Genomic DNA, 63,753 nt, shown 5'->3' on the forward strand with positions numbered 1-63,753 from the left:
CCCCTATAACCAGCCTGTTTGTCCTCTCTGTCCCTGTATACCAGCCTGTTTGTCCTCTCTGTCCCCGTATAACCAGCCTGTTTGTCCTCTCTGTCCCAGTATAACCAGTCTGTCTGTCCTCTCGTCCCACTATAACCAGCCTGTCTGTCCTCTCTGTCCCAGTATCTCCAGCCTGTCTGTCCTCTCTGTCCCACTATAACCACCTGTTTGTCCTCTCTGTCCCCGTATAAACCAGCTGTTTGTCCTCTCTGTCCCAGTATAACCAGTCTGTCTGTCCTCTCTGTCCCAGTATAACCAGTCTGTCTGTCCTGTCTGTCCCAGTATAGCTGTGAACGACTTGTTTCACCTGTGGCTGTTGTCATGTTCCAGTGTAGCGCCGCCCCAGTGACAGTTGTATGACTGCAGAGGTGAATCACACATACATTTATTCATGTTAGGTGACCGTGGACAGGTGACCCGTGGACAGGTGACCCGTGGACAGGTGACCGCCGCAGGAACACACGAGTCCGACACAACGCAGGCAGACTCTAAACAACCAATCACAGAGCTTCCTCCCGACCCTGGCGAGGCCAGGTACTGCAGCGGTAGTCTGGGAAGTCTGACTGGGTCAGAACAAAAACCAGTATCCTGAGAGAACTGATCAAACATCAGAACAGTCAGAAAAGTTCCTGTTTTCACTCCCGCTGGTGCCGTCCAGACGCTTTTACTTCAGTTTTACTCGTTTGTTTGAATGAAAGCAAAATAAATGAATTCTGGCGTGGAAGTCCTGCTGCTCTACAACTTTCCTGTCAGGCGATTGGTTCTGGAAGCTCCTGTACACATCGAGGTAGAACGTGTGGTTTCAGATCAGATGGACGGTCCATCAGGTTTGCTTTTAGGGTCTGAACACCTCGGGTCAAAGGTCAGAGTGCCATCAATTGTCTTAGGCCAAACAACAGTTTTTACAGCGTAAACAGGAAGTCATTTTTCAGGAAGTGTAAACAACTTTTACTAGAAGCTCACAAACACAACACACCTGAGCACATCACAGAACAACAGCAAGAGTAGAAAGAATAAAAAGATATCTGTTCTGGTCCAATCTCAAAGCTCCTGACGGGAGCTCCTGATCTTCACTCAGCTCCTGGCGGAGTTTCCTCAGAAAAATCCTCTTTTCGTGCTCAGTTCCTTCAAAAAATGATTAGTAAAATACAATCAGTTTGCTCCTTCCTGAAGGTCGCAGGAAGAACTCCAGCTGCTGTCCAAGAATCGAGAGAGGAAGTGTTTGTTCTGGATCAGAACTTCCGGAGACCGCGTGAGCATGCTCGTTATGCTAACTCGGCTAACACCAACGCAAACATCTGCCAATGCGAACAAGGCAGAACTGGAGTCATTGTGCGAATCCACTGTTTGGAGTAGCTTTCCCCAGTTCTCTTGTGGTTCTGATCCAGGACAAACTGGTTCTCCAGGATGAAAACACCACACAGACCGCTATGAATGTTAGCAGCTAACCAGTTAGATCTGCTACCACAGATACTTCGGTGAGACTTCTTCCCGATAAATGATGGGGAAGCCAATGAAGACGACGAAGGCTGAAGCGACAGTCTGGATGTTGGCGGTTGAGGAGCAACGACTCACTGGCCGTGGGCGGTCTTACTGCCGCCCTCCGACCCCGGGACCAGACCGTTGCTGAGGCCATCTGGACTTGGAGGCCTGGCCAACAGGGACATGGTCTCAATCTTGGAGGAAGGGTCTACAACAGAGAAGCTCTTCTCTGGCAGATGAGTCTGGGTCTGCGTGGTTTTTGGAACGATGGAGGCATGCGGGAGGCCCTCAGCACGCAGGGGGGGCCTGGTGGGGCCGGGACCAGCAGCCGGGACTTTAGAACTCGTTGGTTTGGGGCCCTGTGGCGGTGAGGAGTCGGCGGGCGACTGGTCCTTGGAATTTGATCCATCCTTTTGATGCACCTGCTCATCTTCAGGTGTGGTCTCCTTCGCTGAGGGGGCGGAGCCTACGGGCTCAGGTGTGGGGTCTTGCTGAATGCTGCTCTGCCTGGAATTCCCAGATCCCGGAATCTCACAACTGTCGGTACGACGCTTCGAGCCCTCGTGCATACGGCTGGTGGCCACGACGGCCTTCATGGCGGCCTGTTGACACAGACAGACCACACGGAGACGGTGAGTGACCCAGTCGGGGGAGGCGCCGACCACCTGACTCTCAGGTGGTTGTTTGATTCCTACCACGGGCGGAGGCAGTTTTTCCTGCCGCGCTCTACAAGTACATTTGAACTCAATTGGAAATTGGGGCCAATTAGTGGTTCAGAATCCGACAGTTGGATCCTGTTCCTCGGGCCTGAACCAGAACCGGACCTAGCCGCGAGTCTCACCTTGAGCTTGCGGCGAGCGTTGAACTCCTGAAGTTTTCTCTGGGCGGTGTCCATGTGGGAGAAGCGAGCCGCCTTCCCCAGGACCCAGGGATGATCCAGGGCCTCCCGGACATTGAGACGCTGACGGGGGTCCAGGACGATCAGCTTACTGACCTGACGGGACAGGACAAATCCATCCCAGTCACAAAGGTCCAGGAAAACTCGAGTCCGTCAAAAGTCCTCAGACTCACCAGGTCCTTGGCATTGAGAGACACCTCGTCCCACCACGGAGACACAAACTCGTAGTCGCAGTTGAGGATGCGGCTGTACATGTACTGGTCCCCCCTCGGGTCGAAGAACGGTTCAAAGCCACAGAGCCTAGAGAGAGACCAAGGCCTCAGACACCAGTGCCACCAGTGCCACCAGTGTCACCAGTGCCACCAGTGCCACCAGTGCCACCAGTGTCACCAGTGTCACCAGTGCCACCAGTGCCACCAGTGCCACCAGTGTCACCAGTGCCACCAGTGTCACCAGTGTCACCAGTGCCACCAGTGCCACCAGTGCCACCAGTTCAGAGGTATTCACGAGGAGCCGCCATCCGACCGTCTGGCTACGCATCGTTTTAGAATCTGACCCACTCAAAGAAACAAGGGCGACAAAAAATCCGCCATAAAGAGGGAAAAACGTTTTAAGATTTAGGGTCTTCCTTCTGGATGTGAACATGTATGAAGTACCGAGGACGTTGCCATGCCAACGCCACCTACCAACGGGCCGACGGGATGGTGGCCCCTCATGAGTGTTTATGAAATATACCAAAACGCGCAGTCCCAGAGGGAAACAGCGCCCCCTGCTGCTGCATTAGTTCCTGTGCTGGGGTCAATTATCTGGATCAATTCTATTTAATATTCTAAGAAAATAAATAAATAAGATGATTAATCAACGTCATCATCAAAATATTTTAACTCAGTTTACTGCAGTGTGTGTGTGTGTGTGTGTGTGTGTGTGTGTTAATGCACTCACAGGATGTAGAGGATGACGCCCACTGACCACATGTCCACTTCAGGGCCGTATGCGTTACCACGCAGGATCTCTGGGGCTACAGCACAGGAGCTGGTGTTAGCATGTGTTAGCATGTGTTAGCCTACAGACTGACTACTGCTGCTGCTACTAGCAGCGTGTTAGCACATGTTAGCCTCCAGACTGACTACTGCTGCTGCTACTAGCAGCGTGTTAGCACGTGTTAGCCTCCAGACTGACTACTGCTCTGGGAAACACCGGGTGCTTGTATTTTGTCGCGTCTCTGCGTTACCCATGGTGCCCTGTGCTGCTGGTGTTCCCAGAGTTATCTCTCTTTCTTTCTGCTGCACGAATGGGTGGAATCAGAATAAAAAAGTGTTTTTTCCTAAGAGACGGCAGACGGGCGCACATTCACCCGAGGGTCTGTCGCCCAGATTCAAAGGAATATCGACTACCGCGTTGAGACAGCTTGTCTGCTGTGGACAGACGAGAGGAGCTGCTTCTACCTGCAGGTCCACCTGCGACCAGCTGGTGGAGTCAGAGGGTCTGTAGTTCCAGCATCATGTGACTAACAACGCCACAGGAAGCTGTCATTGGTTTGGTTGATCAAGATGATGAGGAAAGATGGACAGACAAACAGACGGACGGACATTCAGACAGACAGACGGACAGACAGACAGACAGACAGACAGACAGGAGCTCACCGCAGTAGCCAGGTGTCCCACACACCGTCTTCATGGTCACCTGGTCATCGATGATCTTGGACAGGCCAAAGTCGGCTGTTCACAGAAAAAGATCCTCTTAATCTTTGTCGTTTTAGTTCATTTCTATCTTTATTTATCGTTTATTATTCCAACCCTGACCTAGAACCTCCAACACCTGTGATCAAATGTTCTCCCAACAGTTTAATCAATGTCTTGGTGCCGTTTTACCGATTTTTAGCGGAGCGTCCAGAGACAGGTCGGCGTACAGCAGGTTCTCCGGCTTCAGGTCCCGGTGGACGACCCCATTCTCATGGAGATACTGAAACAGGAACATCTACCATCAGAAGAACCCTGACACACACACACACACACACACACACACACACACACACACACACACACAGAGGCGTATGTGTGGCAGATGTAGGTCAGATGTGTGTGTTAATCTCTGGGTTTAATCTGCTCAGCAGCAGGATGGAAGCTGTTTTTACACGAGAGCTTTGCTGTTGCTGCGCCCTGTCACACGTTCTGTTCTCCCCGGCGTGGGCGGGAGAACGTGTCTCTGTTCTCCAGGACGAAGCCTGGCGTGATCCTGGTTGGTGCTCCTCCTCCACGTGGCTTCAGGAGCAGCTTCACACTCAGGAACCAGAGAAGGACGAGCAAAAAGAGCTAAATGCGGGCGGTTTAAAGGAAGCTAACTGTTAGCATAGCCCCACGACACTGCTGCTGCTGGTTCTCTACAGGTGGAGATCAGCTCTTTTGATCTGGCTTTGCTCCTGTTTTAGAGGAACATGAACCAGCCACAACCAGAAGATCAGAGGAGGAGATCTGAGGAGGACGGAGGGGAACCAAAGGAAGCTGATTACCGCCACGGCCTCCAGGATCTGTTTGATGACATGAGCGGCGTCTCTCTCGCTGTAGTAGCCTCGTTCTACGATCCTGGAAACAAAGAGGAGAGATGAACATGGGTTCCTGGTCCCAGCTGGTTGGTTCTGATCCAGAACGTTCCTGGACCAACGCACCTGTCGAACAGCTCTCCGCCTGTGACCAGCTCCAGCACCAGAGCGATGTCGGTGTCCGTCTCGAAGATCTCCTTCAGCTGAATCTGTGGAGCACCGGGAGGCCGATGTCACCCTGACACACACCCTGACACACCCTAACACACACCTGACACACACCCTGACACACACCCTAACACACCCTAACACACACACCTGACACACACCCTGACACACACCCTGACACACACCCTGACACACACCCTAACACACACCCTGACACACACCCTAACACACACACTAACACACACCCTAACGCACCCTGACACACACCCTAACACACACACTAACACACACCCTAACGCACCCTGACACACACCCTGACACACACACTAACACACACCCTAACGCACCCTGACACACACCCTGACACACACCCTAACACACACCCTGACACACACCCTAACACACACCCTGACACACACCCTAACACACACACTAACACACACCCTAACGCACCCTGACACACACCCTGACACACACCCTAACACACACCCTGACACACACCCTAACACACACCCTGACACACACCCTAACACACACACTAACACACACCCTAACGCACCCTGACACACACCCTGACACACACCCTAACGCACCCTGGCACACACCCTAACACACACACCTGACACACACCCTGACACACACCCTAACACACACACCTGACACACACCCTGACACACACCCTGACACACACCCTGACACACACCGTGACACACACCCTGGCACACACCCTGACACACCCTGACACACACCCTGACACACACCCTGGCACACACCCTGACACACACCTTAACACACACCCTGACACACACCCTAACACACACACCCTAACACACACCCTAACGCACCGTGACACACACCCTGACACACACTCGTGCCTCGTTGGGAGACAACATACTCACAATGTTGGGATGGGAGAGACGCAGCAGGACGCCGATTTCTGTACGAACGATTTTTCTGTCGATCTGGGAAAAAAAACCCAAAAGAGTGACAGGAGGTTTGTGTTGAAATGTTTCCATGGTAACAGTAAACAGATCCAATGTAACAGGAAGTGACAACACGAAGGTATGAGGAGAGGAAATGATGCAACTTCCTCCGTCACGCACCGTTTTCTTCAGCACTTTCAGAGCGAAAGCTTTCTGCGTCTCTTTCTCCTCACAACGATACACCACAGACGTCGCTCCTCTGGAAGGAAACACAACATCAACACACACACACACACACAAGCTACAGCTGTCAGGAAACACACCCGCCCACAACGACCCCTGAGAGCGCCATGGAAACAGAGCCGACACCTGTCAACAACAGCAACATTCACAGTTACGCATGCTTTCATTTTACACAAGTCTGTGTGTGTGTGTGTGTGTGTGTGTGTGTGTGTGTGTGTGTGTGTACAGTACAGGGATTAGTTATCTGTTGTAACAGATGGTCTCACACACACACTCAGAAAATCCAGAAAGGTCTCCGTGGTAACGGGACACCTGCTCTCTCGGCTCATTTCAGCGTTGCCGCGGTGATGCGAGCGTTTGATTTACGCCGCATCAGGTGACGCGTCAGGAGGAGTTCTGATCACAGCCGATCACCATTATTGATTATGAGTGAAAACGGACACGGTGCTGCAGCCTGTTGAGGGCTGATGATTGGAACAGGGGGGAGGAGGCCACCCAGGAGAAGCTCATCCATACAGGTGACCTCTGTGGGCGGGGCCTCAACCTTGACACACCCAGTCAACAACAGAAGAGACGCCATCTTTGATTTAGTCCGTAGAAAGAACCAGAACCAGAACCAAAGGCCTCACTTCTGACAGCTGCCACAGTTTCCAACATCAGCGCCTCATCACTCCAGATGTGTTGCGTTGGAACGGTGCAGAACCGGTCAGAACAGAACCGGAGCGGACCCTGGACGGCCCTCGTTAGGCACCCTTACAGTATCACGTCTATTATTAGCGTAGCCATTAGCCTCTGCTGGACAAACTCCATCAGATGTTTGTGGAGCTCCGAGGATGAACAGTCACAGCTGGAGGTAACCCACCATCTCACTGGCCCAACCAGCAAGACGTGGAGCATCCAGCCAACACGCCACCAACACGCCACCAGCACGCCACCAACACGCCACCAACACACCACCAACATGCCATCAATACGCCATCAACATGCCATCAACACGCCGCCAACACGCCATCAACATGCCACCAAGACGCCATCAACATGCCACCAACACGCCATCAACACGCCACCAACACACCATCAACACGCCACCAACATGCCATCAACACACCACCAACACACCATCAACACGCCACCAACACGCCATCAATACGCCACCAACATGCCATCAACACACCACCAACACACCACCAACACACCATCAACACGCCACCAACATGCCATCAACACACCACCAACACACCATCAACACGCCACCAACACGCCATCAATACGCCACCAACATGCCATCAACACACCACCAACACACCATCAACACGCCACCAACATGCCATCAACACACCACCAACACACCATCAACACGCCACCAACACGCCATCAATACGCCACCAACATGCCATCAACACACCACCAACACACCACCAACACACCATCAACACGCCACCAACATGCCATCAACACACCACCAACACACCATCAACACGCCACCAACACGCCATCAACAAGCCACCAACATGCCATCAACACGCCATCAACATGCCACCAACACGCCATCAACATGCCACCATCTGCTGCTTGTGAGGGAGTGTTTTCAAAATGTCTGCATACTTCCCACAAAGCATAAACCAGGATATTTAGAGTGTGTGTGTGTGTGTGTGTGTGTGTGTGTGTGATTAAAGGCCTCCTGCTCACCAACAACCCTGCCTAACTTGCCTTCACCAGGAGAGGGCGCTGTAACTGGAGCTGCTGTCAGGAACCCATTTCTGAAACAATTGACTGAAGTGGTTGATCCATCCATCATCCCTTCATCCATCGATCTATCATCCATCTCTCATCTATCCCTCCCTCCATCATCCATCTATCATCCAACCATCCATCCATCCATCATCCATCAATCAATTATCCATCCATCCATCCATCCATCATCCATCCATCTCTCTGTCAATCTTCCCTTGGGGGAGGAGTCGAGTGCTGCTCTTCTTCGTTGGTTCCTGGTCCCAGCACCAGTTTGTCCCTGGTCTAAGCAGCATTGAGCTACATGAATCAGAGCAGCTGTTTCTGCTGCCCCCTGCTGTCAGGTATTGTCTCCCCGTGACAGAAGAGCAGACAGCGCCCCCACAGTACGGAGGGTGAAGTGTTCGTATGAGATTCAGAGAGCAGGACAGAAGTTCTGTCTGTCCGGAGTTTAAGGGCGTGTCAGACGTATAAAAACGACAAAATAAATAATGGATAAATAACAGAAAGTTGGAAAATGTTCTGAAAATGAAATAAAATGTGAATCTCATTTTAATAAATGATGTCCTCACAACCAAGAACCTAAAAATAAAGTGCTTTTAAAAAACAAAATTAACCGAGCTAAAATCAGGTCCCAGAACTTTTGCTGATTCTGGTCCTGAAGCTGTGGTCCACTTCACAACACAGAACACCTACATGACAGGTGCGGCCCAGTTCAGGAGGTACAAACCTGCCCAGCTCGGAGCTCAGGGTGTAGAACTCTTCCACTGTCCCGTCCCGCCTCGACCCATCCACCCAGAACTCCGCCGGCTCCGAACTGGGGCGGGACGTAGGCATGATGGCAGAGAATTTCCTTAAACCAGGCCCCGGATCGGGTGCAAGAACACTCGGAGACTGGTGGCGACCGGGTCAGATGTGACCCGATCAGAACCAGGAACAGTGCGATCCAGATCACGTCTCAGATTTTAATTTCACTCGGAAAAAGACAGATTAGAGAAGCAGATGAGGGATGAATCATGATCCTGACGGGTTTTAATCCGATGAATCCGCCTGATCCACAAACCCTCTATCAGGACCGAGGACCAGAACCACAGATCATCTGATCACTCCGCGGAATAAACACGGCCCAGATGAAGATGTGTCACTTCCATCGGGCCTCAGTCCAGCATCCCCATCCCGGGTTTTATCCGCGTTATTACCGGGAGAAATGGTACCCGCCCGCCGCGAGCCGCAGAGTTCCGGTCCGGAGAACCGCGACAACCACACCTGCCTGCGGGGCCCGGCTGTCTCGGTGCTGGATGTCTGGTTCTGGGTAGGGATGCTACAGATGCCTGCTGGATCTGCAGAGTTAAAGCGGTTGCTGTAATATTGGAGCCCCGCCCATAGCTGCATACCGACCAATCACAGCTCTGCACGCGATCTGTCGGCTTTCCCATTGGACAGACTGCCTGTCAGTCAGAATCTCTACTCGATAACCTAAATACACAACCGCATATCAGCGCGACATCTGGACCGGATTCAAACCTTTAACCTAGAGTCCAGGCTCTGGACGATGCCTGGGCCTGTGTCACGTGACCGCTTTAGTTCAGTATTTCCTTCTGTTGGGACAACGTGGTTGTCTCAGTTTATTAAAGCTGCTAAAGTGCAGCAGCTAACTTCTCCATCAATAACACGCACGTGATTTTCTCCTCTATCTCTCCTTCTTCAGCCACCGCGCCATCAGCAGGAGGCCCCGGGCCAGGAGGTCCCGGGCCAGGAGACCCCCGGGCCAGGAGGCCCCGGGCCAGGAGCCCCCCAGGCCAGGAGCCCCCCGCGCCAGGAGCCCCCCAGGCCAGGAGCCCCCCGCGCCAGGAGCCCCCCAGGCCAGGAGCCCCCCGGGCCAGGAGACCCCCGGCCAGGAGCCCCCCGGGCCAGGAGCCCCCCGCGCCTGCTCAAGGGTTTTCCCTCTTTAAGGCAGTTTTTCCTGCCACCACTGTTTAGCAGGGGGGTCCTGATTCTGGGAGCCAACCTGGACTGTGACACCTGTAAGCGCCTCCTGCTGGACTAACCTGTTATGTTATAAACAGGTTTATATATATGTATATATATATATGTATATATTATAGATAAATAGATAAGAACTTTTACTCTTCACCACAATAAGGAATCACCACTTTAGTTGGACACAATAAAAGACTTTTTAGCTGCACTACGTAAGAAATCTGAAAAAAAAAATTATTTCCTGATCTTGTGCTCGCTCTTAGACCACGTGACAGCTGCGGAGGCTCCTGTGATCTTTGGGGAGGTGTGGCCTCCTCTGATTGGTCACGTCGATTACGTCATAGGTGACGCAGCGTCCATGTTTGACTTTATCAACATTTCTTTTGGCTCGGTTCAGTTTTCAGGGAACTGATGTCCGCGGCCGTTGGTATGAGTTCATTGCGGGTGTGGGTTCTGGTTCTGGTCCGGTTCTGTTGCTTCTTCGTACACGCGGAAGTCAGCACATCAGCCACCAGCAGAAACGGAACCACCGCATACAGCAGCACCGCGGCAAATGGCACAGAGGCCGGACCCAAGAAGTCTGGTCCCGGAGGCCTGAACGTGGACAGCTCCATGATCCAGCGGGCCCTGTACGTCCTCATCGGCATCACCATGACCGGAGTTCTGTACTTCCTCATCCGAGCTGTGCGGTGAGTTTATGCGCCATTTCTGCCAAAGATTCTGAGGTACGACGGACCCGAACCAAAGAAAGAACCGGAACAACGCGGATCGTTGTCGTTAAAACTCGAATGGGCTGATTAGTTGACGGAGTTTGGTTCCCCGTCAGTCACCGTGGGGTCCAGCAGGGGGCGCTTCTGGCGCTGATGTTCACAACGAACCGAAAGTGGCCTGCGTCACGTGATCAAACGCGTTTACTCAGGGGTCACGTGGCCAAGGTACCAGAATTCATGTTTAAGGTACCTGTACTGTGGGGGGGCAGCAGTGTTGCATGTGCCTTGGTCCAGAGCCCAGCTCACGCCACTGGTTCTGGTTCTTTGCAGGCTAAAGAGGCCGGCCCCCCGGAGGAAGTACGGGCTGCTGTCTAACTACGACGACTCGGTGGAGATGGTGGAGGGCGAGAGCGAGGAGGACGACACGCTGTACGAAGCTCGCAGCCTCCGCAGGTCAGAGGTCACACTTCCTGTTAGTCCTGCTGTGCTTTAACAGGTCCGATGTAGTCGGACCCGCTGGGCTGTTCTGGACATGTGCTGTGGTCTTCATGGTGGATGGGGGACAGAGAGCGACGGTCCAATCTCACCTTTGACTGCTGACTTTTCCGACCTTTGACCCTGTCCAGCTGATTGATATTCAATATTCTCTCTTTAGATGATGACCTCAGCGGACGCTGCTGATAAGGGTGATGGATCGCACACAGACGGGACTGATCAGGGTTATGGATCGCTGGTGCTGTTGGACAATGGATGGTCCAGTTGATATTGAAGCTCAGCAGGAAGTGCTGGAGGAACTGTGGGCGTGGCCTCTGACCGGAGCCCCGCCCCCAACCAAACTTTTAGAAACATTTCTTTGTGCATCTTTTCTAAAACTTTGAGTCTGGTGACACAGGTTGTCTGTATTATTTTTATTTGTATTTTTTTCCCCACTTTCTGCGACTTTTCTGAAGGTTTCAGTTTGGAACGTTTGAAGACGAATAAACTTTATAATATATTTATGATAAAGGCTTCTCTGCCGAGGTGTTTTGTGGCGTGCTGGCCAGTAGGTGTCACTGTTGCCTCCCTTTACACCACCTGATTAATCGAACGGTTTTGGTGATCAATCAATCGCAATGTCATCGATAATCCACACGGGGACGCGCCAGTTGTGCGCGAAAGATGAAAAACATTCAAATGAGAAATGATGTAAATAAACAAGGTCTGCTGTGCTGCCAGAAGCCTGTTAAAAAGTCAAGAGTCACTATAAACCACGTGATTTCTGCTCGCAACACTGGATCCAACCTAAAGCTCCCATAGAAGTCTAAGAATAATTTTATTATAAATTGCTAAATAAGGTTTTCTGACGTCCATCAAGGTCAGGTAGGTTCCTGTCAAGACAGACAGACGACGTTATTAATCCCAGAGGGAGATACAATAAATAAATCAAGTTGAATCTGTCAGGATCACACACATAAAAGGCTAATAAGGTCAGGGGGCGTGGTTAATAGCTGCGCCCAGACAATGATGGGTGGGCGTCACCCTGATGATTGATAAACATTCCCACCAATCAGGTGGCCCCAAGAGAGCCCACAAGTGGTCCCAGAGGAGAGGAGGGCGTGGTTCAATTATCGCGAGCTCTCCGTGTGTGAGCGCGTGTGTGTGAGATCCATCCTCACCCTCAGTTCCCACCTGTGTCTCAGCTGCTTTATCTGATCTCATCAGCTTTAAATTACATTTATTCCTCATGAACAAATGTTATTGCAGCTAAGGTTGCTGCACTTGAGTGTTCTGAAGGGTTAAATCTGAACCAGAACCATCTGATGGCACCAACAGGTGTGTGTGTGCGTGTGTGTGTGTGTGTGTGTGTGTGTGTGTGTGTGTGTGTGAGAGAGAGAGAGAGAGAGAGAGAGAGAGAGAGAGAGAGAGAGAGAGAGAGGAGAGAGAGAGAGAGAGAGAGAGAGAGACCTCCCCTCTCTGGAGAAGGTTTGTTCATGAGTTCATCACTGGACAAACTGCTGAATCTCCATGAAGAACCGCGGATGATGTCGCCCATCGGCCGACCCGATGTCATGGCAACAGGGAGCAGCGTTGGGCAGTTGATGACCGACCAGCATCTTCATGGTGGAAGGTTAAACTGTCGCTGGTGCCAGAACACGGCGCCCAGCTTCCATTCAGATCTGTGATGTCAGTCAATAGTTCTGATGCTCACTCACACACACTCTCTCACACACACACACACACACACACACACACACACACCCTCTCTGGACCCCCTCTGTCACTACTGGAATCATCTCATTGATTATTATCAGGATTTTCCCAGGAAGAGGCCACGCCCCCTGTGACCTCATTAACCTCCTGTAATGTGTTATAAGGGCGAAACTCCACCTAATTTAGGACGAACAGGATCCATGAAAAATCTGGTTCTGCTCTGTTTTGTGTCTCATCCTGACTGGTTCTAATCTGGTTTGGGTCTGGTCCTGGTTTTGGTTCTGATCTGACTCACCTGCCAACACAGATGCAGTTGTGATACGAGGGGGAGGAGCCAGACGTGCAGATCAATACATGATGGGAGGGTGGCTAAAGGAGACTTTAGTTTATTTACACGAGTTTATTTACATTTGTTTCAAACAAACACACCAGATGTTTGTGATGATGATGAAATATCCAAATACAACAACCATGTGACAGAACACGCTCCATCAATGTTACACATGTGAATATCACATGAGCGGCTCCTGAGGCTGCCTGCTGGTCCACGATGGTTCCAGCAGGTCCAGCCAGGCCAGGTCCTGGAGCAGAGACCCCCCCTCCTGCTCCTCCGGGGCTCCATCCGAGTCTGCGTCTCCACAACTGTCCCAGCTGGAGCTCAGAGCGCCGCCGTCCTGCGGGGGACCCGTCCCGGGGTTCTGGTCCGTCACCAGCCGGTCCAGGAAGCCGATGTAGTTCAGCGCACGCCGCAGGATCTCGTTCTTGCTGAGTTTGACGTCGGGGGGGTGAGTGGGGATGAGGCGCCGCAGCTCAGCGAAGGCGCCGTTGACGTTCTGCTGCCGCCAACGTTCCCGACTGTTGCTGGAGCACCGCTGGAGGACCCGGGCCCGGCAGGAACCTGAGCGCCACACAGACAGGAAGTTACACCACCCGCTACTGGTGCCGTGCTGCCAGTCCCAGAACTTTGATCATAAACAAGTGACGATTGCAGGAACTTCTTGTGAAAGAGTGGAATATTAAAAAGGTGATCAACTTTTCTGAAAGTCCAAAACCCTGATAAACATCTGAACGAGCAGAACTTTTTAAAGAGAATTTCAGTCTTCTTACCGACTCTTTCCTCCATTTCATGCTGACTCGTTCTGGACTTCATCATCAACCGGATCAGAACCGATTCGACCCGTGAAAGCGGTGCTGCTCCTGGTGGATCCCACCTGATCTGACGCGTCCTCTCTTTCCTCGTGCAGTGACGTTCCGAACGGCTTCAGACCTGACCAGCACCTCGCTGCCTCCCTTTATACCCCCGCCTCGAGGCCCCATAGGCGTCGTTACCATGGAGATCCCTTCAACCACGCCAGGCCATAAACACGCGGTTCCCAGGAAGTAACCCCCGGGGGACCTGCAGCCCCGCCCCCGCCCACAGGAGTCGTGCCTTCCGGCCTCTCGCTCGTCACGACCTGCAGCTCCAGACAACCAGTCCGGAACACAGACTGGACCTAATGCACACCTGTCTGCACCTGAGACGCGTTCACGCGCTCTGCGTGCCTCTGCCCCAATGTACTGTTCTAAGAATTTGACATGACGATGGATCAATCAGCTTTTATTAGTTTGAAAAAATACAATTCCTATTCCAAAAGAATCCAATTATCCGGTGTGACGTCGCCCCCTGCTGGCGACCAGAAGCTCTGCACGTAAAACGCACCACGAAAACTTCATTTTATTTTGTATGAAGAAGACAAATGAATCTGTAAAAATCTGTAAAGAATTATAAAAAAAGATCATAGGTGTTTTCTGAACTTATTAGGTCAATAAAATCACCATCTTCCTGAGGCATGAGGGCAACAGAACAGTCTGAAATCTTGGATCGATAATAGTTAAACAGATTTTTACTGGTGACTTGATCAAACAGACTCATAAACATCCCTCCTTCCCTGTCATTATGGTCTGTTTGTGCAGACAAAAGGAGGACTGAGCTCATCAGGAAACCAGATCAATGAATTCCTCAACATGAATCTCACCAATGGAACTAAAGATCAGCGTCTGGAACCAACTGGACATATGGAGCAAAATGAGGGAAAAATGCTGGACTGTAATTTGTTCAACATTATTCTTGGCAGTAAAAGCATTTTCAAAGGTCTTAATCTGGATTTTCAGAGTTTCAGAGGTGTTTTAGAGCATCACCCTGCTCATCTAGTCACATTTTAAATGATTTGTAACATTTATAAAAAACAAAGAGGTGACACAAATGCAATAAAAGGAAAGCTTTCACTCCGAAGGAGCACCGAGTTCCTGACAGTGTCTCTGTGTGTCCACCCAGGACCCGATGACAGACCTGGGAGTTCCTGCAGCAGACGTGCAGGTGTCTGTGGCTCACAAACGTGTCTGTGGCTCCCAAACGTGTCTGTGGCTCCCAAACCTACTCGCTCTAATGGGGGTTTGGCCGGGGTGACAGGGGCCGGCCGCCACCTCCAGGTCAACGTTTGTGGGAGGACGTCGAGCTGCTGCTCAAACGAGATGATCAGAAGGATATATCAGTTGTTCATCCAAACCCTGCAGTTGGAGTTAAGCCCCTCCCACCAGCAGACTAATGTTCCTCTGATTGGCTGAGAGCTCAGGCGCTGGATGGCAGAGGAGGAGCCACAGGCGCCATCAGGAGGCCAGAAAGATGAGCGCCGTGGCGATGAGCAGCGAGAGGCGGGGCAGAGCGGGGCCGCCGCTGCCGGAGGTGTCGTCAGTCAGGAACGGCTCCGGCGACTCGTACAGCGAATCGTCTGAGGGGGAAACGTACGGAAACGTAAACGTGACGGCGCGACCGTGGCAACCGCGCTGGTCATGTGACCACGCGGCAGCAGCAGGTTCAGAGGAAACAGACACTCACTGGTCGGTCGCACGTAGATTTTGAGTCGCAGACACGGTTTTCCCGCCAAGTTTGGATGAGGAGACGCTGTGGGGGGAAGGCAGAGGCGTTGTCATGGTAACGGCGTGACGGACATCAATAACGGATCGGCAAGTACTCACAGATGTAGTAATACTCGTGTCCGGGCCGGAACTCGAAGCCCAGACTGAACGGCGTGAACAGCTGGAACTTCTCTGAGAACCGGAGCGGCCCGCCGGCGCTCTGGGGCCGGTTACACTCCCACCGCTTGAAGCCCCGCCTCCTGTGATCGCAGGTGGTGTAGCCATCGTAGTTCACCATGTACAACACGTAGTGCTCCATGACAACAGCAGGCTCCGCCCCCTCATAGTGTGGACAGTAGATGTCCAGGTAGTCGTTGATGGAAACCTCCACAGTGTAATCGCCACGGAAAAACCTGAGGACAGGACATGATGTCACTTCCTGAAACTGCTGCGTGAGCGTCCCGCCTCAGCTCCGGCGCCTCAGCTGCTGACCATCGACGCGCTGATGATGCAACTGTCACCTGGCTGAGCCACAGGTGAGGTGATGAACTCGCAGTGGGAGGGACGACATCGATCCGCCATCAGTGGCGGATCATTGGTGCTGATGTGAGACCAGAGAAGCAGCACAAGCCCTCTTACTCCTGTTGGCATGGCAACAGGGATGGGACAATCACAGCAGCAGTCAAGTGAAGGGGAAGGGGGTCATGTGGTCAGCGGCAGGGGGCGGGGCCAGGGAACATGTTTATGTCTTATCCCATGTGTCCCACACACACACACACACACACACACACACACACACGGGAAAGGGGTGATAACCTTCACTGTCCTCACATGTCAGTCACTCTGTCCGTGTGTGTGCGCGCGTGTGTGTGTGTGCGTGTGTGTGTGTGTGTGACATCTCTTCTTTTGTGAACACGATAAAAATGAAGACCATGAAGATGACGAAGATGATTTTCTTCATCTTAAAGTCCGACCTGCAGCTCTGATGACGCTCACGCCGTCGACCAGCCTTCCCAGCCGAGGCCGCCGGCTGTCAATCACCAGAAAAGGTCTTGGCCCCGCCCCCTGTGGCAGCTGCCGTGATCTCGTCTTTGTGTTGAAGGTTCGAGGCTCCACATTTCCATAATCCGTCTTCAGACAGACGCTGTTCAAGCTCCACATAATCCCATTAACCCTGCAGCTGCTGCCAGGACAACGGCGCCGCCATCAGCAGGAGCTCAGGTGGAGAAGAACGGCCAAGAAAAGACACAATTGGGGGTTCTGAGAGGAGGAGGAGGGGGAGGAGGGGGAGGAGGGGGAGGAGGAGGAGGGAGAGGAGGAGGAGGAGGAGGGGGCGAGGGGGAGGAGGAGGGGGAGGAGGAGGAGGGGGAGGAGGAGGGGAGGGGGAGGAGGAGGAGGGGGGGAGGAGGAGGAGGAGGGAGAGGAGGAGGGGGGGGAGGAGGAGGAGGAGGGAGAGGAGGAGGAGGAGGGTGCTTTGCATCCACCTCCTCCTCCCACAGATGATGAAGAAAGCCAGGATGGTGACAAAAGTAGGTCAGAATAAAATCCTGTTCCAGCAGCTTCTGACCATCAGAATCCTGCAGAACTTCTCATCTGGACCTGGGAAGTGTGTGAGTGTGTGTGAGTGTGTGTGAGTGTGAGTGAGGTGTGTGAGTGTGAGTGAGTGTGTGTGAGCGTGTGGTGAGTGTGTGTGAGTGAGTGTGAGTGAGTGGTGTGAGTGTGAGTGGTGTGTGTGTGTGGTGTGTGTGTGTGGTGTGTGTGTGGTGAGTGAGTGAGTGCGTGAGTGTGTGAGTGTGTGTGTGAGTGAGTGTGTGAGTGTGTGTGTGTGTGTGTGAGTGGTGTGAGTGTGAGTGAGTGAGTGTGTGGTGAGTGTGTGTGTGAGTGTGTGTGTGAGTGTGTGGTGTGTGTGAGTGTGTGTGTGTGTGAGTGTGTGTGAGTGTGAGTGAGTGAGTGTGTGTGTGTGTGAGTGTGAGTGAGTGAGTGAGTGTGGTGTGTGAGTGAGTGAGTGGTGTGTGTGTGTGAGTGTGAGTGAGTGGTGTGTGTGTGTGTGCGTGAGTGTGTGAGTGTGAGTGAGTGTGTGAGTGAGTGTGTGTGTGTGAGTGAGTGTGTGTGAGTGTGTGTCCTGCCACTGGGTTCACATCTAACTCCTTGAGACATTATTGATCTTCATTGTTTGTTGTTTGTTGTTTGTCAGCTCAGATGAAGATGAAGACGAGGACGAGACCTTCGTCCTCCAATGACGTGAATGTTAAAATAAACCCAAAGGTAGCAGCTGATTGGTCGACCCTCAATGATTCATGACTTATCTCCGGGCAGGAAGTCCAGATCATTCATAATAAATAGGAAGTGCTCCGTATACGTGCACACGTGCACGTGTGTGGATCTTTAAGGCCCGAAACAAATGAAATAAAGGAGCTCAGACGTGCAAAATAAGCAAACATTTGTGGTTTGACCCCACTGACAGTGAACGCATCACAGACAGGAAGTAGATTCTAGTGCCGAAGCCTGATCAGCATCCTGTTGCCAGGCAACAGAGGAGGAAGTCACAGCAAAGGAGGAGGTGAGTTCAGTAAAGGTGGGGCACCAACACCCTGAGGTGGGCGACTCCTGACAGGTCAAAGGTCACGTCTCTTCCTGAACCAACGCTCTGTGTGTGTGTGTGTGTGTGTGCGCTGACACACACCTTAAAAGACCAACGGACCAGCAGCAGGACACGGGTCAGATGTTAAAACACGACCTTCAGCTCAGCACCGACGACAGCAGCTGCATGCACACGCACACACACACACACACACACACACACACACACACACTGCCAAAAGGACGGCGTGTGTTAAAAGGACGGTGTGTGTTGGAATGTGGGTCACACATTAAAATTCATGTGTGCAGCAGAGAACACGGAGCAGAACCAGCAGAACGTGAAGGTAAAAATAACCGTCGGTGTTCCAACAGACGTTCTCCCCGGTGACGTGGCGTCGCCATGACGTCAGCTGACAAGAACAAGGGTTCAGAACCACATCAGTCCAAAGACCACAGGTCATGTGACCAAGGCAACAACTGTTTCATGGTGACATACGAGCTCAGACTGTCCAGTACATCTCCGCAGCCTGTGTGTGTGTGTGTGTGTGTGTGAGCGTGTGTGTGTGTGTGTGCGTGTGTGTGTGTGTGAGCGTGTGTGTGTGTGAGCGTGTGTGGTGAGCGTGTGTGTGTGTGTGAGCCTGCACCAGGAGCTGCTGGTCCACTGGTGTCTCCGCCCTGTGGACCTCCATCACTGGACAGGACAGAACCTGCCTGCAGCTGTGTCCCCGGGGAGAGTCCTCTCCCCCTGGACTGTGTCCCCGGGGAGAGTCCTCTCCCCCTGGACTGTGTCCCCGGGGAGAGTCCACTCCCCCTGGACTGTGTCCCCGGGGAGAGTCCACTCCCCCTGGACTGTGTCCCCGGGGAGAGTCCACTCCCCCTGGACTGTGTCCCCGGGGAGAGTCCACTCCCCCTGGACTGTGTCCACTGTCCCTCCGTCCTCCAGCAGGCGCCACAGAGCCTCACAGACAGAACCAGCTTCCTCGCTGCTGAGCAGGAACTGGACCCAAACCGGGACAGCGATGGTGGTGAAGTGTCTCTGCGGTCGCCACTTTCACTGGGTAATGTTGTGTGTTCCTGCAGGGGTGTAAATGTGTGTTTTTTGTATATTGTGTATATATTGAGTACTGTCTTTGTCCGTTTCTATAGGTTATTATTGTTATTATTGTATCGTTGCTGCCAGTCAAGGGTCTGGTTCTGGTTCTGGTTCTGGGCTGGGTCAGGGGTCGGGGTCAGGATATGCCAACGAAAGTCCTCACAAAGGTAGAAGGACTCCACACACAACCTTCCCAACATGTGGATCATTAAAAGCAGATGTTTGTGACCCGGCCGCAGCAGCCGGAGCCAGACAATAATTCCTGATGCTTTTCTCATTAAAAACAAACAAACAGACTCGTTTGCTGATGAGCTGAAGCTTCAGAAAGCTGCATCAGCAGCAAACGTAAAGGACTTTTGCTCATTTCACAGGGTAATTCTACTGAAGGCGATTATTGGAGGATTATTGATCCATCACTGGCCCAAACGTCCAGTTCTGCTGGGTTCTGATCAACAGCAGCGCTTTTATTGTGAAGGAGGCGTCTGAAGACAATAAAGCTGATGTTTAAAGTGAAAACGTTCCATCATTTATCACAATCTCATCGTCTAATGTAGCAGCAGCTCAGGAGGACCAATACAGTAATATATACATATACATTATATATATATAGATATATAGATATAGGAGTACTAATATTAATACTAGAGGTTTGAAACAGGTTTACACACACACACACACACACACACACACACACACACACACAAGAGTTTGCTTCACAAAAGGAAGACACAGAAGAGTGGACAAGAGTGACAGCAGAGGTCAGAGGTCAGATCAGCGTGATTGATCACTTGAATCAAGTCCTCAATTCAATATTTAAGACCTGAGTCAGATGATCTTTTTGAAGCTTTTTGTATTATTTTCACTGTTTCTTCACCAAAGTTTCCTTCCCAAACTCGTGAAGGGCTTTGAATCAAAGTTTGACTTGGTTCCAAAGCGCCGGGTTCGGTTCGGTTCGGTTCGGTTCTCACCTGGGGTTCGAGCTGTTCCAGTGGACCGCGTGTCGGTCGGAACCGAAGCGCTCGTCGGCGGCTGCGGAGCAGAGCGGGAGCAGGAGGCCGAGCAGCAGCAGCGGCGGGGGCCGCCCGCGGGGCTCCATGTGAGCTGGACCCAGAACCGGAGCCGAACGTGTCCCTGCAGTGTTCACCATGCGGTCACGGTCGAAGTCCGATCCATATCCAATATTAACATCGATATCCGCTTGGTTCTGCGACAGGAACTCTGCTCAGCATGACTGGACCGAACCCGTCTCCGGGGCTACAACCTGCCCCCAAGTTTTATGCAGGAATAAGAGCAGAACCGATTCTTCCATGCCTGAACTCTGAGTCCTGGACCGGAGTCCGGACCGTTCTCAGGACGCCAGAAGCTTCCAGCGGCTCCGAAACTTCAACCCCCTCCGACAGCGTCCTCAAAGTTTCTGGGTCCCGCTCGGACTGCTGAGCAAACAGAACCCGACGGAACCGACTCGGACAGCAGAGAAGAAGGAAAACGCGGGTCCGAAGAGCGGACCGGGTCAGCCGTTGTTCTCGGTCACCGGCTCCGTCCCGAAGGCTGGCGGTGTGACCCGGGGGCGGAGCTTCGAGCCCCGCATGGTCGCGGTTCAGTCTGACGTCACAGAGTCACCAATGTGAGAACTTTGGCACAAATGTGAGTTTAATCTGCGAAAACGGCGTCGGTGTTCACACGAATTTACACAATAATGAGTTCACTTCAAAGAAACGGCGCAGCGTCGTGGCCCCGCCCCCTTTGCGGGCCAGCGGGTTCACCTCCTCCGTGGCCCCGCCCACTCTAGCATCTTCCACCAATCAGCTGCAACGTCAGCGCCACGAGCTCCACGTCCATTATTTCAGATTGATCATTGGGAATATCGATGATAATGTTCCTCTACAGGACCACGTGGATCCACCCTGGTGATCTCAGAACCGGCTGCTGGACCAGCTCAGGTCCACACAGAACCTCAGGAGAACTTCTGACGTGGTCGGACTGGATTTGGTACCGGGCCGTTTTTAACCGCTCCTGAGGCACATTTAAATGCTGCTTTTAAAGGATGTGGAAATAGAGACTATATGATATATGAATATGTGTGTATGCGCGCGCGCGCACGTGCCTGGAGGCGTGTGTTTTGAAAGATGATGCTGACCTTCTGTTCACACTTTGGGTCTGACGGCCGTGAGAGATCAGCCTGGCATGTCTGGGCTTCTCCCACAATGCTTCTTTGTTCAGTGGTGTCACCACGGGCAGCGTGCGTGCGTGTGCGCGCGCGCGTCCGCTAGCGTGTTAAAGCTGGAGATGTCATACCGCGACGTTCCGAGCTCCTGCTGCACCATCACCTCCGGTTCTCAGCGCGGACTGGGTTTGATGGTGTAATACCACCCCCGCCCTGCAGGCGTCACTGTCCTTCAGCCGACCGCCGAGTCAGAGCAGCTGTTGTTCCCCATGATCTCCACCAGAGGGCAGAGCAGCTGTTGTTCCCCATGATCTCCACCAGAGGGCAGAGCAGCTGTTGTTCCCCATGATCTCCACCAGAGGGCAGAGCAGCTGTTGTTCCCCATGCTCTCCACCAGAGGGCAGAGCAGCTGTTGTTCCCCGTGATCTCCACCAGAGGACAGAGTAGCTGTTGTTCCCCATGATCTCCACCAGAGGGCAGAGCAGCTGTTGTTCTTCATGATCTCCACCAGAGGGCAGAGCAGCTGTTGTTCCCCATGATCTCCACCAGAGGGCAGAGCAGCTGTTGTTCCCCATGCTCTCCACCAGAGGGCAGCCGAACAAACGCTCCAAGGTCCCCGGGAACCTTCTGCAAACAGTTCCTTCAAAGGAATATTCCTGTTTTGGTCCAGTTCGTCCTGCACACGTTGATCTGCTAATTAAACTCTGCTGTTACAATTAAAACAGACTAAAATACAGAAGCTGTTTGTCTCTATTAAAAAAAAATACAACTGATATCATTTTTTACATCAATTTCAGCGTGAAGTTACTGTCGTGGGTGTTGCACCACCGTTCGTGAACCGAGGAAACGACCTGAAAACTTTGTCTTCTCTTGTTGAGACGGCGTCAAACATGTTTTTTTCTAGAGGCAGCTGAGGATTCTGGGTATTTGTAAAGCTGATGACTAAATGAGCCGTGACGCTCAGAGAGCTCAGATCTGCTGGGGGCCATTCCCTGTGTGTGTCGGGGGAACCTGTTCTTCACAGCTGTCAGAAGGTTCACACGTACAGAGGTAAAACAAACACTTGCTGGATAAAAACCTATTTTAATCTGATTGTAACATGTTTTTAAGGCTTGCAACCAAAATACAGTTAATCAGATTATAAACCAAAAGGCACTTCACACATGACACATGTACAAAAACACTTATGTACACCTTAACGCCCCGTAAAACCTCACTCATCTCATAAGATGCACTGGAGTAGTTTGGGAACAATTCCATTCCCTTTGAGCAGGAGTGTTTTCATTGGTCCACCGCTTTGATTCCTCTTCAACATCAGCGCCCCCTGGCGGCGGAAACACCACCAAACAGCTTTTAGATCTTGAAACTCTCCTCAAGATTGTTTGACCTGCTTAAGTTTGATCAAAATGAGTTTGCAGGGTTGTTTGAGTTCCAAATGAAGTCACGCTTTTGTTGCTGTGGTAGCGCGAGATGCCAGAATCTACAAATCTGATTGTAAGTGCGTGCTGGACGACCTCTGTACAGCCACAAGACATCTCGAGCTGGTACTTGACGTCTGCTCTGGGGTGGAGCCCAGAAGGTTCAGGCGAACGTGTCAGAGACTGGAATGTTGCTTTAAAACACTCAGACTGAAGCTGAAGTTTCACTGCAGGACAGGTGTTAACAGGCGAGACTGCAGTCACACAGGTGGAGAGCTGAAGTTCAGGGTGTCCACAGGACCCTAGAGAAGCCCCCCATCCGTCGCTTCAGCCCATAAAACCCTGAGGCAGGCACAGTTCCTCACATCCAAAAGGCTTTTTGGTTTCAGCTGTAGTGGACCATAAACTCATAAATAAAAACAATTAAAAACAAACACATTCAGGTGATTGAAACCCACCACATCAGAGCTCAGGAATGATTGAAATATTGCTACAATATGTGATTGGAAGAAAAGCTGATTGCATATGCAGAATAAAGGATCCACCAGTTCCCAGGAGTCACACGGGCTCCTCCAAGAGGAACCAGAAGAGTGAAAACCGGATTTCAGTAAAACGTCACAACTTCACACTGAATTCAGAAGGACAAATTACATTTGATAGATTCAGGATTAAAGTTTAAAAAAAAAAGAAAAAAAGGCAACACAAAAACCCAAATGAATGAAGGAATTTTCAAGTCCAAATTCTGGACATCATCTCAGAATTGTGAGATGAAAGTCGGAGCTGTGTCTGGAATTACCTGAACTAATCCCCCTCAAAGATGAGATGAGAGCAGCTGAGGAGGCCGCTGGGACGCGCTGGAATGACTGGAGTCGAGCAGAACCATCCAGGACCTGGACGGGACCTCAGATGGAGGACTTGGAGAAGGACACCCGGAGGTGATGGTTCTCTCCCAGATCGTGATTGTGGAACTCGATGAGAGCCTCGATGGCCTCCTCCACCGAGCCCATCTGGATCAGAGCCATCTTGTGGTCCTTCCTGGGGGAGAGAGCAGGAAGTGGCAGGACTGAAGGAGCTCAGACAACAACAGAAGGTTCCTGCTTCCATCCCGGTGTCACTGTCAGAAGACCAACACCACTCACTGGAAGAACTTGAAGGCCTTGACTTCAGCTCCTGAGCTGGAGAACAACATCTTCAGGTCGTCCTCCACCACACAGGGACTACAGACAGACACGGGTCACAGCATTAGCATTAGCACAACATTAGCTGCTGCCAAAGAACCAACAAATATCCATTTTGTCTAATTAAGCCGACGCACAGGAAGATGCTAACGAGCATCCGTGGCGTCGGAATTAAACATTTTGCTGTCTGGAACACCTCAGATGATGAAGCCATAATGGATCAGGACGACAGACAGGCTAGCGCAGGTGCTAATATCACCTGTCAGGGAATCGCCGACAGACTGAAGCGACCCCAGATGTGCTGCAGCAGCGCCACAGCTGCTCCACAGACTTACGGGATGTTGGAGAGGTGCAAGGTGGCCGAGGGGGGGAAGATGTTGGCGTAGTTTTTGGAGCCGGGCTTCTTGAAGCGGTGCAGGGGGGAGTTGCTGAAGTCCTTGGTCAGTCCCTGGTCCTCGTGGCCTTCACGGGGAAGCTGGACACTCATGTGCTTGGACACGGTGATGCGTACGGCCCTGCCGTAAAGCTTCTGGCCGTTCAGGTGGCTCATGGCTGCGGAGACGTGGAAGCATGAAGCGTTTCTCCCACGAGTTCCTTCAGATGTGGACGTTAACCTGCCGTTACCTAGCTGAGCCTGCGTGCTGTCAGACATCTGGACCAGAGCCGTCTCCTTCTTGTTGAACAGAATCTTCACTCTCATCACGTCGCCGTAAACACCTTCTCACACACACACACGAGCTCACATCAGGTTAAGCTGCTCGATCCTTCTCCAGAAAGCAGAGGAGAGGGAGCAGTAACCCCAAAACCCAGGTAACTACGCTATCAAAGCAAAGGTGTGAAGACAGGCCATCAGAACCCAACCAAGCAACACACCCGGACATGCTCAAGGAAAGGCAGCGAGGAGATGAAGGAGAAAGGCTGGGGAACATCGACCCGGCAGCTCTGCACCAACCCAAAAACCCGGCGTGCACGTCACACAATGACTGGAGTCACGAGACAACAGACGCAGCTTGAACAAGGAGGGGAAGTGTGTTCGATCACCACAGCGAGAGCAAGAAAGAGGCTTGATGGAGCAGCTTCTACAGCACAGACACATTCTTTATGCTTTCACTGGCACGAGGCCGCAGATCTCGTCAGCTCACATCAACACACGAAGCAGGAGAACTTTAGTCCTCATCAGCGACACATCAGGAGAAGTTCAATCATCATCATTTCAAATAAAGTGACAACATACCGAAGAGAATAAAGAGGCAGTGGGGCGTGACTCTCTTTAAAGACAGTAGAGAAGGCAGCGAGGGACAGGACAGGTAAAGGTGGGAGGGCAGAGGTGGAGCGTCCAAGCCGTTTCCATGGCAACAAATTATAACGAGAAAAAAGACACACAAGGGATCAACGAAGAGGTTATCGAGGATTTTCATAACTTTATACAGGGTGTGTGTGTGTGTTTAAAATCATCTGATTTCACAGATTTAAAGAGCCAAAGTGACATAAATGTAACTTCACGTGCACGGAGGAATGTGCTGGTGATGATGCGTGCGACACGGGGGGACGGTAACAAGGGGCGCACACACCTCGGGGTGGAGGTTGCTGACGAGCAGCACGCAGACGCCAGCGGGCAGCGAAGGGAATCCCATCCTGGCCGCCCCGGCGAGGGAGAGCGAGGTCAGGGCTCCAGGCAGGGCGGGGACCGTCACACCTGCCGGGGGGAGGAACACTGAGAGAGGTGGGAGGAGTCAACGAGCTGACACCTGGAAGACAGCAAGCCCACCCACCCCCTCGCATCTGCCGAGGGGCTGCCGCTTTACCGCCCCAGCAAAGACCTCACAGTGGGCGCCATGGCGACGCCAACCGGGCGCAACATGGACACAAGATGGTGATGAGAGTGAAGATGAGGATTTTGTGTGATAAATAATCAACCGTCCTCCATCAGACAGGAACCGCTTTATCTCAAATTAGCAGATTTTTCTCATCACTTCAAATGTGAAACATGTTTGAAGCAGATTTTTGAAAAGCAGGTCTGTCGTTAAGGATTGAAGGTTTTTAGCTGACTTTGCAGGGCGACGCCTCCAGCGTCAGACGTGAGGAGGTCATAGTGCTGTGATGCTCACCTGCAGGCTGGATGGTGTAAGACGGTGAGAACGTCTGAGCAGCTCCAGCATAGGGAGCTGCTGAGATGATTCCTGGAGCTGCTCACAACACGACACAAACGTTAGCATCTGTCAAACATCTCTACACGTGAGGAGGAGACGAGTGAGAGAGCTCACCAAAGGCTGCAGCCATGCTCGGGTGCTCCAGGGTCGGCTGGCCATCCCCAGGGGGGAGGTCAGGTCTGGTGAAGTCACGGCTCTTCTCATTGTTGTACTTGACGTTGAGGCTGGTGAGTTTGGAGAAGCTAATCCTCAGGGTGCAGCAGGCGTTGTAGATGTTCTGGCCATCCAGGGACTGGAACACACATTCAAAGCATCTGTGCTGCGGCTGCACACGTGACGACGCGTCTGTCCTGCAGCAGCCTGATGCTCACCAGTTTAGCAGCCTGGGCACAAACGGCATCTGGGTACTGGAGCAGAGCCTGGAACTGGCTGTTCTTGGTGAACACGATGATCCGCAGCACAGTGCCAAACTTTGAGAAGATCTGCACAGCAGAGAACATCATTACAGCTGCGTCGGTGCTGTCGCACATGCGACGCCACGGTGGTCACTCACCTGGCAGAGAGCGTCTAGTGAGACGGGGTAGAGCAGGTTCTCCACCACCACCCTCAGCACCGAGCTTGAGGCCACCGCACAAGGGGCCATGTGAGAGGCACCGAAGGCCCGGAGAGCTGCCTGGGCCCTCTGAGAGCAGAAGCACGGCGTCAGTGACCAACCCTGAAATACGCCGGAGCGCTTTGATTCTGTCTCTGCTCCGAAACGACGTGGGGGGGCGACACGTCTCCGTTCAAATCAAGGTGTGTTTGAACACCAGCCGACGCTCCAAAACATCCCAAAAACACACACAACTTCTATTTTTCCCATATGGCAGAGCACAGAGCAGCGCCTGCAGGACAGGAAGTGGGGTGCAAAGAGAGAACCAAACGTCCCGTAAACCTCAGCTGCCCGTCAGGGGCTGCGCTGTGCTCCAGACGCCTCCAGTGCACTTCCAGAGTGCGTGCGGAGGAACATGTGTCAGGAGCCACAGGCACGCCGTACCTCCTGGTTGGGCGAGTTGTCGGTCTTGAGCTCCTTGTGGTTGGAGAACTGAACGTAGACGGGCTGGTGTCTGATGACGGGCATCACCGTGGAATAATAGCCCACCATGTTGCAGGCGGCGTCCTCGCAGTTCATCTCCAAGAAGGCCTGGACACACGGACCAGGAGAGGTCAGCAAACGCCACGCAGCCACGCACGCTTTAGCAACAGTGCAGCACCTGGTTTTTGGTTTTCAGCATCAGCAGGTTGGACACATTTCCAAAAGGCAGGCCGAGGCTGATCACCTCCGTCTCCGTGATGTCGTCGGGAAGTTTGCGTATGTGGACAACTTTGGACGGCGAGTCGCCTTTGAACTTCTTACTGTCGCTGCCATTGGCTGCAGGAAGAGGAGCAGAAGTTTAGAGGAGCCCAGCAGCTGGCAGAGATGATTGCTCAGCATCTTCCGTCACAGCCCCAGAATGTGTGTGGACTGAGCGGTGTGGCTACACATGCACATGTCCTGTGGACGGTAGGACAGGAGCTCTGCCATCCCAGCGGGCAGCAGAACACCCCCGCCTGCACTAACGACCTGACAAGTGCAGCTACTCGAGAGGAATGATCTGGGCACCTACACTGTTTGGAACTCAGTTCCTGGGTCTGGATTTGGCTCTCTGGGTCCAAGTAAAACTGTAAAAAATGCAAACAGATTTTATTCTGACCTGTGTTGCTCATGATATACAAGCCGTTGGAGATGTTGGAGACAAGCTCTTCAGATCCTCTCTGAAACACACACAACTCCGAATCAACGTTTCTCTGATGGTCACGTGCTGGTGGTGGTCACGCCACCAGATCATCTTCATTCAGTTGGACTGTTGAAAATGGGCGACTGCCAACATTAGGAACCAAACGTCTGGAATTCAGACCGTGGCTGTTAGTGTGGGAGCTTCTGGAGACTTCGATCCCCTGACAGAGGCGCTCAAGTTCAGCAGTGTCATAACAGTGATGCTGAATTATGGATGTCTGAAGATGAGATGATGGCAGGAAACAGAGTCTAGATGTTGCTATGGTAATAAAACAGGATGGCCGCCTGAGTGCAGCAGCGTCAGCAGCTGTCGAACAGCAGCTCCACCTCCGTCTCAGCTTTCTGCTTCATTATTCATGGGAGAGCCGGAGGGCTCGGGTTCCATCAGAACTTCTTAACTAAACTCAGACCAAACATGTTCAGACGTTCGTGTCACCTGAGGAGATTCATTAATCCTGAGGCTCAAAGTTCTGATCATAACACGTAAGCTCACGTTCCACATTTCTACCCAACAGAATTTGGTAAAAATAATCAATAGTATCAACAACACAAACTCATTTTCCACTAAATGTCAGGTGTCCACAGGTACTGGGTGCAGCTACCTACCTTAGTACCAACTGTAAAATCTTGGTGGACGCTGCTGTAAAGAGAAGATAAAAGCAATCAAATCAAAACCAGACAAGCAGAAGGGTTCAAGAGAGATGTTTCCTGAGGAGAACCGTGGTTCCCGGCTCCTAAAGAGATACCGGAGAAAGCTGTCACACCTCGGCTCTCTAAAAACAGAGTTGATTTGGGCTTTTGAGCCATCAGAAACACTAAAGAAGGAAACACAAAACACCCTCAGTTGAACTTTCGAATTGTTAAATCTGTTGTGATCATTTCCTGATAATTGGCTCAGGACTTTCCCTTTACCTCTTTATTAGTTTTCTACTACATTTCTTCTCTGAATTAAACAGCTGTAAGTTGCTGTGAACCAGTGCCGTAAAACAGCCCTTCAGAATTTACAAGAGAACAGTTTTATTTGAGACCAAACTTAAGATCTTTGAACAGAGGGAGAGAGATGGGGCGCCGGGGCTGAAACTTCGGTGTCCCGGAGGGGAAGCGCTCAGGGGGCGTGGGGGCGCCGCGAAACTGGGCTAAACTTGGGCGTGATGCGTTGTCATCTTAAAAGATTCGTTTAAACAGACTGTGTTGGGAACTGTTATCACAAAAAGACATGTGTTGTCTAAAGGAGGTCTTTGCTAAGTATCATTTTGTTTTTTAAAGCCTCGATCACAAGGAATGACTAACAGGTAGCTAGGCTAGTTTAGCTTCCTGAAACTACACAAACACAACTTTTCCATGACCCAAATAAGAAATTTACCACCGGCGCTATAAGCAAAATTAAAACACAATGTTGGAAATCGCTACCTTTATATAGTCGTGTGTAAATGAAACAGTCACTGGTATTAATTAGTGTGCACAACAGTATAAATAACTCACCCGTCCATCGCACAAGACAAAACTGGAACTACAGAGCAACAGGTTAGCCCGCAGCTAGCAAGACAGCTACAAACTAACAAAATGGCGTCGGTTGCAGGCGCGCCCTGATTGGCCAGTTGACCCAAGTAGCGTTGCGCTGACTGGCCGCTAGCCACACATGTACGCATGTTATTATGATCCCAAACTTGTGTTTAACAGCGACAACTTTGACTTAAAGATTTAGTTAATTCATGTCCTATCACTTTCTAATAAATGATCCGTCCCCATGCTGCGTTTGAAGAGAACCCCTGTGTTCCGAGATCCAGTGACCCTCATATTAATATTTAATCCTATTTCTCTCGCTCACTCTTTGTCAAGTTTATTGCGTAATCACTGTTCGCCTTTCATTTACATTTCTTAGCATCATAATCGACAAATGCTTTAATCGGGTTCGTTTCTGCTCTTTAACTTTTAAAGAGTGAATGACGTGTCTGGATTGTTGAGGCAACCAAACGCTGCCACGCCCCTTCTGACCTGCGGGGGCGCTACCGAGCGTTAATGCGCCGTTTACGGCGCCCAGCACTAAAAGGACGCGAACAAGAGAAGTCCCGCGCTATTGGCGAGTCTCCGTGGCGCAGTTTTCTATTGGCTGGCGCGCTCGCCCCGCCATTGGAAACAAGAAACAGCGCCATTATTCAGCCTCGGTTGTTTTCTTACTGCTTCTAAACGAAGCATATAGAGAGATACGGAGACCATCAATCTTACAATATCTGTGTTTTACTAGCCCGCGTATCGCCTGTGGGACTGGGATAAACTAAAGAAGCCAACAAGGTGCGAACAACAAGCTAACGTTGGCAGATGTTAGCCGATCGGACCGTATCGGTGTTCAGATGCCGCACACCGCTCAGCTCTGCCGGCCACACAAGACATGAGCTGCGCGGTAAACCTGCTGGCGCTTCCCACCGCAGTGTTTGATCGTGTTTTCACCGAGGAGAACATAAGAGGACGGAGGTGAGTTCCAGGCTCTGATCTCAGCGACTTAGCGTTGATGTGGGATGAGACCTTTGAGTCTTGATGTAATCGTACTCTATCGTTTATACACTGATCTGGGATTTTTACGACTATTTTTTTGGTCTTAAATCTACCTCTATGCACAAATTGTGTTGCATTCGGACTCAAATAAACCTTCGTCCCGCTGATCAAACGTAAGGTTGTTCTTTTTGGTAGATTAAACTGTCATCCATTACCTGTTCTTTGAGGAGCGACATGAACCCTTTCACCTCGCTGAGCTTCCCCAGATCCAGAGCAGCCCTTTGGGATGGCAGCCCAGTCGGAGAGAAGCTCTTCCTCCAGCTCCTGTCCAACAGGTGAAGACTGTTCAGTGGGAGATTTTGGGTTCACACTAATAAGACCCAAAACCTGCGATCTGGAAAAAATGCCTAACATGAACACAAAGTGGCGAGACTTGCCATCCTGTGGCTGGAACACTTATAACAAGACTAAGCTGTGGCTGTTGTTTACTGGCCGTTTCCTGTAGGAATCTTCGACTTGTGCTGTTGGAGAAGGCTTTACGTCTGGCTCAGCGGCACGTCCGTCAGTCCGACAAGCCCTCGGTCCAATGCTTCTTCCTTGGCTCGGTGTTGGTGGACTCAGGTGAGGGTTGTCCTCGCCGAGTGGTTAGGTTTTCGCCAGTCCTGTCAGATACTGACGCGTGTGTGCCGTAGATGAGGAGGGAGTCACTGTGACTCTGGACAGATTTGATCCTGGCCGGGACCAGCCTAGTTCGTCTGGGAGGGTTCCATGTGCAATGCTACCTGGAGATGTCCTGGTTCCATGTCTATACTTGACCCACGGTGACACTTCTGATGCTGTCCAATCAGAGTCAGATCTGCATCATTGCTTCAAGGTGAGTTTCACCTGCAGCTCTTACTGTATGTTAGTGCCTATTCCTTTGAGTAATGTAGCAGTTCTTGGTTGCTGTGGCAACTTCATATCTTTCACCGCTGACCTTTTTGTGTGTCAGTCATTACAGCAGTTGCTGAGCGGCAGACAAAATCTGGAACTGGGTCAACTACTAAAGGTCAGGGGTCGTATCATCTGTTCTCAGCAGTCTGACGCCACTCTGTTCAGTCTCAGCTGGTCGTCTGTTTGTCCGTCTGTGGGACTGGACGTGCAGGCTGTGAGAGCTGTCCCCATCATTCCCACGGCTCTGCTGCGGAGTCTAACCAGCACAGCGCGACCCCTGGCCCAGCTCGCCAACTGTCAGAAAGGGTGAGTCTAGTCCCGTGTAAGAACAACAACACTCCAGGTGTTGCACTTTTGATGAGGGACACCTGTGTTTGCAGATATTTGACGATGGATCAGACCAGAAAATTGCTGCTTTTGCTGGAGTCGGACCCAAAAGCCTGTAGCCTGCCACTGGTTGGCCTGTGAGTCTTCGCTTCTGTTTGTTTATTCTGAACGTTGAAATAAGTGCTGATGGTTTTGAACACTTCATTTTAGTCCTCAACCTAACGAGGAAGATCACCAATTTGAATGTGTGAAGATCCCCCTTCCCAGTGGGGAGTAATGGCTGCTTTCTTTTCATTCGCTACCACCGTCGTGGTTGTTCCAGTACCTGGGCTGATTTTTGTTGGGGATTTGATTAGAACTAGATGAATCAGATGTGTTCGGTTTCTGTTGTTACTGCTTCTTACTATACATCCTGTCACGCCACAGTTGGCTGAGTGGAGTCACACATGTGAGCAGCCCTCATGTGTGGGTCTGGTGCCTGCAGTTCCTGTTCAACTCTGCCCTCCAGGACAGGTGAGTTGGAGAGGCTGAAGCTGTTCAGGTTACAGCGGTTCCTGTCTAAACATTTCTCTATGATTTCAGAGTTTTCTCTGACGGTGACTACTTCCTGCTCGTACTGTTCTGCTCCACTCACAAGAGCCCTCAGTTCTACAAGTGTGGACGCTCAGGGCTGGGACCAGGACCACGGCTGGACTACAAGCTGCTGACAGCCTCCCAGTGCGTCACACTGTATCAGGTAAAACCAGGTCCACAGGGAAAGTGTTTCCAGGTGTGCTGTCTCTGAGCTGTGGGCTCTCTGCAGGTGGGGGCAGTGGAGGGTCAGGCTGTGCACTGTGAGCTGAGCTCAGAGGGTGACAGCAGGCAGATGGATGTTTTCAGGATGGCTCAGCTCTCCTTTAACAGGTATGGGTCCATTTCCAGTAAATCCTGACCCAACGACCAATAACTGATCAATAACGGTGCATTAAACATGATTGCTGTGTGTTTAAACCGCACACACACACCTGTCACCTAATCGCACACACCAGACTCTTCTTCTTTAATGTGTATCACAACCAGCTGTTTGTAATACTCTGCCTCATTCCGACACTTTAATCTTTACCTGGTTTTCCAGAGCTTTAGATTGAATGACATCAGTTAAATGAGCAGACACCAAAGTAATTAAAACTGGTTGTAACCTGTTTTCATCAACACATCACACTCGTGGGTAAAATCGGTCATTCAGATTCCAGGTCTGGTTCACGCAGGAAGCACATTTTAAATGTCGTGTTTTTCTACCATAGTTGAGTATCTGTTCTGTGAAGAAGGGTAAACTTGTTAGAGAAGAGAGTGGACTTCACATGACTCTTGTGTCCACAGCTCCCACAGTGCTGGTGGTGGTGGTGGTGTGTGTGCCAGTGATCAGGACTCTGGTGTTGAGGACGAGGACGTGTCCCCGAGACCGTCTCCAAGTCCTCACCTTCCAACCCAGCAGGTGAGTGTCATGATGATTCAAGGCTTTTGATCATGTACAGCTTCATACAACACAGCCAAATGAAATGGTTGTGCTACTAGAATACAATAACAAATGTAAAATAATCTAAATCTGACGGAAATAAACTTAAAAGAGATAAATAAAGACATAAGCTGCGTTAGGAGGCGGCGGCTCTAGCCTTCCGGGGTGCAGAGTGATGTGGAGAGACGGGCTGGAGGTAAAGTGATGTTGGTCCAGCATGGTAGAGGTGCGTCTGATCTAGTCCAGAACCAGCTGGTGTTTGGGGGGGGGTCGGCACCGTGTGGTAGGGCTGCCACTAGCAACCACCATCACATTATGAAGGGTACAATTACTCAATGGCTCTTATTTAGCATTCAGATTCCACGGGACCCTTAACGTGCTGCCGCACACGTTTGGGGGTCCTGGGCCCTTCATGCTTCCAGATGTGATGCTGCATATAACACTTTGTTCTCTGCTTGGTGCGATTGTGTCGCGTCCCATTCACAACCCTGGTGGTGAGCAGCTCAGTCTGTCTCCAGTGTGGAGCTGTGGGGTTGTTTTCACCGATGTCCACGTTGAACTACAATGACCTGGATGAATGAGAACCTTCATGGACGGCTGTGTTCTCGTTTCAGGTCCGGGGAGTTCAGCCATCTGTTCCTGAACTGTCTCTGCTTGTTGACAACAGCTTCAACTCCATTCAGACTGGCTGCACAGCTCCACCCCCTCCTGCTGACTGGAAGTCCACTTTTTCAGCCAGAATGGCCTCCTGCTCTGCTCTTCCTCAATCACCATCACATCCTCTTCCTCACCACAGCACGCCCAATTCCAACTTGCAGCAACCATGTAGTTGCTGCACCTCCCACAGCTGCACCTCCATTCGCTGCTCACCAAGATTCCTTCCTGGTGTTGCTGATGAGTCCTCACAGAAGACTCCTCCACCTCTCTCCTCCCAACAGAAGACTCTCTTCCTCTCTCCTCCCAACAGAAGACTCCTCTTCCTCTCTCCTCCAACAGAAGACTCCTCTTCCTCTCTCTCCCAACAGAAGACTCCTCCTCCACCTCTCTCCTCCAACAGAAGACTCCTCTCTCCTCCCAACAGAAGACTCCTCTTCCTCTCTCCTCCCAACAGAAGACTCCTCTTCCTCTCTCCTCCCAACAGAAGACTCCTCCACCTCTCTCCTCCCAACAGAAGACTCCTCTTCCTCTCTCCTCCCAACAGAAGACTCCTCTTCCTCTCTCCTCCCAACAGAAGACTCCTCTTCCTCTCTCCTCCCAACAGAAGACTCCTCCCCCACCTCTCTCCTCCCAACAGAAGACTCCTCTTCCTCTCTCCTCCCAACAGAAGACTCCTCTTCCTCTCTCTCCTCCCAACAGAAGACTCCTCTCTCCTCCCAACAGAAGACTCCTCCTCCACCTCCTTCATCCTCCCATCATGACATTTATTTGGCCTCCTGTCATCACCATGTTGCTCCCTCTCTCCCGTCTAGCAACATTCTGAACATTTCCTCCTCCACTCTCAGTGCTTTTCCTCCTACTTTACCTAAATACCCCCCTTCCCCCTCTACACCTCCCGCCTCCCACTCTACTCCTCCCCATCCCTCCAGCCATCCAGGTGACCCTCCCTATCACCTGACATCCCATCCTGCAGACCCTGCACTGCCCCCCTGGATCATGCACCCCCCCTCTGTAAATCGATGCTGGGACCAGATGGGTGCCCTCGATACCTACCAGTTGCTCCTTCAGCAGGACCGTCAGCTTCGCCTCCTCCAGTCCCAGGTTGGTAAAGGCAGACAGACGACTTTATTGTTCCTGAGGCTCATTAATGTGTCAACATAAAATAGGTGAAACACACTAGACACAAAAACATGCATAATGCACAATTACACAAGAAGTGCAGGAAGCAATGTGAGTTGTTTATTCTGGTCAGGCTGAGGCATTGAAACCTCATGGCAATGAGGAGGAACCACCAGGTCCTGTAGATCCATGCAGACCCCTGTTGTTTTTGTTGTGCATGGAATGAACCACTGGGAGAGTGGAGAGACGGGCGTGATTGATGCTGGTGAAGGGTCCAGGGTTTTTAGACTGAGGCCCTGTGAGTCCAGCACAGGTGAAAGATGTGTTGATGTTTCTGCCGACACCTCTGTGGAGTGTTAGAGTGCTTATGTTTGACTACATCTCCAGGTCCAGATGCTGCTCGAGGCTCAGGGGAAATTTCAGCCTTCTACCGAGAGCGTCCGGAGCACAGCCAGCATCGCCGTGGGAACAGGTGTGTTTTAGGTCCAGGATATCGGGGACTGTGGTGATTTCAGCTTCATTTTCTGATTTCTGGGTTTTAGGTGCCAGCTTATTCTGGGCAGATCCTGTCCAGCCTGTTTCTGCTCCAGAGGCTCCTGCACCTCCTTCCTCAGAAGCAACTCCTCTTGTATCCAGTCCTACCGGCACCCAAAGCGCTCCCTCTGACGCCGAGTTGTCCGTTGTCAGGCCTGTGGATGGAGCAGAAGACGGTATCGCCAAAGGTCAGGAGGTCGATGCCTCCCACTGTAGGTGAGGAGTATGGAAGCGAGGGCTGAACATGACCTCTTCCAGACACCAGTTAAATATTTGCTCTGTGTTGGTGGAGAGTCTGACTGCTTGTTTGACAGCTCCATCCAGAGTCCAGTCCTAGGAGAGAGTGTCAGCATGTACGGCCCTTCAGACGACAATCTCAACTTCTACAAAGAGCTCATGGTAAAGTCACGTCATGCAGTCTTTTATATTTTCGATGACTAGCAGTTTTTTCTGCGTGGAGACTCTGGACAGATTCCAGAAAGCTTCTTCTAACTGCAGTTCCAGTTTCGGCCAACCGGTGGCGTCAGTGGGTCTTTGGTCGCAGCATCATGTGACTAGCACAGTAGCAGGGCGTAAAACATCTATTCAAACTTCTTTAATGAAGGAGATGAGACAAAATGGACAACTCTGGTCACTCAGGCTCCACCTAAACTGTCAGAACTCGCAGCCTCGTTCCTTCCTCACTGCATCAAGGTGGCCTGAGTCCACTAATTAGTGCTGAAACCTGCTTTAGGACGCTAAGTTGGTGCTTTAAACAATTAGTCATCTTACTTTTTCATTTACCTTAGTTATCATTTAATAACTAATTAGCGTGGCTTGCTTTTTGTGAGTGCAAAGGATGATGGGATATATTGTTGGTAAGACAGCAGTTGTTGTGCAGTTCTTTTCACAGTGCATTATGGGATACACACAGCAAAGCGTTCCTCCTAGTTAGTGCACTATTTAGGGAGTGGTGCCAGTGTGGTGTGTGACGTTAAACCTTTTAACCCCAGACTCAGGTCACAAGCCGCCTGCAGGCAGCCGACACCAGCGAGGGGGGAGAAGAAGAGGAAGACTCCAAGCAGAGGAGCCCGTCGGTGTCTCCTGACCGCTCCCAGTTTTCCCAGTTTTCCCAGTCACCCAGGAGGAAGCAGCAGCCTCGCGGAGACCCTGTGGTCAGCGCAACGCTGCAGGAGCTGCGGCGCCTCGGCGTGAACGTCGATGACGAAGACCTGACCGAGTGCGACAGGAAAGTCCAGCAGACCGTGGAGAGCAGCAGGTAAGGAGGCGGCGTTCCGACCGGGCGGCGCTCGTGTCCTTCAGCTGTGTTCTAACCGTACTCGTGTCTGTGGTCAGCACCCTGGCGAGCATCAACCCCGCGGCCGTGGTGTCCAGGCTGAGTGTTTCCGAGCACAGCTTCAGCTCTCTGGTCCCATGTGCGAGCGTGGACCTGAGCCTGGAGGCCAACGCCATCGCTCTGCGCTACCTGAGCGATTCCCAGCTGAGCCGACTGTCTCTGGGAGGCCACGCCCCCCACAAAGGCCGCGGCTCCTCCGGGGACTCTCTGCTGTCGCCCACCAACATGTCTGTGGCCACCAGGAAGTACATGAGGAAGTACGGCTTGATCGAAGAGGAGCTGGGTGAGGATGAGGCCGAGATCTCGGAGCGGTCCACTCGGAATCCGCTGAGGGAAGCTCAGAGCGCCGAGCTCCTCCCCCAGAGTCGGCTCATCAAGAAGCTGCGGCCCAAAATGCAGCGTTTAACAGAGGGCGCCGACCACGACGCCCAGGACAAGGAGAACTGCTCCAGCAGGCGGCCATCTTTACCGAGGGCAGAGGGGTCGGTGGGCAACATCCTTGACCTGAGCCGCCTCCGGCAGCTCCCAAAGCTGTTCTGACGGAACGCCGCCTCCTTCTGCTTCCAGAAGCTTTTAGCTTAATCATTTTATCCCTTTTTGTTTTTTGCACAAATGTTATTTATGGTGAAACGAATAAAATTTGATAGTTTTATTGAAAAAGTGTGTTCAGTCTGTGTTTATTTCTGAGTTATTGATTGACGTTGACGATAACCTGCGTTGGTCTGATAAGTGCAGCAGATGTGGCCCCGCCCCCTCACACGCAGGCCCCGCCCCTCGGCGTGTGTAGGCAGATGTTTCCGGGAGCTGTTGAACAACAGATCAATGTCTCAAAGGTTGGTGTGATGTTCCAGTGCTCTGCAGGACACTGACCTGAGTTGAGCTACACACATCTGTCAGAAGATCTTCTACCTGTTCAGGTAAGATTTAATCTTCCACTCTTTGATTTTACGCCTGTTCTCACCTGTGAAGGTCGGACACAAACCAAAGCTTCGGCCTTTCACCTCTGAAACTGCGTCAGTTCTGCTACATTCAGCTTTCTGCACTTGAGACAACGGAAAATGTCGCTTTTCGATGTGGCTTTTTGCTAAAAACGGGATTTCCTGACACCGCGTGAGCGCTCGTGCGCGCGTTGGCGTGCGCGTTGGCGTGCGCTGTCATCAGACGAGTCTTGCCTATTTTCTCACGCTGAAATTCTGCGATGTGAAGATATTCGTCGACATCCAGGCTCCCACATTTCTTTCTCCTTGTTCCTGATTGGTTCCCCCTCAGAATGCCGGCCTCTGATTGGCTCTTGCTTCTGGCGTCCCTGCACGTCGTGTCTGCCGACGTGCTGGACATCTGCGGCGCCAAGCCCCGGGACCTGGCCCTGGAGCCGCGCTGCATCTACCGCAGCCCTGACCCCGAGGTCCGGAGCCGCCCACCACGCACCCAGTACCCGGGTCCACAAATCCCCGGGTCTGGGAGCTGTCCAAGGCCAACGCCCGCTTCGCCCTGTCACTGTACAAACAAGTGGCGTCCAGCAGGGGTCCCGAGTCCAACATCTTCATGTCCCCCATCAGCATCTCCACCGCCTTCGCCATGACCAAGCTGGGGGCCTGCAACCAGACTCTGGAGCAGCTCATGAGGGTCAGACCTGAGCTCGCGGTCCACTTGGCCACTCTCCGGACCCGGGATCGTTGGTAACCGGGTGTGTTTGGGCCTGCAGGTGTTTGAGTTCGACACCATCAAGGAGAAGACGTCGGACCAGGTCCACTTCTTCTTCGCCAAGCTCAACTGCCGCCTGTACAGGAAGAAGGACAAGTCCACCGAGCTGGTCTCTGCCAACCGCCTGTTCGGAGACAAGTCCCTGGCCTTCAACCAGACGTACCAGAACATCAGCGAGACGGTGTACGGCGCCAAGCTGCTGCCGCTCAACTTCAAGGTCAGGTGACGTCACGACTGCCGTCGGCAGCCTTCCGTCCATAACCACGGTCCCGTTCTGTAGGACGACCCGGAGAAGGCCCGGGTCACCATCAACAACTGGATCTCTAATAAGACCGAGAACCTGATCCAGGACACGCTGCCCCCGGGGGTGTTGGACTCCAACACCGTCCTGGTCCTCGTCAACACCATCTACTTTAAGGTACCAGTGCCGCTCTGCGCCGTGGGCGGGGCTTGTGGGATGCGGCCTGACGGGTCTCCTGTCTCAGGGTCACTGGAAGAATAAGTTTGACAAGGACAACGTGTACGGGTCCGAGTTCCACAGCAGTCAGACGCGGTCCTGCTCGGTCAACATGATGTACCAGGAGGCCCGCTTCAGGTACAAACACTTTCCAGAGGACCAGGTCCAGCTGCTGGAGATGCCGTACCGTGGAGACGACATCACCATGGTGATCATCCTGCCCAGCCAAGGCACCGCCCTCAGCCAGGTGAGGGGGGGTCAGGGGCGCTTGAACCAGTTTGACCAGCGATGTGGTCTGTACTGACCAGCACGTCTGTGGCTGCAGGTGGAGGAGGTCCTGGACTGAAGAAACTGTCTGCGTGGTTGGACCAGATGAAGGAGACCACGGTCTCGGTCCACGTTCCTCGGTTCCGGGTGGAGGACAGTTTCAGCCTGAAGGAGAAGCTGCAGCTTCTGGGTCTGACAGACTTGTTCGACCCCAACAAGGCTAGTCTGCCAGGTGAGGGGCGGGGCCAATGCTGGTCTGCCGGATGAGGGGCGGGGCCAGTGCTGGCCTGCCGGGTGAGGGGCGGGGCCAATGCTGGTCTGCCAGGTGAGGGGCGGGGCCAATGCTGGTCTGCCGGGTGAGGGGCGGGGCCAGTGCTGGCCTGCCGGGTGAGGGGTGGGGCCAGTGCCGGTCTGTCATTTGAGGGGTGGCCAAAGCTAATCTGTCGGGTGGTGGGCGTGGCCTGTCGGTGGTGGGCGTGGCCTGGAGGTAAACGAGCTCTGTGTTTCAGGGATGTTGGAGGATGGCGTGGAGGGGCTCCATATATCGGACGCCTACCATAAAGCCTTCCTGGAGGTCAGTGGCACTCATGACATCACCGGCAGCTTTGCTGTCATTGGTTAACAGTTATTATTGGATGGATGTAGCGTCATGTAGCCTGACACCACACAGCAGACAGGAAGTTGATCACAGTCCCGTGGCTTCCAGGTGAACGAAGAGGGCAGCGAGGCGGCCGCGGCCACCGCGGCGGTGGCGTCGGGGCGCTCCATCAATCTAAACCGGGAGATTTTCCAGGCCAACAGGCCGTTCCTGCTGCTCATCCGAGAGGCGTCCATAAACACGCTGCTATTTATTGCTCGAGTGGCCGATCCCTGCGACCACTGAAGGCGTTTGTGAGGTCGCACGTCCGTCCCTGGCGTCGCCGTGACAACCACGCCAACGTTCATTCCTGTCTGTTTCCACATCTGGATCAAGTCACAATCGATTCTTTTGAATAAATTGCTGCAGCAGCTTTTGAATTAAAATGTGTGAACATGACAATCATGGCGTGGTCACAGCGGTCACTTCTGAGGATCACGGTCATCCACGCGTCCTGCGGCAGGCCCTCGGCCGCCCGCCATCAACGCCGGGCATCTCCCACGTGTCTGTTGAATTGTGGGTAATGAAGAGGCGGGACTTTGGCAGCTGACACATAAAGTGCTTTATTTCCCGTGAAGGAGATGTGAGTGATCTAGTGGTCATGGTGAACAAAGCTTCACATTTAACCCCGGTTACATTTGGCCCCGCCCCTTCACAACCCTCCCCACCCCCGTCTGGTCGACAACATGCAACAGTCCTCCGGACCATCGGTGCCTCCTCTGAGAAAAGTACAGTAATAAAAGTTAATTTACTAGATAAATGTGGATATATTAGCTTACATTTGGAGTAATCTCATGACATGATACATGTTTGATTGGTAACTAGGCGTGTTGTGATCAGCGTTACACATTATTTATATCCTTAACCTTTGATTTACACAGTAAAAATATGTAGAAAAGACGTTTCGGGCTGGAACCAGCTGTTTGGGACAGGAAGTGATGTTTTTAGTGACAACGGTCGGAGGGATCCACCCACGGAGGACGACGCTTCGCCTCTTCAGGACAAACGTGTCGAGACGGTCTAATGTTGCTGAAGGTGAATAACGGTGGTTTCACAGGTGACCCACGGCTGTTGGCGTGATGTCACCGCTGGGGGCGTGGCCACAGCCCCCGAGCTCGTCAGTAAAGCTGCGTAACGACAGGTTTTACCTTCTTCGATTAAGACGGAGGAAAATTTGGCCCAAATACGTCACAATCATTTAAATGTCTTCCTTTCACGTACTTTTTCATACCTCTACACTAATTTAACAATTTTCTTTTGTTCGACGGTTCTTAAATCTTAAGTAACACCGACATCAGAGCCAGCCATCAGTGGTGGGGAGTCGCCATGGCAACTGATGGTAACCCACATTGCTGCCGTCCCTCAGCTGCTAGTTAGCCACTTCCTGCCGTGTTTGCAGACGATGGCGTGAAAGGACCCGTATACCTGAAGAGCCAGCGTGGGGGCGGAGTCACTTGCATAAGTCGTTAATGGTCCACTGAGAACGCGTTTCAGTTCCAGCCACCTTCGTGCTACTGTTGCCTGTGTTAGCTTACTGACATTAGTCATATGAGTAAAGAACGCTTAAATATTTAGTGAAGAAACGATGCTTTGATCTTCTGTTCATATAAAAAGTTCTGCTTTTGTTCCCGTCTCGGATAAGTGCTGAAGTTGTGTTCCTTTGGTTGCCAGGTGATTCTACCTGCCCCGTCCCGCTGGCAGTTGCCCCGCCCACGGGCAGTTGAGTTGTGTCCTCTGGAGGTTAGTTTGGCTCCGTGACCTGGCTAATACATCCATGTGGTCTGACAAGTTGCACTTCCTGTTCAGACCCGATCAGAACCTCCTGCCATAATGACGCACAAAGTTGACCAGGCCCGTTTAGCCGGCCGTTAACGTGAGCCAAGTAGCTTATATACAGGATGAAAACGTGGTTCATGACTGGGTGACTGAGCCGAGCACGCTGCAAGAGCGCCGTTAGCTCGCCTGCTAGCATCGGTGGCCAAGCCTCAAAGGTTAGCTAAATGAACTCCGAAACGTCAGGAACGTTAGAAGCTTGAACATTCCCCTCGGGTCAGGTCGGGTTCTTAGGCAGCGTCCTCTCCGTGTGGTGTTGCTGCTCCGATGAAGAGGTCGTTTTCGGTGCGTCGTTATTGGCAGCACTTTTTCACTGATCGGGTCGTCTCGGAACAGGAAGCTTTACAGTCACAGTCCCGCACGTTGTCAGAACGCGTCCCAAGAACAAACAAAAATCAGGTGCTTGTTATAAAAATATCTGAGTGTGTGGTGCAGCTCTGATTGGACAGAGCGCCCCCTGGTGGTGCAGCAGCGGTATTGCGTAGTGATGAGAGGTAAACGAGCTGTAGCTTATCTGAGGTTTTCCTGTCGAGTCTGCCGGATCTGATTCTTTTGTTGGCTGGTTTTTCACCGAAAGACCAATTTGGTAAAACCGGCAAAAGTTACCAACAAATTAAAGTTGTTTAACTGCTAAATCCAGTGTGATCGGAGGTCGCCGGCGTTTCTACGGCAGGAAGCGTCAAAAACAAACTTCCTCCCGTCAGAAAGGACTCGTGGCGACGCAGTTTTGGCACATTCTGAAACCGAGACTCCCAGTTTGAGCTGCAGAAGAAGAGATGACAGCAACGACGTGTTCCCGGCGTAAAAGTCTGGACGCGTCGTCACGGCCGCGACGGATCAGTCGGTGTTAACGGAGACGCGCTTTTGTCTAATTGAAACGCATGTTTAGCCTTTAGCTCCCGTCGGGCTAGCGTGCGGCTAAAGTTAGCTCTCCAAAACGGACTTGTGCGATTTCCCCGTACGATGACCCCGCCTGTTCAGCTCAGCTGTTGTGCGTGCGGTGGCCCGTCGACCCTGTCGTGTTCCGGATGAGCTTATTTTCCTGGACGTTGTCCGACAGACGTGAACTCGTGAGTTTGCAGTGTGAAAATGTACCCGTACTGGTGCTATTGTTGAGAACAGAAACGTGGCGGAGAACGCCGGGCGAGACTCTCGGATCACACTGGAACGGGACTTCAACAGTCGTTCTTGTCCAGCGGCGCTCGCGCGCAGGTGCTTCACGCGAGCGCCGCGGCTCCAGATTGTCTCGAGGCAAACGTGAACTGACACTTTTCCACTGGCACTGAGGAATTCGGAGGAACCTGTAAAACCGGCAAATATATAAAAGTCTGTAACAGAAGGTCAACGGAGGCGACCATGGCCGTGTGGCGTTTGAGGTTGTAGGAGTGTGTGGCGGTTCTTCGTCAGTCTGGTCCCTTTGTGAGTGAAGGTAGACGTGTTTCAAAGCAGAAGAATCAATCCTGAAGCAGCCGGGACGGACCCCTCTCAGTCGGGCCCCGTGGTCGACACGGAGGCCTGGTGCCCCTCCCCGTACTGGCCCCCGCCGCCGCCGGTCCCGCCCCCGCCCTCGGGCTCCTCCCGGCCGGGCGAGGCCTCGTCTCCCGGGCCCCCCCGGGACGTGAGGGAGGCGGTGGTGGTCTCGGGGGAGGCGCTGTGGGCCTCCCGGGGGGTGCAGCCGGGGTGGTTCTTGCGGAAGTGCTGGTTGAGGATGGCCTGGAAGGGGAAGCTCTTGCCACAGACGTGGCAGTGGAACGGCTTGTTGCCCGTGTGTTTGCGGATGTGGTATTCCAGCTGGTCCTTGCGGGTGTACTTCTTCCCACAGATGCGGCAGACGAACGGCGTGATGCCCATGTGCAGGCGCATGTGGCGGTCCAGGCTGCCCTTCTGGTTGAAGGACTTGCAGCAGTAGATGCAGGTGAGTCGCGGGTTGTAGCGGAACCAGCGGTCGCCCACCTGCTCCCTCAGGTAGTCCTCGTAGCCGCCCATGTCGAAGGCGGCGTGCTCCTCCCCCTGAACACACAACCACAACGTCAGACCGATGAGCGGGAGGCGGCGGACCGGTGTGACCGGAACAGGCGGGTCCAGCCCCGCGGGATTCTGGTGCCGGTACCTGGGAGCTGGGCTGTCTCAGATCATCCACCTGGTTCGGGGACTCGCTCTTGGCCCTCTGACGTTCCGTCACCATGACGACGCTGCCGGTGGGGCTGAACCTGTCACACAGTCCAACGTTAACCGGAACCCGGCGACCGGGCCCGGCCCCGCGGCCCCCCGTCACTCACCTGTCGCTCTCGCTGAAGCTGGACGACGGCTGCGTGCTCTGCCCGCCTTCGGCGCCCAGCGGCGCCGGCACCAGCGTGCTGCGGCCCGACGTGTCGATCATCACGGTGGCCCCCTCCTCCGCCGCCACGGCCTCCGGCTGCTGTTCCCCGGCCCCGATCCAGTCCTCCACGCGCTCCGTCTTGATCCTGACCTGGTCCACAGCTCCACCTTCCTCGGCGCTGCCGGATCTCTCCGGCTCACCGCTCGTCTCCACGTACCACTGACCTGCCCGATTGATGCGCAGGATGGGTTCTTTGGTGGCCCTGTTGACGGCGGGGACGGACCCTTCGGCGCCGCCGTGCTCCGCCGTTAGCGTGGGGCTGATCTGCTCCTCGGGGGGGCTGATCGCCTCGGCGGCCCTGTGCGGGCCGAGGAGCCGCAGCCCGCCGTGGTGGGCACCTCCTCGGACCACAGCCTCCAAGGTCCGGTTCCCCCGGGACCCCCGCTGGTCCTCCAGGGGCTCCTCGTCCAGGTCGGCCAGGCTGATCTTCAGGTGGATCCCCTCCAGGATCTGAGTGCAGCGGTCGATGATGTGCTGCATCTGCAGGAAGCTGGCGGCCGTCAGGTAGCTGATGATGTCGGCCAGCTGCAGAACCAGGCGGCCCGTGTAGCAGAAGGTCAGCAGCTGCTCGAACACCGTCGGGTTCCGGATCACCGTCAGCGACACCGTGCTCATCTGGCTCAGAGACATGTGGTCCCGGAAGTATGGCGAGCTGGCGGCCAGAACCACCTTATGGGCCCTGAAGCTCTGGCCCTGCACATTCACCACGATGTCACAGAGACGCCCCTGGACCCGGAGCTGGTTCAGGTGGGTCAGGACCGAGTTACTGAAGTCTGGAATGTCCAGCTGAATGCTGCCAGAGCGCTCCATGCTGGGCCTGAAGGAGACTGCAGAACCAGAAGCGGATGAGGACAGGACCAGAGGGGGGACACACGTGCACGCTCCTTCTCACTCAAAATAAGCTCCGCCCCTTTAATGTCACAAAATGAGCTGACCTAAACGAAGCTCTTCCTCGTTTGCTGTGACCTAAACATGACGGACGGGTGCCTGTCAGGTGTGTGGGCAGGGCTTTGACACTGTTGCCCCGCCCCCGCTGATGGCGTGGACATGCAGAAGGCGGCGCCCGGCACCTGGGCCACGGCTGCAGGGACGTTATTGATCAGTGATCAAAAATGACTCAACAGTGAATTCAACAGTGAGCTGCTGACCAATCAGCTGGCGCTCCAATACCGGGTCCAGTACTCTGACCAGCACACAGGCGCTTCCATAGGAGTTCAACGGGTCCAGCAGCCATGAAAAATCTCTCCCCCTGATGGTTCTGAATCTCTACTTTGGTCACGTGATGTTGTGATGGACCTGAACCTGGGCCGAACTGGTCCGATCAGCTGTTGTGTTCCGACTCTCCCTGTTTATACAGCTGCCAACACCTAACAGAACCTGACAGAACTGCTTCGAATCAGAACCTGCACCTGCAGCATTTCAAAGCAACACCGCATTCAATCTAAACTCAATCAGAACCGGTCCAGACCAGACCGACCCGTCTCAGGTGTGCTGTGGGAATCTCACCTGAAGGGGGACAACAGGAGGAGATCAGCTTTGGCTTCAGTGTTTGGTTCTGTTTCTCCTTCGGTCCAGCGGCTAGCTGAGCATTATCGCCAGAACGGGAGACGACAGCGGCTCCAGAGGGTTCGGTTCGGCTCAGAACAGGCTGGCCCGGCAGGCTGCAGCTCCACCCGCCGCTCCTGCGGGCAGCTGCGGGGCTCCAGCAGCGGTCCTGGCGGCTTCAGTTCCGGGAAAGACGCGCTAAACCGGGTCTGCGGTCCGTCAGCTGCTGTTCTGCCGCCATTTGGCTGGATGTCACGGGTTTGGGTTTAGGTTCGGGTCGCAGCTCATCTTTTAATTTCACGGCAAAAGGGCCGAAGCTGCAGGAAGGAAAGAGGGAAGGAAGAAAATGCGCAAAGAACGCTGGGAAACGTAGTTTCTTCTCGCCGGCAGCGCTGAGTTTGTGAGGGCCTGGAGACTACATTACCCAGCATGCACCCGTGTAGAAAGGGGTCATCGTGGCTGTTCGGTGTGGTACGTGAATACTGGCATGCCGTGTCACCAATGATGGAATGTGAAGAAGTATTGTTGATTATGGTCTGTGACTTGGTGCTTCAGACCTGCTGAACATGCAATGAAATGTCCTACATGAAAATTAAACCTGAAAATCATCAATAATTACTTGTTTATTCACTCAAATCTACTAATCAATGGTCATCTATCAGCAGCTTTTCACAATTAATGAAACCCTAATTAATCTGTGTACTTTTAAAGAGACAACATGTTCCTGTTTGGTGGAGAAGAAGAAGACCTTGTTCATCTTTGGTCACAACAAACGTGCTGTTTTTACATGAACACGTGCACCCTGGAAATGTGCAAGATCCCAGCCCAGCCCACTACAGAACCTGGTCCTGTGGTTAAGGTCCTTCTGGGTTCCTGTAAAACAAGAGGAGCTTTAAGGTTCCTCACATCCAGATGTTGGTTGGTTTTATTTTACCGCTCTGGTTGGATCTTCATGTTTCTCCTGAGTGAAACCAGGTCTAAAATTGCTATATTTTAGCTATTGATGGTTTTCCCATCGACCTCAGTGTTGAATCTATTGTTTTGAAGGTTTTCCCACGAGATCAGCTGATAAATGAACGTTAACCCGCCTTTCAGATGATCATTTGTGATGTCACGTGACATTAATTTCATCAGTGGTCAGGTGTTAACGCCCATTTCACCCCTATGACTTGTTAATTGCCCTCATCAATCATCGGTTTGATGCTGATGACAATATCAACTTCAGCGGGTTTCATCTCCATGGACCACGTGACTTGATGTAATCTATTACTCTTTCATGACCTGAAACATCAAACACATCTGGAAGTGGGACAAATCTGATGCGACGACGGCCCCGAGCAGCAGGGGGCGCCACTACCCAGAGAACTTGTGGCTCCTGCCACGCAGAGAGTCACTCAACTCCAGGTACCGGAGGAAGGAACACACCTGAGACCCCCGCGAGTCCGGATGATCGAACTGGAATCATAATCTATAATCTGCCGCCTCAATCAATGATTTCACCGGGAAAAACCCTGGAAAACCAGAGCAGCAGCACTAGTTTGGGGTGTAACTCACAAGATGTGGGGGAATGTTATCACAGCTGTCTGTGACCCTGATCACGTGATTCCGAGTGTCGGTGCCCAACATCACAGGTGTGTCCTTCTGTCTGCTGTTCTGGAGTCACTGGGGATTCTGGAAAACCCAAATGTGATCAGCTGGAACCTAAAATAAATTAAATATCAAACATTTTACTACATTATTATTATTATTTTAATTAATTCGGACAAAAGACCACGTGACTCAGGCAAAGACGTCTCTATCAGAACTAAATACAGCTCTCAGCAGAACCGGGTCGGGGGGAGGGGTGTCTGGACGTAAATGCGGGGGGAAAACTCCAGTCAACAGACTCGGAGACAAACTGGGAACCACCGAAGCGACTCACGTAGGTTTCCGAAGCCTCCGTCAATCAGCGTAGAGGGGGCGGGTGTAGTGGCGGCTGTGAACCAATCAGAAACGGCGCCGGTACCCGGGGCGGGGCCTACTGCGCGCTGCAGCCATAAAAAGCGGGTCTCAGCTCAGCACCACGGAGGTTCCGGGCTTCACACGGACCGCAGTGAACGAGCCCACGGAGTCTATCAGGATTATTGACCGAGTTTTGCTCTGGGATTTTCAGCCCTGCGCTCTGGACCTGTTTCTAGACCAAGTGGATTACTTTGTGGACCTTACCATGACGCTGGAAGACCTGATCGGAACCGGCAACCGGGACAAAAGGTGAGTTTCTGCAGCGTATGCAACCACTTCCGGGAGAGGATGGGGTCCTGTTAAAAGTTTGTTGTGACGGGCTCGGTGTGTGTGCAGGCTGGACCCGGTGAGCCAGGCTCTGGAGGAGCTGCTGGTGGCGGCGCAGCGGCAGGACTGTCTCACGCTGGGGGTCTACGAGTCCGCCAAACTCATGAACGTGTAAGTACGACGGGTTCTCTCGCGGAACCTCAACCGCCGACGCGGAGCACAACCAGAACCGGACCCATTGTCTTTCCCCGCCCCGCAGAGACCCGGACAGCGTGGTTCTGTGCGTGCTCGCCACGGATGAGGAGGATGAAGATGACATCGCGCTGCAGATCCACTTCACGCTTCTGCAGGCGTTCTGCTGCGACAATGACGTCAACATCCTGCGGCTGTCCGGTATGAGGCGGCTGACCCAGCTGCTGGAGGACGACGCCGGAGTCGGTACCGAGCCTCGGGACCTGCACTGCATCCTGGTCACGGTCAGTTCTTGTTCACCATCGACCACCAAACCCCCAGTGAGGGCAGGACCCCTGAAATGCTCCGTATGTTTCCGGTTCTGCAGAACCCGCCGGTGCAGCCGCTGCAGTGTCAGGCCCTGCAGCACGTCAGCAGCTTCTGCCAGGAGAGCCGCGGTCAGAACCAGTGGGTGCCCTGTCTGGAGCTGCAGGACCGCTGAGCCAAACCAGGTCTGCGGGGAGACGGGTCCAAAGAGCTGACTCGGCAGGAAAAATTGGAACCGAGAGACGAACTGGACCAGGTGGTCCAGGTTGCCTGATTCTGGTCCAGAGTGAGGGCGACGCATGTCTGTTCCAGAAACCTGGACACTTCATGGGTCCAACGGATGGTCCGGTCGGACCACGTCCTGGAGCCGCACAGAGGTTCTGGGAAGGTCGAGTGACTGACGGTGAGCAGGTGGGTCATGTGACTGAACCCACGGAGCTGCACACGGGACATGTGACCTCTGACCTGACGCCACCCAGGAAGGGTGACGTCCCGTTCTGTCGTGTGGAATCGTGATTTTTCACAATAAATCTAATCGTGTCTGACATTTATTGTGTTTATTTCTTCAACTTCTAGATTTATACTCGTTTCCTCGGGTCAGTGATGAAGCGAGATGTGTGGTTACCATAGTAACCGCGAGTCGTGTCCGGTTAAACACGTCTCTTGTTGCTGTGTTCTGGCGTTGCCATGTAGCCTCTCCTGTTCAGGAGATCACAGCCTTTGATCTCTGTGACGTCACATCCTGTTTTAATGTGGACAAACAGACGTCACAGGTCTGTTTGTTTTGGCTGCCGGCCCGTCCCTGGCACACACGGGGGGGGCAGCACAGACGGGGGGGCACAGACGGGGTCACGGCAACAGCCCTCTGCTGTGGCAGCAAGAGGACTCGCACACAAGACTTAGAAACCTGTTCTGGTTCTGGATCGGTCCGTCTGTTCCTGTACTGACGTTTTACCCGTAGATAAACACACACGCCTCTCTGAGCTAACCAACGGCGTCCTCACGCTCTGCTAGCCTTAAAGGTAAACAGTGGTCTCCATGGTAACGCAACAGCGTGAGACTGACGTCCTTGTCCCAACATCCATGTGTGCGTAGCTTCATCATAGTTTACGATGAGTTAGCCGTTTCGTGTCACGGCCAAACCACGTTGGTTCCACACGGGTTCTAGTAGCCGATCACCAGTTCCAGTCGGACTTCGGTTCTGGAGGTCTGGTTAGATTAGCTAGCGTGCAGTTAGTTTGTGGTGTTTTTTTAATTTAACAATGGGACAACAAGGGTGCGTGCTAGCATGAGTCAGCGCTAACGGGGTTTGTGTTCATCAAACATCCCCAGCTGCCTCTTCACTGACGAGGACGATGATGAAGCGGCATTTTTAGCTTTAGTCACTTATTTACGTGCAGTGAGGAGGACTCCTGGCTGTCACATCACCATGGAAACACAACTGAGGCGGCTGATTGGGCCGAGCCTGAGGCGGCGCTGACTCGTGGGCGGCGTTGTTACGTCTGGAGATCCCGACCCACGTTAGCGAGCATGTCGGGATGATTCAGAAGCAGCAGGAGTGCAGCGCGGCATCATGGGAATCCTCACTCAGACGTTCAGAAAAGGAGCATCACAGTACATCTGCCACATTTCCTGTGTTTCACCTGCATCCCTGGTGGATCAGGTTGTCATGGGAACGGGGTTCTGCTGCACAGAGATAGACTGATGATGTGAAAGTCCTGAATGATCCTTCACGTCAGGCTATAAATAACCTTGAGATATTTTTAGCCAGCACAGGCCACGCCCCCTTAACCACCCCCACCCATCAGCCTCTCCCCACCCCTCAGCCAAACCACAGCATGAGTGTGTGTGTGTGTGTGTGTCTGTGTGTGTGTGTGTGTGTGTGTGTGTGTGTGGTTGTGAAAAATTTGGAATTTGAAGATGTGTTTAAACCAGTTAAATTTAGTCTCGGCAGTTTCTCTACAGCCCATAATTACAGACCAGCCCCCCCACCCACTGTCTGACCCCACCCACCCCAAACCGCTCTTAGATGTCGAACCTAGCGCTCCCTCTGCTGTGGCGGGGACCCTCCAGCTTCTGTTTCTGAGGTGGAGGACGGTCCGCCACCACAGCGAGCTGCTGCTGGACACGCCTGGAAAACCACCATCGCCAACGGAGGCGGAGCCTAAAACCCCTGGAAACATCTGGTCTTAAATCCACCACTGAAGCTGCAGAGTTGAAACAAAGGTGGCGACCGTGTCTCACCTGGTGACTTCAGTCCTGGCCAAACTCTTCTGGCCTGAGAGCCCCCAAACACACACACACACACACACACACACACACACACACACTGAAGAACAATGTCATTTATTATGCAAATTTCCCAGAATGCTGCAGGCTCAAACAGCTAAGAACAGATTTAATAATGCCCTCTTCCTCCTCAGCGTGTGTGTGTGTGTGTGTGTGGTGTGTGTGTGTGGTGTGTGTGGTGTGTGTGTGTGTGTGTGTGCAGATGTTGGTCTTGCTCGGGGGAGGGAGCAACAGATGTCTCAGAAGAAGAAAACAGCTCATTAGCGCTTCAGATAGCATCAGTTTAATCTGCATGTCGTTCCTGACGCCACCGACAGGAAACGACCTTTCACGTTCACATCTCTCCGTCTTCACCACAACCTGATTCAGAACCGGCCCACTCCTGGGCTGAGGTCCTCACAGAGATATGAAAACACTCGGCTGAAAAGAGGCTAATTGCTGCTAATCTAAGAACTGTCCAGGTTTCAGTTCAACTGCTGCTACTGTCAGTGTTTGTTGTCTGAGCTACAGAGCTGCAGGCTACTAACTGACACTGACACACACACACACACACACACACACACAGATCCGTGTGACAGTGTGACTAAACGCTCACAAGGCTTCTCTGATGTCACCACCATGTCGTGTTTTCATGCTCAACACTTAAATGATCTTTGTTTTGTTGCAGTCTGACATTTAACCTCATCTGAGACACAGTCACATGACCGGGCCGGTCACATGACCACTGTCAGCAGAGGAGTGAAGAACCTCAATTAAACGCTAACAACAGTCTCTCTGTTGCATGTCTGGCTCCAGATGCCTGTGGCACCACGTGGAGCCACTTCCTGCCTCTTGGTTGGGTGATCATGTGTTTAAATGATGGAAATACGACGTTTAGCCTTTAGCCCTCAGACCCCCTGAGCCTGAGCCCCCCCCCCATTACTTTAAGATTAAGATGTACTTTATTCATCCCTGTAGGGAAATTGAATTGTAGTAGCAACCTATACAAAGTATAGAAACAGAATAAATAAATACAAATAAGATTAGAACGTTATAATATGTATATATATACACATACATAAGCATTATAAGCACACAATTATTGTTGAGTATGTTTGGGTGAATTATAGAGTCTGACGGCAGGAAGGACTTCCTGTAGCGTTCCTCAGAGCAGCGAGGCTGCAGGAGTCTGTTGCTGAAGCTGCTGGAGCTGCTGAAGCTGCTGGAGCTGCTGAAGCTGCTGAAGCTGCTGGAGCTGCTGGAGCTGCTGGAGCTGCTGGAGCTGCTGGAGCTGCTGAAGCTGCTGAAGCTGCTGGAGCTGCTGGAGCTGCTGGAGCTGCTGGAGCTGCTGGAGCTGCTGAAGCTGCTGGAGCTGCTGAAGCTGCTGGAGCTGCTGGAGCTGCTGGAGCTGCTGAAGCTGCTGGAGCTGCTGGAGCTGCTGAAGCTGCTGGAGCTGCTGGAGCTGCTGAAGCTGCTGGAGCTGCTGGAGCTGCTGAAGCTGCTGGAGCTGCCGCTCCATGACCTTCATAATGTGGGACCAGCCACTCCATGACCTTCATAATGTGGGACCAGCCGCTCCAGGACCTTCATAATGTGGGACCAGCCGCTCTAGGACCTTCATAATGTGGACCAGCCACTCCATGACCTTCATAATGTGGGACCAGCCGCTCCAGGACCTTCATAATGTGGGACCAGCCGCTCTAGGACCTTCATAATGTGGGACCAGCCACTCCATGACCTTCATAATGTGGGACCAGCCACTCCATGACCTTCATAATGTGGGACCAGCCGCTCCAGGACCTTCATAATGTGGAACCAGCTGCTCCAGGACCTCCATAATGTGTCAGTGCTATTGGCCTGTAGTCACTCGGTGCCACAGGATGGGTCTTCTTCGGGTCTTCTTTGGCACCGGGACCAGGCAGGATGTCCTCCAAAGCTCTGGGATCCTCTGAAGATGAAGGCTGTGGTGGAACAGGTGCTGCAGTGGTCCACACAGCTCCTGGGGCAGTTCTTCAGCACTCGTGGGCTGGTGCCGTCCGGTCCGGCAGGTTAGTTACTGTGTGGGTCTGGTCCTGCTCCAGGTTTCTGCCTGTTGGCTGCAGCTCTCAAGTCAACAGCTTTGAGTGTCAGTCATGTGGTCATGTGACTCAGGAACCTCATCATTGTTCTCATGTCAGGGGTCACATGACGGATCCAGTCATGTGACCTCGTGCAGCCGCAGCAATCGTTCAGTGTCACAGACATAAAGGCACGTCTGTGAGCCATCACCCATCAAAGATCCTCCAGAACCAGAACTGGACCCGCAGCAAAGATGGTTGCACGGGTCACCTGCTCCATCGCTGGTGACAGGGTGGACATCAAAGATCGGGGTGATCACATGATCAGCACAAGACTGTCTGTGAACATGCAGAAGAACCGGGCCAGGACTGCAGCAGAACATCCAGCAGAACCTCCCAGTTCTCTTGGTGTTTCTCACCTCTCTCACCTCTCTGACCTCTGACCTCTGACGTCCACCTTCAGCCCCCTGCAGTCCCAACCACCGCTGACGGGAATCCCCCCCCCACTATCCACCCACCCAGGGAGCGCTTGTTTTCCCTGTCAGTGCTGAGTCAGCACTGACATTTAGATCACACACACACACACACACACACACACACACACACACACACACACACACACACACAGTCAGCTGGTATGTGTCGGGAAGTGATGTGATCTGATGGTAACCCAGATCGGATGGTGATTGTGAGTCAGGGGCGATGACGTCAGCCTGCCTTCATGCTGCCCCGGGATTGGCTGAGCCCCGCGGTGATCTGCTCCTGCAGACCAATCAGAGGGACGGACAGAGAACGATGTGATGGTCAGATCAGGAGGGACGAGTGAGTGCTCTCACATCATCGCAGCGCGCGCGCGCGCGCGCGTTCTTGTCTGACTGTTACAGGAATATGCAGCGTTTGGTCGTTCAGAGGGAACTCAGCGGTCAACCTGAAGACGTTGTTGTCATGGCAACGAGCATGCAGCATCTCATGTCTGCAAGTAACACACACGGTGTGTTCAGTGTGCGCGCGCGCGCGTGTGTAATGAGAGCATCCTACTATCGCGAAGTCACGTGACTGAGGAATCCCCAACACTTCCTGCCTCTCTGCCCTTTTATGGTCATCTGTTCTGAACCTCCTCCTTTGGGCTGATCGAGCCCACACACGCACATACGCGCGCACAGGCACTACGGTGATCTCATCTACGTTTATTAGTTCATTCTCAACTTTGCACGTGCTAGCTTAGCCTCCGTTAGCATGTATCACCTCAGACCTATCTTATCAATAAAGCTTCGGAGCCTCGTGCACGTTAATGTCCCGAAGGCAGTTTCAGTTTACAGGTGTGTTTAATTCGTCCCTGTTGGATGGTTTTTGGAATAACAGCAGATTTTCGGGGAAGCGGCTCCACTGATTGAAACAATGAATTAAACTTCCTCCTCAGACATGGAAATGTATCCATCCGTCCTTCTTCAGAACCAACCGGATCAAATAAAGAGAGCAGAGACCTGATCTGGACGCGTCCAATAAGGGTCAGACAATTTCCATGTGTTTCCTCTTTTGTCCCAAAGTTATTTTTTACTCCCTTCAGGAATTTCAGGAATGCTTGAGGCTGGAATCATGACATCATGACAACCAGACATGACGTCAGTGTGTGTGAGACAGCCGACCGGCCCTCCTGTTGCCCCCCTCCCCCATAGTAGTGGAATTCCAACAATGGCGCTCACACACACACACACACACACACACACACACACACACACCTAGAGAGCATTATCTCGCTGATTACAATATCACGAGTGTTGACAGATTTATTTCACTAATAAATGAAACTGGTGCTGATGTTCAGGCTGACACATTTAGAAAGACAGATCAATTATAATAAAAACGAGAAAAGTGAACTGGCAAAACCTGATCATCAATATTTCCTAATAAACTTCGCACAAGCGAGCGCACGCGTCATTTGATGGAGTTTGTCTCCCCCTGCTGGTCAGCACCGGAACTTCCTGATCGCTCAGTTACGTCACTGCCGCGGGTGATCAATAAAGACTCTCAGGTTCAGTCACCTGTGACGTGAGGGAACCTGGAGACTCACAGCCAGGTAGTATCAATATAGAAGACCACTTGAAAAACAGTTTTTTATTTTTACTTTGTTACCGTTAGATACTAATGAACAGGTCTCAGCAACACCAATATCAATAATCACAACAATTATACCAAAAACTGGGTTTGAACACTTTATTTTTTTAAATGTACACAAAAAAAGAAAAAAGGAAGAAGTTTGTGCCAGAAGTTTTTAAGCTGCTGTGTCCAGTTTCACCTTTAAGGGACAAATTAAGGGAGTTAAAATAGCACAAAGGCCGATCCATCGCTTTGATTGCCGTCATTAACAGCTGCTTCACGTCGCTGAGGACACAGATCAGCCTTTTCACACCTTCAACTGAGATGTCTGAACAGTTTCACTGCATTTGACCTTTGACCCGGGTCACCTCTTTCTGTAACTCCTCCCCCGCTGCTTGTAGCCCCTCCCTCTGCCGTAGAAGCCCCCTCTGTGCCTCCTCCAGCTGCTCATTCAGGTTCAAATAGCGCAGACACTGTTGGAAGCGGACCTCCACCTCGCTGTCAGCACATCGGACCGGTTCTGAGAACAGAACCAGAGCACGAATCAGCACGTTTGGTACCTGATGCAGGTTTGTATCAGCGTGAATGAGTCGGGAGGCTCGAGGAGCTCCTCTTCCTCACCACGTCCTTTCTGATCCAGGATGCTGAAGACCGGGTCGTCAGCAGCAGCGCTCTGAATGTCCTCCAGAATTTGGTCCACGCTGGGGGGCTCGGGGCGGCTGGGCAGAACCACCCGGTTCTTGTTCTTAGAGCTGATCATTTTCCCGCAGAAGCTTCACGTCCTGCACAGGAAATGACGTGGCGGGTTTCAAACTACTGACCTTCATCAAATCAAACATCAACAAAACTGCGGCTGGATGACGTCACTGAGGCGAACAGATGTTTCTCACCTGTTTAAACTCAACTTTGACCTCGGTGCTCTCGCAAGTGACAGAAGCTAAGCTAACGGGCTCATTACCTGAACATGGAGCGAAGATTCACTTTGTTGAGTCCAGTTAAATATGTTACAATCATATATTTACAGTAATTAGAATATCACAGGAGAACCAAAGATTTGCGATCATAAGTCAACATTCAGGTGTGTGGAGACACCGAGTTCTGGGATCTTTAAACGGACTCAAGCTGGGAAAAGCTCCGAACTGAGCCGAACAAACGATAAAACAGGAGTTCTGTTCCTTAGACTTTTAAAAACGAACTCAAACCGCCTCATTCATCGCCGATTCTGTTGTTCATTTATCTTGAATTTGCGTTGAAAGGCTTTATTTTTCCTGTGGTTTCTTCTTCTTCGTCTTTTCTTCTTCTTCGTCCTTTTCCCTCTTCTTCTTCTTCTCTTCTTTCTGAGTCGTCTTGAGCTCAGAAGTTGTGTCGCCCCCTGCTGGTTCAGAACAACTAACGTTGCAGAAATTATATCCGGATTTTATTAAATAACAATATTGAATTTCATGTATATTTGTTTTTTTGTTAAAAATGAGATAAAATAATTTCTCTGTAAGTTGAAATATGTTTCAATGCATTTAAAATATTTATAAAAACATTTCTTCTACAAAATAAGAGAAAAGTAAATAAGTAATTTATTTCAACGCCAAAATGTCACAAACTCACAACAAAAACAAAACACTTTTCAGGATGATCAATAAATAAAAACAAGCAAAGAGAAACAAGTTACAGCGAACACGCACACAGAGTTATATGTGAAACAGCGCCCCCTGTGGGTCACGCGCGAGCGTGGACAAGTGGTTCTTAGGATTTCAGCTCGTGAAAACTAATGAAAAACTCACTAACAGTATAGAAGTTCTATCTGGATCAGCTGATTCAGGTGCAGGTGTGTGTGGGAGGATCTTCTGCTCACATCCCAGCTGCTCTTCCTCACCGAGGCTCCTCCTCCTCCTCGTTGCTCTGCACAACAAAAACATTTCAGCTAATTCTGAAACGTATGTGCAGCATGTTCAGCCTCCTCCCAATGTGACCACAACAGACTTTAGCGGAGGTTTTGGTCGCCACCAGACTCACCATCAGTCTACAGTCAGATCGTCCTGATGGGCAGACAGACAACAGACACACATCAGAACATGTTTGGAGTAAACCTCGGCTCTGGTGGACCTCAGGGGCCACTGCTTGGCCCCTTTTAGTTCATGGAACGGTTCATTTTCAGGGGGTTTGGGATCCACGGGTGGGTCTGTTGACACTGAAGCTAAAGGGTTAGCTTAGCTCACATATAAGGAGCACATTTTAGAGGTGAACGCACAAAACCAGCGGCCCATACGGGGTACGATGAGGGTCAGGGTAGAACTGGGTCTGAGTTATAGACAGACCATCACCACCATCAGCACTGGGATTAAACAGATCATAATGGCTCCTGCTACCAGTTTACTTCAGGTTACTAATCCTCAGAACTCTCAGCAGAACGGTGCCACCTGAGAGCTTCACGTTCTTCATGGAGGTAAACTGGGAGCAGAACCGGGATCTGGGCTGACGAAACAAAAGGGATCCATTTCTTTGGTTCGACAACACCAAACGTACCAGAGTGGTCGGTGACCAGATTGGTTAACCCAGGAAAGGCTGCAACAGGACGGCTAGAAATCAGAGCTCATGCTCTCCTGCTGCCAACATCTGCACTGTTCACTGATCTAGGTGTGTGTGTGTGTGTGTGGTGTGTGTGTGTGTGTGTGTGTGTGTGTGTGTGTGTGTGAGCCCTACCTGTCCTTCCTGCCTCGGCGCTCCAGCAGCAGGAGCTTCACCGGAGGTACTGGGTAAACTCTTGGTTTGGGTCTGACTGGCGTCCGGCGCCGGAGTCACCAGAGCTTTGTTCTTCATCAGCGTGGTGAGAACTGCACACAGAAGACAGGACTTCAGCACGCGGCCGTGGGTCGGCGCCGGCGGCGGCGTGGAGGAGCACCTTCTCGGGTCAGGTGCTCGGCGGCGTTCATGGCTTTGCCTCCCAGGCTGTTCACCATGTCGTCCACCATGGCTTCGTGGCGCAGGAAAATGGGCCGAACCACTTTGCTGTAGATGATCTGGGAGCCGTTCCAGCTGACCGGCGCCATGCACCACAACAGGAAGAGGCACTGACGGGGAGGAGATGTTCATCAGCGCCAGAATTACAGAAAAACCACTGAAACAATCACGTTTTGTCCAATTCTGGACTCTTCAGACTTGATTTCAAGGTCAAGAAAGAAAAAACAACATTCTCAGGTTCCTTCCAGGAAAACATCCACCGATCAGGAATTTGTTCTGACCTCTGAGAAGAGAACACCGATGATCTCTTCTTCACGGCTCCCCTCAGGAACCAAAAGACTATTTAAGATCTGGCTGAAGCAGATCATCATCACCCTGCAGCTCTGGGGAAGCTCCTGGTCTGGACTGGCCAGAATCCATCAAAGGTTCATCCGGTCCTGGATGAACGTGGTGCACATGGGGAGGCTGGCTCAGGGGGTCTGATCCAACAGATGAGCTGCTGGAGCTCCAACCCTGAGGTTCTGCTGACCAGGCAGAAGCTACTCTGACATGTACAAAAATGGTCCAGGAATGTTCTGAGGAGCTCAACAGCAAGTTTGAGCTGCTGACTCCTGATTCTTCAAAGCATCCGGACCTGGAGGACCAGCCAGTTCGGGGGTCTGCTGGGCTCCAGGCCTGGGCGGAGCAGCAGGTCTGAGATCCCTGATCGGTGGAGTTTTTCATCACGTTTTCCATCAAACATCTGATTATCATTTGGGTCGTTCACTAAACGGCGCCTGAGCGGTTTTCTCACTTTAAAAGCGTAGTAAAACGGAAACCAGTAGAGGAAAATATCGGAGAAGAACTCGCCGAGGCTGAAGATGCCGTAGACCACCCAGTAGGTCAACCACTTGGTGTCATCTTCTTTACACGGACTCTCAATGGCTTTGATCCTGCAGACATCAAACAAACCCATCTGAGAAAAAGAGGCGAAACTGTCGGACGAAAGCAGCCGAGCAACTCACGAGTAATAAGCTGGGTAGACGAAACCGATGAGATTACAGAGCAGCGACGCTCCGTAGCCATAAACCAGGTAGAGCCCGGTCAGAGACACGCCCCCTGGACAGGTAACACAATGCAGAGTCAACACGTCCGCCCCCTGGTGGAGGCCCAGTGGAACAACACCGTCTTCCAGAAATTTAAACTTATTTAATCCATTTCTAAACTCTCTTAAACGGACACTGGCTAAGTCTTGTGCACTCATTTTGGCTCTGATCTTAAGTTTCTGGCTATCATTAGCACCTTCCGTCTTCATGTGCAGCTAACTAGATGGTCGGTTGTTTGGTTAGCTGTCATCCATCATTAGCTTGTAGCTATTGTCAGTCTGTAACATGTATCACACCATGTCGTAGCTAGTTCACAGCTAATGTTCTAACAGCTAGTATAAATCCACCGACACCCAGTAATGTCTGCTAAAGCTAGCTGCTGCTAATGTCACTAATGCCAGACCAGCCTTCTGTCAACGATGATGGACCAGAGAGGTTCTGGTCTGAGCAAAAGATGCTGTCTGGTTCACGGGAGGATTAACTGACTCCTCTGGTGAATGTAGGACAAATCTAAATCTACCAGAACAGGACAGAACCAGAACTCATGTACCAAACGCCAGGATCTTCTTCTTGATTCCTGTTTTCTCCTCCACCTTCCCCAGGAAGTCTGTCACCACATTCTTCTCGCTCAGGAACCTGTCAGCCCGCTCTCTGATAGATGAGAAGATGTCCAGCAGGCCCATGGTCCTGGATCGGGTCTTCTTTCAGGCCGTCGGGTTCAGCACAGCAGCAGGTGAACCACAACAGAATGGAGCTAATCCTCCAAATCAGATTTAAAAAGGGGGAGGGGCCAACAGACTCAGGGGCGGGGTAGGAGGGGAGGAGGGGTTTACAGAAAAAGAGGGTGTGACTGGAGGAGGGGGGGGGCGGGGAAGGGGTGTGGCTGGAGGAGGAGCTGGATTTCTCCTAAACTGTTGGGTGTATATAAAGATGGCGATTTAGAATAAAAACCCTCCGAAGGCCGTCAGAGGTCCAGAGGAGGTCCAGAGGAGGTCCAGATTAGGTCCAGAGGAGGTCCAGAGGAGGTCCAGAGAAGGTTCAGAGGAGGTCCAGAGAAGGTTCAGAGGAGGTCCAGAGGAGGTTCAGAGGAGGTCCAGAGGAGGTCCAGAGGAGGTTCAGAGGAGGTCCAGAGGAGGTCCAGAGTAGGTCCAGAGGAGGTTTAGAGGAGGTCCAGAGGAGGTTCAGAGGAGGTCCAGAGGAGGTCGAGAAGAGGTTCAGAGGAGGTCCAGAGGAGGTCCAGAGGAGGTCCAGAGGAGGTTCAGAGGAGGTTCAGAGGAGGTTCAGAGGAGGTCCAGAGAAGGTTCAGAGGAGGTCCAGAGGAGGTCCAGAGGAGGTCCAGAAGAGGGAGCTGTCTGTTTCTGTCTGCCTGCCACGGGTCTGACAGACCTGAGCTTCCTCCATCGTCATGGCGATGACGTCAGGAATGCCTGTGCAGGCACAAACACGCCTGTGTCTCCAGCACAGCAACAGTTGGCTGATCAGCGGAGGACATGAGAGGCTACAGAACCATCAAATACACCTTGTTCACCTTCTGCTACTGTTTCTGGGTGAGTCCGATCACTCACACCCACCACAGTAAAAAGTTCTGCCGCTCAGACGAGTCGCCTGCGGAGCGACGGGAGAAACAGACGGTTCAGAGCGTCATGAGTCCGGCTGAACCTGCAGAGGTGCTTCACGCCAGGAGCAACGATCTACGGGTGGTTGATGGCGGCGGGTTTTTGGGTTCTGCTGAGAACTTTGAGGTTCTGTTTGTCTACAGGTGGTGAGCGCTGTCCTCACAGCGGTTGGAATCTACGCAAAGGTCGCCAAGGAGAAAGGTCGGTCCAACTGTCTGAGCATGCTAGCAGTTAATGCTAACACTTAATGCTAACACTTAATGCTAGCACTTAATGCTAACACTTAATGCTAACAGTTCAGAGCTTTTGTAAACGTAGATGTGGTGGACACTCTGGCGTTGGACCCAGCTCTGCTCCTCATTGTGGTGGGCTCCTTCATGTTCCTCATCACGTTCTTCGGGTGTTTTGGGGCGCTGCGTAACTCCGCCCACCTGCTGAAGACGGTACCACCGATTATTGATCGATCACCGATCGGCTGCTTCTGGTTCTGCTGACTCAAAGTTGCAGTTCTAATGTTCCTGCAGTTTCTGGGGATCCTGGTAGCAGTTCTCCTCCTGCAGGTGACCGCTGGAGTCCTCGGTTACCTCTTCACCGACTTGGTAACGTCACACGGCACGGTTGCCACGGCGAGCTAACGCTAGCTAGCTTTGAGCATGTGATGATGTCATTCAGGTGATGGAGAGGACAGAGAAGCTGATGATGAAGACGGTTGTTCGCTACAGGGAAGACCGTGATCTGGAGAATGCCATTGACTTCATCCAGAAGAAGGTGTGTGTGTGTGTGTGTGTGTGTGTGTGTGTGTGTGTGGGGGGGGGGGGGGGGGCACCTGTGGAAACCACTCTCCTGTCTATAGTTTCAGTGTTGTGGAGTCGAGAGCTACAAAGACTGGTCCAGAAACATCTACTTCCTGTGTTCTGATGCCAACCCCAGCGTGGAGGCCTGTGGGGTTCCCTTCTCCTGCTGCACTGACCAGCAGAACCAGGTAAGGAACCAGGAGCAGAACCTGCAGATGTTCTGAAACACCCTGGATCTCCCCAGGGCCGTGTGCTGAGCCTGTGGTTCACCTGCGTTGTCCGTCTGCAGACCGTTCTGAACACCATGTGTGGTTTCGGGATGCAGTCGTTGGATACCGGCGCGGCAGCTCGGGACATTTTCACCGCCGGCTGCCTGGAGAAGATTGTGGGCTGGACCAGAACCAACATGGTGCTGGTGGGGGGTCTGACGGCCGGCCTGCTGCTGCTGGAGGTGACCCGCTAGTTTACTGACGAACGCTCTTCCTGTAAATCTGAAGAATGAAAATTCAGTGACTGATGAAAGTACAGTCAGACAGTTGCCATGGCAGCAGGGAGTCACGGCGGTGTGTCCACAGGTGTGTCTCATCTGTCTGGCCTCCGCTCAGATCTCCATCGTCAACAAAGTCCGGAAGCATCAGAAGAATCAAGAATCACGTGACCGAGCGGCGTCGCACAGGAAGGAGAGCGTCTGGCTTCCTGCCTTCGCCGACATCGCAGACCAGTGAGGGCGCATCTGAGGAGGGCGTGTCCGGACCCGAGGGGGCGTGTCCGGATCCGAGGGGGGCGGGACTTTGGGAAGACTTCAGGTGATCCTTTAGCAGTTAGCATCGCTGCTAACGGAAGACTGTGTTTTACGTTTGTCAATATTTTCTCAACTCAAACTGATTTATTTTGATACTGGAGCCTCATTAAGTGACATTTTAATTGTTATTTATTATTTGTATCAGCACAAGACAAATAAAAGGGTTTTAAGAGGAATCTTCGTTCTGATGAATATGAGCAGGTTCTCAGAACCGGAGTTCTCCTCGGGTCTCCAACACCTGCAGCTTCATTCCGACATTAATAAACTCCTCCAAAAAAAAAAAGGTTAAAGGCACCGGACCTAATCTGGTTCCGGATCCACTGAGGAACCTTTGTTGGAGTCGTTTGCGTTCCACTTTCTACTGCAGCAACATTCCTATCTCACCTCCAGGATTCTGGTTCTGGGACCAAAAGGTCCTGGAGAGGGGAAGCAGCTGAAGAGCTGTGGAAGGTTGAGGATCAATGATTTTATTTTCCAGTACAAAGACAGAAACGGCAGAAAGTTGCAAAAGAAGCAGGTGGATCATATAAAAACAGAGTTTGCAGATGTTGCAGATGTTGGCAGGCTGAAGGTCACGTTAAGGCAGATCTACACGTTCATCTGTGAGGAGGCTCCACAACAGCAAAACAGCTCTAAAGGTTCCTGAAGGAACGATGGTACCACAACAAAACCACATTAGCTGATCAGACTGGAGAAACGGACCCCGAGAGCATCGTTAGCTAATTAGCTGTCACTAGTTCTTCCCGTGATCCTGATTTTACTTTCACGTACAAATAAAGGAATAAAAATAAAGCACACAGACTTCAACTGAAGCCATTAGGAAGCATTCCGGCATGTTGAGCGACCCAACGCTGCCGGGAACACCGAAGAAGAACAAGGTCCAGTCTGATGAAGACGAAGAGCACTTGGATTCCTTCCAGCCTTCTGATTGGACCAATTAGGCTTTCGCATCGGCCGGCGAACCACAGCACGCCAGACGCTGCTGCACCTTCCGTCATCCAGCCCCCATGTTCTGACTCCACCGACGGAGGCCCGGAGCGTTCGGCCCAGCAGAACTCCAGCAGAACTGCAGCAGGACTCCAGCAGGACTCCAGCAGAACTCCAGCAGAACTCCAGCAGAACTGCAGCAGAACTCCAGCAGGACTCCAGCAGAACTCCAGCAGAACTCCAGCAGAACTGCAGCAGAACTCCAGCAGAACTCCAGCAGAACTCCAGCAGGACTCCAGCAGAACTCCAGCAGGACTCCAGCAGAACTCCAGCAGTTTTGGCCCCTTTCTTGTTGTCTGAGCCTCAGAGTTCTGAAGACTTCCACCACCGTGCACGAGGGTCCCAGAAAAGGTTCCAATGTCTTTTTGGCCCTGTTCGGTGGCCTTGTGGGCCCAGAGGTGCTCACACCTGA

The 63,753-nt window shown here is 52.2% G+C and overlaps 13 protein-coding genes and 3 long non-coding RNA genes across 23 annotated transcripts in view; 7 read left to right on the plus strand and 9 right to left on the minus strand.

The window, feature by feature from the left end:
• Positions 1 to 408: 408 nt before the first annotated feature.
• Positions 409 to 9,424, minus strand: si:ch73-60h1.1 (calcium/calmodulin-dependent protein kinase type IV). Its single transcript, XM_057038496.1, has 11 exons — positions 8,754 to 9,424; positions 6,230 to 6,308; positions 6,026 to 6,088; positions 5,085 to 5,167; positions 4,929 to 5,001; positions 4,291 to 4,381; positions 4,063 to 4,137; positions 3,362 to 3,437; positions 2,593 to 2,719; positions 2,363 to 2,515; positions 409 to 2,123 (listed from the first exon to the last, which is right to left on the minus strand). The coding sequence occupies exons 1-11, from the start codon at positions 8,858 to 8,860 to the stop codon at positions 1,611 to 1,613; spliced, it is 1,440 nt and encodes a 479-aa protein (XP_056894476.1). The 5' UTR covers positions 8,861 to 9,424; the 3' UTR covers positions 409 to 1,610.
• Positions 9,425 to 10,350: 926 nt separating this feature from the next.
• Positions 10,351 to 11,718, plus strand: fam174c (family with sequence similarity 174 member C). Its single transcript, XM_057038497.1, has 3 exons — positions 10,351 to 10,692; positions 11,044 to 11,166; positions 11,369 to 11,718. The coding sequence occupies exons 1-3, from the start codon at positions 10,415 to 10,417 to the stop codon at positions 11,370 to 11,372; spliced, it is 405 nt and encodes a 134-aa protein (XP_056894477.1). The 5' UTR covers positions 10,351 to 10,414; the 3' UTR covers positions 11,373 to 11,718.
• Positions 11,719 to 13,273: 1,555 nt separating this feature from the next.
• Positions 13,274 to 14,285, minus strand: LOC130528317 (T-cell acute lymphocytic leukemia protein 1-like). Its single transcript, XM_057037531.1, has 2 exons — positions 14,011 to 14,285; positions 13,274 to 13,801 (listed from the first exon to the last, which is right to left on the minus strand). Exons 1-2 carry the CDS (start codon positions 14,054 to 14,056, stop codon positions 13,416 to 13,418), a joined length of 432 nt encoding a protein of 143 aa, XP_056893511.1. The 5' UTR covers positions 14,057 to 14,285; the 3' UTR covers positions 13,274 to 13,415.
• On the plus strand, positions 13,649 to 14,729 carry LOC130528321 (uncharacterized). Its single transcript, XR_008951262.1, has 2 exons — positions 13,649 to 13,927; positions 14,148 to 14,729. It is a non-coding gene; the product is annotated as an uncharacterized LOC130528321 (long non-coding RNA).
• Positions 14,485 to 22,467, minus strand: LOC130528315 (ephrin-A2-like). Its single transcript, XM_057037529.1, has 4 exons — positions 20,440 to 22,467; positions 15,919 to 16,211; positions 15,779 to 15,844; positions 14,485 to 15,671 (listed from the first exon to the last, which is right to left on the minus strand). Exons 1-4 carry the CDS (start codon positions 20,616 to 20,618, stop codon positions 15,550 to 15,552), a joined length of 660 nt encoding a protein of 219 aa, XP_056893509.1. The 5' UTR covers positions 20,619 to 22,467; the 3' UTR covers positions 14,485 to 15,549.
• Positions 19,325 to 19,990, plus strand: LOC130528322 (uncharacterized). The gene is made up of 3 exons (XR_008951263.1): positions 19,325 to 19,436; positions 19,525 to 19,638; positions 19,843 to 19,990. It is a non-coding gene; the product is annotated as an uncharacterized LOC130528322 (long non-coding RNA).
• Positions 22,468 to 22,698: 231 nt separating the features above from the next.
• On the minus strand, positions 22,699 to 29,765 carry ptbp1b (polypyrimidine tract binding protein 1b). Of its 3 annotated transcripts, none has more exons than XM_057037524.1 (16): positions 29,680 to 29,765; positions 28,804 to 28,837; positions 28,028 to 28,082; positions 27,635 to 27,792; positions 27,418 to 27,564; positions 26,935 to 27,063; positions 26,753 to 26,863; positions 26,496 to 26,673; positions 26,340 to 26,417; positions 25,803 to 25,945; positions 25,466 to 25,499; positions 24,856 to 24,948; positions 24,567 to 24,783; positions 24,193 to 24,270; positions 23,850 to 24,088; positions 22,699 to 23,442 (listed from the first exon to the last, which is right to left on the minus strand). In XM_057037524.1, exons 1-15 carry the CDS (start codon positions 29,685 to 29,687, stop codon positions 23,956 to 23,958), a joined length of 1,596 nt encoding a protein of 531 aa, XP_056893504.1. In that variant the 5' UTR covers positions 29,688 to 29,765; the 3' UTR covers positions 22,699 to 23,442; positions 23,850 to 23,955. The 3 variants fall into 3 exon arrangements, with proteins under 3 accessions (XP_056893504.1, XP_056893505.1, XP_056893503.1); XM_057037525.1 differs by lacking the exon at positions 28,028 to 28,082 and adding an exon at positions 28,115 to 28,175 and having other exon boundaries at positions 25,803 to 25,927; positions 29,680 to 29,753; XM_057037523.1 differs by lacking the exon at positions 28,028 to 28,082 and adding an exon at positions 28,115 to 28,175 and having other exon boundaries at positions 29,680 to 29,752.
• A 539-nt stretch (positions 29,766 to 30,304) lies between these two features.
• Positions 30,305 to 37,751, plus strand: stil (STIL centriolar assembly protein). Of its 2 annotated transcripts, none has more exons than XM_057037521.1 (18): positions 30,305 to 30,669; positions 30,918 to 31,025; positions 31,196 to 31,311; positions 31,383 to 31,564; positions 31,682 to 31,929; positions 32,004 to 32,087; positions 32,377 to 32,463; positions 32,533 to 32,686; positions 32,753 to 32,853; positions 33,310 to 33,424; positions 34,060 to 34,349; positions 34,523 to 34,780; positions 34,837 to 35,203; positions 35,609 to 35,693; positions 35,764 to 35,971; positions 36,070 to 36,154; positions 36,748 to 37,013; positions 37,091 to 37,751. In XM_057037521.1, the coding sequence occupies exons 1-18, from the start codon at positions 30,587 to 30,589 to the stop codon at positions 37,629 to 37,631; spliced, it is 3,378 nt and encodes a 1,125-aa protein (XP_056893501.1). In that variant the 5' UTR covers positions 30,305 to 30,586; the 3' UTR covers positions 37,632 to 37,751. The 2 variants fall into 2 exon arrangements, with proteins under 2 accessions (XP_056893501.1, XP_056893502.1); XM_057037522.1 differs by having other exon boundaries at positions 33,319 to 33,424.
• On the minus strand, positions 34,291 to 34,807 carry LOC130528319 (uncharacterized). The gene is made up of 3 exons (XR_008951261.1): positions 34,723 to 34,807; positions 34,501 to 34,689; positions 34,291 to 34,387 (listed from the first exon to the last, which is right to left on the minus strand). It is a non-coding gene; the product is annotated as an uncharacterized LOC130528319 (long non-coding RNA).
• A 609-nt stretch (positions 37,752 to 38,360) lies between the features above and the next one.
• Positions 38,361 to 40,558, plus strand: serpinc1 (serpin peptidase inhibitor, clade C (antithrombin), member 1). Its single transcript, XM_057037532.1, is given in 8 exon segments — positions 38,361 to 38,494; positions 38,497 to 38,717; positions 38,797 to 39,012; positions 39,076 to 39,213; positions 39,281 to 39,509; positions 39,587 to 39,751; positions 40,029 to 40,093; positions 40,226 to 40,558. Coding segments are annotated over 8 exon segments (1,344 nt in total). The 5' UTR covers position 38,361; the 3' UTR covers positions 40,403 to 40,558.
• A 136-nt stretch (positions 40,559 to 40,694) lies between these two features.
• Positions 40,695 to 46,318, minus strand: zbtb37 (zinc finger and BTB domain containing 37). 2 transcript variants are annotated; one of them, XM_057037527.1, is made up of 4 exons: positions 45,876 to 46,316; positions 44,269 to 45,196; positions 44,100 to 44,199; positions 40,695 to 43,999 (listed from the first exon to the last, which is right to left on the minus strand). In XM_057037527.1, the coding sequence occupies exons 2-4, from the start codon at positions 45,177 to 45,179 to the stop codon at positions 43,475 to 43,477; spliced, it is 1,536 nt and encodes a 511-aa protein (XP_056893507.1). In that variant the 5' UTR covers positions 45,180 to 45,196; positions 45,876 to 46,316; the 3' UTR covers positions 40,695 to 43,474. The 2 variants fall into 2 exon arrangements, with proteins under 2 accessions (XP_056893507.1, XP_056893508.1); XM_057037528.1 differs by having other exon boundaries at positions 44,269 to 46,318.
• Positions 46,319 to 47,978: 1,660 nt separating this feature from the next.
• Positions 47,979 to 49,225, plus strand: LOC130528316 (growth arrest and DNA damage-inducible protein GADD45 beta-like). Its single transcript, XM_057037530.1, has 4 exons — positions 47,979 to 48,164; positions 48,252 to 48,353; positions 48,442 to 48,658; positions 48,742 to 49,225. Exons 1-4 carry the CDS (start codon positions 48,121 to 48,123, stop codon positions 48,853 to 48,855), a joined length of 477 nt encoding a protein of 158 aa, XP_056893510.1. The 5' UTR covers positions 47,979 to 48,120; the 3' UTR covers positions 48,856 to 49,225.
• A 5,980-nt stretch (positions 49,226 to 55,205) lies between these two features.
• On the minus strand, positions 55,206 to 56,419 carry c7h19orf25 (chromosome 7 C19orf25 homolog). Its single transcript, XM_057037511.1, has 3 exons — positions 55,993 to 56,419; positions 55,724 to 55,884; positions 55,206 to 55,622 (listed from the first exon to the last, which is right to left on the minus strand). Exons 2-3 carry the CDS (start codon positions 55,860 to 55,862, stop codon positions 55,441 to 55,443), a joined length of 321 nt encoding a protein of 106 aa, XP_056893491.1. The 5' UTR covers positions 55,863 to 55,884; positions 55,993 to 56,419; the 3' UTR covers positions 55,206 to 55,440.
• Positions 56,420 to 56,655: 236 nt separating this feature from the next.
• reep6 (receptor accessory protein 6) lies at positions 56,656 to 59,909 on the minus strand. Of its 3 annotated transcripts, XM_057037487.1 has the most exons (8): positions 59,693 to 59,909; positions 59,062 to 59,155; positions 58,851 to 58,989; positions 57,999 to 58,167; positions 57,800 to 57,930; positions 57,623 to 57,661; positions 57,113 to 57,135; positions 56,656 to 56,998 (listed from the first exon to the last, which is right to left on the minus strand). In XM_057037487.1, the coding sequence occupies exons 1-6, from the start codon at positions 59,823 to 59,825 to the stop codon at positions 57,647 to 57,649; spliced, it is 681 nt and encodes a 226-aa protein (XP_056893467.1). In that variant the 5' UTR covers positions 59,826 to 59,909; the 3' UTR covers positions 56,656 to 56,998; positions 57,113 to 57,135; positions 57,623 to 57,646. The 3 variants fall into 3 exon arrangements, with proteins under 3 accessions (XP_056893467.1, XP_056893466.1, XP_056893465.1); XM_057037486.1 differs by lacking the exon at positions 57,623 to 57,661; XM_057037485.1 differs by lacking the exons at positions 57,113 to 57,135; positions 57,623 to 57,661.
• A 597-nt stretch (positions 59,910 to 60,506) lies between these two features.
• On the plus strand, positions 60,507 to 62,589 carry zgc:113223 (uncharacterized protein LOC541424 homolog). 2 transcript variants are annotated; one of them, XM_057037484.1, is made up of 8 exons: positions 60,507 to 60,689; positions 60,902 to 60,959; positions 61,077 to 61,201; positions 61,283 to 61,357; positions 61,431 to 61,526; positions 61,612 to 61,740; positions 61,842 to 62,003; positions 62,158 to 62,589. In XM_057037484.1, exons 1-8 carry the CDS (start codon positions 60,633 to 60,635, stop codon positions 62,275 to 62,277), a joined length of 822 nt encoding a protein of 273 aa, XP_056893464.1. In that variant the 5' UTR covers positions 60,507 to 60,632; the 3' UTR covers positions 62,278 to 62,589. The 2 variants fall into 2 exon arrangements, with proteins under 2 accessions (XP_056893464.1, XP_056893462.1); XM_057037482.1 differs by having other exon boundaries at positions 60,514 to 60,689; positions 62,128 to 62,589.
• A 216-nt stretch (positions 62,590 to 62,805) lies between these two features.
• slc1a8a (solute carrier family 1 member 8a) overlaps positions 62,806 to 63,753 on the minus strand; it is a 7,648-nt gene continuing 6,700 nt past the window's right edge. Inside the window, exon 11 of the mRNA XM_057037478.1 lies at positions 62,806 to 63,753. This exon is cut by the window's right edge and continues 152 nt beyond it. Within this exon, the coding sequence (XP_056893458.1) occupies positions 63,744 to 63,753 (10 nt within the window). The 3' untranslated portion in view covers positions 62,806 to 63,743.

The sequence above is a fragment of the Takifugu flavidus genome, chromosome 7 (genome assembly GCF_003711565.1).
Source record: "Takifugu flavidus isolate HTHZ2018 chromosome 7, ASM371156v2, whole genome shotgun sequence".
In the NCBI taxonomy this organism is placed as follows: Eukaryota; Metazoa; Chordata; class Actinopteri; order Tetraodontiformes; family Tetraodontidae; genus Takifugu; species Takifugu flavidus.

Coding starts and splice junctions, on each gene's coding strand:
- si:ch73-60h1.1 (XM_057038496.1), bottom strand. CDS start 8,860: ATGCCTACGTCCCGCCCCAGTTCGGAGCCGGCGGAGTTCTGGGTGGAT. Junction 3,438..4,062: donor TGGGACACCTGGCTACTGCG/GTGAGCTCCTGT, acceptor CCTGTGCTGTAG/CCCCAGAGATCCTGCGTGGT. Junction 2,124..2,362: donor ACGCTCGCCGCAAGCTCAAG/GTGAGACTCGCG, acceptor CTGTGTCAACAG/GCCGCCATGAAGGCCGTCGT.
- fam174c (XM_057038497.1), top strand. CDS start 10,415: ATGTCCGCGGCCGTTGGTATGAGTTCATTGCGGGTGTGGGTTCTGGTT. Junction 10,693..11,043: donor TTCCTCATCCGAGCTGTGCG/GTGAGTTTATGC, acceptor GGTTCTTTGCAG/GCTAAAGAGGCCGGCCCCCC.
- LOC130528317 (XM_057037531.1), bottom strand. CDS start 14,056: ATGATGAAGTCCAGAACGAGTCAGCATGAAATGGAGGAAAGAGTCG. Junction 13,802..14,010: donor TGAAATGGAGGAAAGAGTCG/GTAAGAAGACTG, acceptor TGTGGCGCTCAG/GTTCCTGCCGGGCCCGGGTC.
- LOC130528315 (XM_057037529.1), bottom strand. CDS start 20,618: ATGGTGAACACTGCAGGGACACGTTCGGCTCCGGTTCTGGGTCCAGCT. Junction 16,212..20,439: donor TGGAACAGCTCGAACCCCAG/GTGAGAACCGAA, acceptor TCCTGTCCTCAG/GTTTTTCCGTGGCGATTACA. Junction 15,845..15,918: donor ACACGAGTATTACTACATCT/GTGAGTACTTGC, acceptor TTCCCCCCACAG/CGTCTCCTCATCCAAACTTG.
- ptbp1b (XM_057037523.1), bottom strand. Junction 26,864..26,934: donor CACTAGACGCTCTCTGCCAG/GTGAGTGACCAC, acceptor TCTGCTGTGCAG/ATCTTCTCAAAGTTTGGCAC. Junction 25,946..26,339: donor TTACACCATCCAGCCTGCAG/GTGAGCATCACA, acceptor CACCTCTCTCAG/TGTTCCTCCCCCCGGCAGGT.
- stil (XM_057037521.1), top strand. CDS start 30,587: ATGAGCTGCGCGGTAAACCTGCTGGCGCTTCCCACCGCAGTGTTTGAT. Junction 32,464..32,532: donor AACTCTGCCCTCCAGGACAG/GTGAGTTGGAGA, acceptor CTATGATTTCAG/AGTTTTCTCTGACGGTGACT. Junction 34,350..34,522: donor GGTGTTGCTGATGAGTCCTC/ACAGAAGACTCC, acceptor TCTCTCCTCCCA/ACAGAAGACTCCTCTTCCTC.
- zbtb37 (XM_057037528.1), bottom strand. CDS start 45,179: ATGGAGCGCTCTGGCAGCATTCAGCTGGACATTCCAGACTTCAGTAAC. Junction 44,200..44,268: donor AGCTTCAGCGAGAGCGACAG/GTGAGTGACGGG, acceptor ACTGTGTGACAG/GTTCAGCCCCACCGGCAGCG. Junction 44,000..44,099: donor TGAGACAGCCCAGCTCCCAG/GTACCGGCACCA, acceptor TTGTGTGTTCAG/GGGGAGGAGCACGCCGCCTT.
- LOC130528316 (XM_057037530.1), top strand. CDS start 48,121: ATGACGCTGGAAGACCTGATCGGAACCGGCAACCGGGACAAAAG. Junction 48,165..48,251: donor ACCGGCAACCGGGACAAAAG/GTGAGTTTCTGC, acceptor GTGTGTGTGCAG/GCTGGACCCGGTGAGCCAGG. Junction 48,659..48,741: donor TGCACTGCATCCTGGTCACG/GTCAGTTCTTGT, acceptor CCGGTTCTGCAG/AACCCGCCGGTGCAGCCGCT.
- c7h19orf25 (XM_057037511.1), bottom strand. CDS start 55,862: ATGATCAGCTCTAAGAACAAGAACCGGGTGGTTCTGCCCAGCCGCCCC. Junction 55,623..55,723: donor CCTGGATCAGAAAGGACGTG/GTGAGGAAGAGG, acceptor TTCTGTTCTCAG/AACCGGTCCGATGTGCTGAC.
- reep6 (XM_057037485.1), bottom strand. CDS start 59,825: ATGGGCCTGCTGGACATCTTCTCATCTATCAGAGAGCGGGCTGACAGG. Junction 57,931..57,998: donor CGAGCACCTGACCCGAGAAG/GTGCTCCTCCAC, acceptor TTCTGTGTGCAG/TTCTCACCACGCTGATGAAG. Junction 56,999..57,799: donor CGCCGAGGCAGGAAGGACAG/GTAGGGCTCACA, acceptor TTTGTTGTGCAG/AGCAACGAGGAGGAGGAGGA.
- zgc:113223 (XM_057037482.1), top strand. CDS start 60,633: ATGAGAGGCTACAGAACCATCAAATACACCTTGTTCACCTTCTGCTAC. Junction 60,960..61,076: donor AAAGGTCGCCAAGGAGAAAG/GTCGGTCCAACT, acceptor TTGTAAACGTAG/ATGTGGTGGACACTCTGGCG. Junction 62,004..62,127: donor CCGGCCTGCTGCTGCTGGAG/GTGACCCGCTAG, acceptor GTGTGTCCACAG/GTGTGTCTCATCTGTCTGGC.